General features: G+C 37.3%; 2 long non-coding RNA genes across 15 annotated transcripts; both read right to left on the reverse strand.

Annotated features, from left to right (window-relative positions):
• Nucleotides 1-20,363: 20,363 nt before the first annotated feature.
• LOC127097782 (uncharacterized) lies at nucleotides 20,364-22,686 on the reverse strand. 8 transcript variants are annotated; one of them, XR_007793170.1, is made up of 5 exons: nucleotides 22,358-22,686; nucleotides 22,130-22,235; nucleotides 21,233-22,029; nucleotides 20,948-21,023; nucleotides 20,364-20,778 (listed from the first exon to the last, which is right to left on the reverse strand). It is a non-coding gene; the product is annotated as an uncharacterized LOC127097782 (long non-coding RNA). The 8 variants fall into 8 exon arrangements; XR_007793166.1 differs by having other exon boundaries at nucleotides 20,948-21,104; XR_007793167.1 differs by having other exon boundaries at nucleotides 21,105-22,029.
• Nucleotides 22,687-54,046: 31,360 nt separating this feature from the next.
• LOC127097751 (uncharacterized) lies at nucleotides 54,047-56,243 on the reverse strand. Of its 7 annotated transcripts, none has more exons than XR_007793156.1 (5): nucleotides 56,038-56,243; nucleotides 55,810-55,915; nucleotides 54,915-55,710; nucleotides 54,630-54,786; nucleotides 54,047-54,460 (listed from the first exon to the last, which is right to left on the reverse strand). It is a non-coding gene; the product is annotated as an uncharacterized LOC127097751 (long non-coding RNA). The 7 variants fall into 7 exon arrangements; XR_007793157.1 differs by having other exon boundaries at nucleotides 54,630-54,705; nucleotides 54,787-55,710; XR_007793153.1 differs by having other exon boundaries at nucleotides 54,047-54,705; nucleotides 54,787-55,189; nucleotides 55,316-55,710; nucleotides 56,038-56,241.
• Between the last annotated feature and the right edge of the window lie 15,846 nt (nucleotides 56,244-72,089).

A 72,089-nucleotide genomic window follows, 5' to 3' on the forward strand; every position in this document is an offset into this window, starting at 1 on the left:
ATGACCAATGAAGTGATTTTTGATGACTCAAATTGACTTATGCATGGCTAATGAATAAGAGACCCATGTGGAATGGTTTGATGGTCTGAAAGCAATTAACATGCAAACACAAGAGCAAACATGAGATGGAAAAATATATAGATCACATATGACGATATTTATTATAAAGTCGCTATAAACATATGAAATGAAACTCATAATGGATGCATTGAGATTTTTGGAATTGAACAAATATTACACATATCATACACATATCACATCATATACCTTTGAAAATAAACAGGTAAAAGCAATACTTACTTACGAAATAAGAAACAGGATTGAAACGATATTACATCACCATACGGAAGACGGAGGATACACAAGCATTCCACGAGAAACTTTCGAGCGAAAGTTGAAATGAACACAACAAGTGCCACAAACACAAACAAAACCAAAACACCTTTACCGTTTTTCTCTTTGTACAAGTATTTGAGAATGCTATTAATAATGTACCCAAGCGAATCATTGACTTGATGTTTGTCTAAATACTTAGACTTTTAATCATGTTCAATCATGATAGTAATCTCGCTCCTCCTCACGTTTTTTCATCTTAGGTTGATCAATCCTTAATTTGATAAACTTTGAGTATGTCTTGATGAGGATAACCTACATCATTAACAACAATACCTTTTCCGATGCATCTTAGATAGAGAACATTAGCAATAAACAATACACTTTTATCAATTAAAAAAACACTAAACGTTAACCTCTTTGGTAACATATTCTATCTTCCTTGTCACCAAGTCAAGAAATGGATAAGTGTTACAAGTATTATATCTTGAGCTTCCATGAACGAGATTCCATACTCTCTTCATAGTACCAAGACATTTATCCTATAAGATCAGCGACTAGTGCTAGGTATCCAACTTCATTGGGTCCTTGATGATTAGTGAAAGCTTGGTTGCATTTAGACAACCATTGATGAGTGCCTTTGGGGACCAATAGTCTCATAAAGTTACACTTTGCAATGGTATGACCCTTCATGCATAACTATACCTTCTATAAGGATTATGAGAAGGCATATCATGTTTTGAAGTGTCAATAGCAAAAGTTACTTTGGGTTGCAAAGCCTTGTCCAACTTGGCTTTAAGATCTCTTGACTCTTTTTGCCAAATATGAAAAGTGTCACATCTAAACCATGAGGTTTTATTACCATCACACTTATCCTTTAAAATATATATCATAGATTTCCTTAGAGATTCCATATTTTTTTTCATATTCCAACATTTTAGCTTGCAAATGAGAGAAAATTCTTTTATTTGAAGGTAGCTTTTTGAAAGGTTCTAAGGCTTGTCTTTGTAGATTTTCAAAGCATTCTTGCAATTGAGAATAAGATAAGTTATATGAAGATTTAGGCTTAGAGTGACTTACATTATTTTTCTTTCCTTTGTTAGCCATGTAACACATCTTTGTCGATTTGTCTCTTGAGTTAGAACTTTCTCCACTTGAAGAACCACTTTCGCTTTCCCAAGTAACATAAGCCCTTCTAGACTTATTGGACCTTTTGTGATGACCTCTCTCCTTTACTTTCATGATCTTAGGAAACTCTGGCCTAATGTGACCTTCTTTGCCATAATTATAACATGTACTTATACCCTTACTTTTCTTCTTCTCATCTTCCTTTGAGGAATTTGACAACCTTCTGGATTTGCTGTGATCATCCTTTTCGGGATACTTATTTGCTTGTTCCTACATATATTTATTGTACCTCTTGATGAACAACCCCATATCTTCTTTATCAGAATCTTCGTCATCTTTAGTTTCACAATTACTAAGCTCATTCCTTGAGGACTTTAAACTAGAAGTCTTTAGAGCAATGGACTTCTTCTCTTCCATCTTATCTTTACCTTTATCTTTCTTCATATTTTTTTCATACTCTTTTTCATGTTTTTCCAAGCGAGTGAGTTCTTGCTCATGTTCTTTCAATTTGCCAAACAAGATAGTGAGATCAAGTGCTTTAAGATCATTCGCCTCTTTAATCGCGGTGACCTTGGGTTGCTATTCCCTATTAAGACATCTTAAAACCTTGTTAGTAGCAATAAAATTGGAGATAGGATTAGTAAGGGCATTCAATCTATTAATAAGATGTGTGGATCTCTTTTGCATGTTGGCAATGGTTAAACCACGCTTCATACGAAAGAGTTCAAAATCTTGGTTTAATGTATTGATTCTAGCTTGTTTGACCTCATTAGTTCCCTCATAGGCAACTTCTAATGCGCCCCACATAGCTTTGGAGGTACCATAATGAGAAACACGATAATACTCATCAACACCTAAAGAAAATATGAGAATATTTTGTGCTTTCCAATCATGTGACCACAACCTCTTATCATTATCATTCCATTGACTTTTCGGTTTTGGTATGGTGACACCTTCATTATTGTTCATTGTAATTTCATTTGGACAATTGATGATTACATCCCATATACCCTTGTCAATGAAGTTGACATGGATATGCATACGAGATTTCCAATATCCATAATTTTCACCGGTATAAATAGGTGCTCTATCATACACCCCTTTAGGTTCGGTAGCCATTATCTAATAAGAAAATCTTAAGACCGGAAACAACCGGAGCTCGTGATACCACTTGTTATATGATAGCTCTAGATCTAGAAGGGGGGGGGGGGGGGGGGGGGGGGGGGGGGCGAATAGATCTCAAGTTAAAAATTCATCCGAAAATTTGACTTAGAAAAATTTATGGCGCGGAAGCAAGTTTGAAATATTTCCTGGATCAAAAATCGTCTAACTGAACCTACTATTGAATAGACCGTATATGCGTAAAGGTGTCAATGTTATGATAATAATCCACAAGTCAATCAACAACAATTAAGCATAATTAATTGAATAATTTACAACAGTAAAAGTCTATCTCCAATGATATCCACACACAAAAAACTAAGTCAAACAATTTGTCGAATACTTGATGTGCAAAAAACAAAGTTTGGAATTTTTACTGTGTTTGGTGTTCTATGAAATCCATTCACAACCAAATGGTTAGTGATAAATACAACAAACATAAGATTCAAAATGTAATCAAAATTATGATCCAAACTATGTTGATCCGGTGATCAAAGCAATCAATAATTTATGAATTGAAAAATAAAAGAGAGAGAGAGAGAGAGAGAGAGAGAGAGAGGAGAGAGAGAGAGAGAGAGAGAGAGAGAGAGAGATAGAGAGAGAGAGAGTACACAAGGATTTGTTTACGCAGTTCCCCAATCGACCTCGCTATGGGTATGAGGCCTCAATTCGAATTTGAATTGATATATTATTATAATAAATCTTTGCAAATGTATGTATACAAGAGATGAGAGATCAAATCCCACAAACCCTAAGTTTATTATTGACTCTAACACCTCCAAAAACCTTGATCAAAGATTGATCAAGACACCAACCATGCCGCTTCAATTCACCTGTTGTTGCTACTTCCTTGCACGAGCTTCTTGTCTCAAGGATTTCACCCAGCTGAATTAATCCCAAACGCACACTTGTTGAACCCAAGATTTGTCAACACGATCCACCGTTTCACATTACTCCCTTGCACAACACACCTAGTCCCAAGGCTTTCACTTGATCAGATCCGAATTGCACAGTCTTGTCCAAAATCTTAAAACCCTAAAGATATTGAAGGAAAACCCCACCTCAGTTTTCCGATTTGAATACCTCAAAGATCTCAACCCAATATTCTCGGTACAATAAACCTAATTGGGAATTATCAATCCTAATCTAGATGGCGCCTAATCAAAAAATGATTATGTGTAACTTGATTATGTGTATGCATAGATTGAATCGAAGATGATGAAATACTTTGAAATCCTGGATTCATGTAAGTTTACTCACTCTAGAAACCTTACTAAAGAATGATGCATGTATATGGTATTTATATGTATATGACCAATGGAGAGACTCAGATGATACCGTCTAATATACATAAAAGCTAATTCCTAGTTTTGACATCATACAAAAACCTATCTAAATGGAAAGATGCATTCACACCTATCCCATTCCTCTTTCTCTCATTAACACACCTCCCAAGCACAAAAATAACCTCCGTTTGTTCTCTTAGACAAATCTTCCTTTTCAAGGGTCCATTCAACCACCAAAAAATCACTCTTCATCCCTTAACCACTTATGTTTTCTCAACAAACAACCATCACTCAACCTTTAAAACCCCTCCTTACCTACACTACCATACACAACCACTTCCGGCGAACTTTCAACATCCATCTGCCATTAGCCACCCTTCTTTACCGTGTGAGACCATACACCACTCTTTAAACTAACCTTCCGCCACTGTCCAAATACGACCCTAACAAAAAAATTGTAACTTAACCCTTAGTCGCTGGTCTCCGTTGAACTCAGTTCACCACCAACAAAAACCTACAAAACTCTTTCCCTTCAAATCAAATTCACCGTTACTATTCATGTCCGACAACCTACAAATAACCAGAACCACCACCAAGTTTCTTCAAACTCTGACTCCGATCTACACAACAACAAACAAGCATTGCAGTTTCCTCATGTGCTTTGGATATCCTTTTCTGTTTGGCTTTGCAGGTTGTTTACAGAAATGTGGAGATGCCAAAGTCAGACAAGCTGAGACCATTTTCAATGATGCATGATAAGAAAGCCATGGATATGCTAATTTGATGAAAGTGATGACACTATGTTGCTGTTGTATTTGGTTCGTGTTATCCGTTTGACGTCGTGGTAAAAATTCGGATCAACCTCACATTGGTATTGCACTGTTTGGTGTTTTGAATGTATTAATTTTTTTGATTTGATCATTGTTTTAATAATAATGTATGCGTGGTTGATGGTGTTGGTTTGTTATTTCTTTTTGGTTGTGTAAATCAGACTTAATCAGTGGGATGAACATTGTTTATATGTCATTATGCTGTTGATTATTCTTTTGATATATTAATATGGCATTCTCGCTGCATTGATGAGTTACTTTCATTTGGTTGATGTAATGTTCCGTTTCAGTTTATCTTCATTATAAATATAATTTTGTGTTGCTGTTTCCTTTTGTTTAATTTCAATGCGTTAAATCGGATTTGAATCCACAGATTCAACATTTATATGTCGTTATGCCTTCATATTTTTGTTTGATATATTGATACGATTTTCCGTGCTATGATGCTTGCGTACGACATTCCACTTTTGTTGTCGATACACACAAACCAACTTTGAGCACATTGCACATGGTTTTGCGTACATCTCATTGTAATATGCTTCATTTTAGTTCTGATTGAGAGGTTTACATCATTTCAAGTTAATACAATGGATTTCACGAATGTGTGATTTGAATCTCATTTCATTACAATTTTATTGTTGAGCATTTTAAATCCCTTATCTTTCCATTCCATTTTTCAATGGTATGCTTTACGTTAGCAATTCATTTGATTCATGATAGCAACAACGATCCTACGTCGTTACGCTTAAATTGAACTTGAATTCTATTTTGTTAGACTTTACACAACTTTGCATTACACGACATTGATTCGCGTCCTCTCACCACGATCTTGATCCTGTATATTTCATTTTGTTCTTGCTTTTTTTCTTTTGATTCAATTCAATGAACGTGTGATATACATATGTCGCATACGCTTGTATCTCTTGTATCTCTGCTTGCATGTGCTGATTCTATTTCCATTCTGTATCTTTATTGTAATCCTCATTCAAAAAATGTACCCCACCACCGGGTTGTATTGTTTAATTAATTTTATCACTTTTCTTTCAATTGATTTGATATCTTATTTAATTACTAATTCAAGACTAAAACCAACCACTTAAAAAAAAAGAACAAAAATAATATCGATCCAACGTCGAGTAATCTTTCTCAAACCAAATCATATCATCCTGTTTCAATTCAACGCAAATGAAAATCTCGATCAACATCGAGCGCCTTTTCCTAATTCAAAGTTAAAACACTTAATCATACTAAAACATAATTTTAAAGGGTGAAAAGAGAGATGGTCTAGAGCCTTCGATTCCTCTCATCGATTGATTGGATATGAGTTTCCTTACTTGATGATTCGAGCAATATTCATCCATTTAAAAAAATTCTAATCTGCTTCATCTCAAATCACTTTCATAATCAAACCTTAATCAAACTCATTTTTGTAATAACTTGGACGAAAAAGGAGGTGGTCTAGAGCCTTCTATTCACTTCCCTGAGTACTTGGATACGAGTTACCTTACTCGACCATTTGAGTATTTATTGTCCATCCAAAATACTTTAATGATATCCAAATCCTTTTTGCAATTAAGGATGAAAAAGGAGATGGTCTAGAGCCTTCCATTCCTCTCCTTAATTGTTTGGATATGAGTTGCCTTACTCGACCATTCAAGCAGTCGTCATCCAACAAAACATTCAACTAATCAAATATATCTTTTCTCTCCCCGTGCGATCGAACCTTTTTCTAAACGAAAGATGCTTCATCCATTCCTAGACGATGCAAACAAGCTTTGTTCCTACATGCGCAAGAATAGTAGAATAACTTAGTAACACTACACTAGACAAACATAATAAGAGTAGAATTTAAAACAAAAATTGAAACTTTAAAATAAAAATGACAAAATAAACAAAGCAAAAATTAAATTTGAAATATTGCACAATATTTCCTTGTTAAAATTATCAACAATCCCCGACAATGACGTCAAAAACTTGATGACAAGTTAACAAGTGTACTAGTCTTGTCGGAGTAATAAAATAATTCGTGTCCATAGAGATTGTGAATTAAAATAAATAAATAAAAATGCAATTTAATTTAAATAACATGGGATTTTCAATAGTTATTTGATACGAAAACAAGAACGAGAAAATTAACATAGTAAAGTTTGATGCAGAAAGGCGATTAAATCTTTTTATTAAATCCCCTAATTATAACTGTTGATGAATTGTGTATCAAATGAATTACAATTAAGATATAATCTCATAGCAAATTAACAAGACTAATGCATACAATTCCTTGGTATACAACTCACTAATTTACACAATAATTCCTTATCTCGCCAGGACAATTCAGACTTAAAACAAACATTTCTAAGTTCGTTAATTCAAAATCCACAACTTATAATTACGTATTTCTATTTAATTACTAAGTTGAATAATTATCATAATTCGGATCGATAGACTCACGTCAATAATCCTTACTCATCCGATATTAATCCGCGCACTCGTCAACATACAAACAACATTAAGCATAAGAACAATTAAATAACGATTAGAACATAAAGGAATTCAATTAATATCAAACAATCATATGATCCAAAAAAGTACAATTAGATTCATCTCAAAAGACTCAATCTAAAATAACTTAACTACTCATAGTGAAATTTATATTTACCATAAAGTTGATAAGAAGTATACATCAAAATCAATAAAAAATATGCTCTCCAATACTCTTCAAAATCATCCATAAAAGCTCATTGGCCGTCACTTTCTCTCTAAAATTGGGAACCCCCAAAAGTTCTGCACCTTTTCTATTTAAAGTTACGAAACATGTCAGAATATTTTGCGTCATCCCGACCACGTTGGTATCGATCGTGATCGTGATTTGACGTTATTGCACCCATAATGTCAACATCGTGGCCGCGAGAAATGTAATGGATAATTTTTTTTCTTCCCTTTCCTTCAAATTTCACTAATTCTACTTTTCTTACTCTTTTGCAACTTTGTTCCATTCTTCCATATTTCCGCTTGACTTTTCCTCATTATTCCACCGATTCCGTCAAAATTCTTGCCAATATTATTTAATGACAATGTGTCATCAATTGAGAACAAGATGTCATACATAATGTTGAAACCATGTGCACGATAATGCGATGACATAACAACAAATAAAAAATAAGCAAAGTAAAAGACACATGTAATTGTTAACCTAGTTCAGTGCAAAATCACCTATGTCTGGAGGGCGTCGTGCCTATGAAAGGAACTTCACTAATTATTAGTCAATAGTATACAACGGTCTCATATTAACTTTCCCAGTTCAATGCCTTTTCCTTATACTACCAGTGGTTTTCGATCCAGACTCCCCCTGAATTTGAGACCCCTCTCATTTTCACTCAAACACTATCCCAAGTGTTTGTACAATTAAAAAAATATAAGGCGTGATAAATCGCATTTAAAATCAAATACCATGCTCTTCTAACTAATGAAAGATACCCAAGAATAAAGTATTACAAACAGAAAACAAAAGGCTTAATGAAAACAAGAAAGCAACAAACTTTATTCTTCAAGGTCTGAATCTTTAAACGAGGTCAAACCTCTCCTTAAATAGAAACAATATCCAATGAAAAAACATAGTAGGATTTTGACAAAAAAACAAATGGATTCCGAAAAGCTCAAGAAGAATATTTCTGATTAAAACAAATCATGAATCTCGAGGGAATCAAAATCAATTAAATGTTTATTTGACATAAATAAGAATTTCAATATCTCAAGCAAAGGAATTCATAATAACATTATTTTCAAATAAAAGCGAACTATACATCAAATATCTGGTTGAACTATAAATGAAACAAATCTTATTATAGTGATATTCAACCAGATAAGAAACACGCGCCAAAGACAGAGTGAGACATAATATCTCATACTAAGTCAGAACATCTTGCTTAACATGTTGTCTAAAAAAATTACAATAAAATGTAATAATAGAGGCCTTCGTCCTTCTCAAGTACTTAAGGATATTCTTGACAACAACCTTATAAGTGTCACTGGAATCAGACTTGTACATACTCGTTGCACTTAAAACATACAAAATATCTGGTTGAGTACATATTGTGTACATGATAGATCCTATTGCAGATGTATATGGAATCTTATTCATGTGATCCCATTGTTACTTAGACGAAGATAATTGTGTTTTTGATAGACAAAAGCCATGTTGCATAGGTATGAATCATTTCTTGGAATTATGCATATTAAAGCAGTTTTTGTGATCTATATCTATAGATCCCAATTTCCAAAATATAGGTTACTTAATCCAAGTCCTTCATAGAAAAACATTTCCGTAGCTAAATTTTCACTTGCTGCAAGTTATTGATATCATTATCATTGAGTAATATGTCACCCACATATAATATCAGGAAGACAATCATGCTCCCACTAACCTTATTGTAAATAGAAGACTTATCTTAGTTTTTAATGAATCCATATTATTTTACTATTTCATAAAAATGAAGATTCCAGCTTCTGGAAGCTTGATTCAATCCATAGGTTGATTATTATAACTTGCATATTCTTTTGGCTTCTTCAGGTGTGTCAAATCCTTCAAGCTGTATCATATACACTTCCACAAGCAGATTCTCATTAAGGAAATAAATCTTGACATCCATCTCCCATTTTTCATAAATCTTGACATCCATCTTCCACAACTGATAGTGTTTCTTACTCGTGTTCCTTCATAGGTATGTCATTACTTTGTGATTCTTGAAATTCTTCAAGGTCTACTTTCTTCCCATTTATTTCTTTTGAAATAAAATTATTTTCTAGGAATACTCCAGTTCGAGCAACAAATATTTTTTTCTTAAAAGGATTGTAAAAGTAATATCCTCTTGTTTCTTTAGGATACCTCACAAAGAAGCATTGATCAGATTTAGGCTCGAGCTTAGTTAAAACTTTGTTGTTTCACATAAACTTCACAACTTCAAATCTTCATATAAAACATATGTGGTTTCTTACCATTTAATATCTCATATGATGTCTTTTCAATTGTCTTGGGTGAAACATAATTAAGTGTGAAAGATGCTATCAATAGAGCATGTCCTCCAATTTGTGTTGTTAAATATTAGATTTGTAAGTGTTGAGTTCAAATAACTAATCAACTATGATTGAAAATATGATTGAATATTTCAACTGTGTTCATCATCTCAAACATATTTATTCTTATTTTTCTTAAGTCACATTTATTTTATACAAAAATAAACTTATATAAATGTGTAACTTTTACCAACTTAATTTTGATATTAACTCGTTTTCTTCTTGAATGAAACCTCTTTTCCATAAAAAAAAATCGACTTATTTCATTCAGAAATTAAATTTGAATTAATTCTTAAATTAAAATTTATATTATTTTTGAGTTGATTCCATTTATTACCGACACTAACAAACCCTCATATAAGAGCAACAAATAGTTGATTCGATTCATTGTCATTGCTAGCGAACTCCCGAGTAATAAAACGTAAGAAACTCACATATTCAAATCACACTTACTTACAAGTTACATAATTGAAACTTGAATTGAGTTCAAGGTTAGATGCATAAACACCAAGCCCGTCCCCACAAGTTTTGAACACCATGATTGTAGCCACAGCCTTTCCGCCCTTACGCTAATCATTTCATCTCATCCATGTCTATGTGTGAAAGGGAATTTTTTTTTGCTAAGGCCCTCTCAATCATTATATCTCAGTTTTTTCTTTGCCTCTTTTTGCTGAGACAATTTATATGTACATTATTAATTTTGTATCGTATTAGACTATACATGGAGACAATTTGTGCAGCCTGTAATACAATTCTAAAAACATGAGATGTAAATTGATAGCGATGGCAGATTAAAGTAGTGCCGCACAATTTATAATATATATTGAGATCATACCGTACCCCCAACAAAAAAAATTATTGAGATAAATACTAATTTTAGAATTGCGAAAATGAAGATGACGTAATGAATAGATGATAACTGTAAACAGTGATTATGAAGTATCAAATATAACTATCAATTAACTAATAATAACTAACTTAAACAATTTATAGCTGAAAGGCCTACAATTGATTCTTCACACGATCGTTTCATAATCGATAAATAAAACTTTAATAGAACTCTTCTTAATGATAGAGTTATACACTATTACCCTACTATAGTTTTATTTTATCAATGTTTGGTTCAACAACAAAAGCTACTTTTAATTTGTTTTTCTTTTAAGAGGTTAAAATGTTTACTCAAACATTGTGTCCAATTCAATACTGGACAATTCAATATAAAAAAAATTAAACCTTCTAAATAGAGACGAAGTCAGAGATTTTAAACTATGGAAATAGTATATTAATTTATGAATTTGTTACCATTTATTTTTAAAACATAAATATATTATATTTTTATGAGATTTACTTTTAAGAAATATTTAATTATTTTTTTAATTTTTAATTTTTATAATTTTCTCAATTTTTTATAAACAAAAATATTTATTTATCTATCGATCTATATATAAATAAATAAATAAATACTGATGATATAATTAATTACCTGTAAATTTTTTGTGATGAAATTTAAGTGTTAAAATAAAAACCTATAAATTTTTTAAAATTTTAGTCAAAAATTATTTTAAAATTAAACACAAAATTAATTAAATTATATCTTAGTCAAACATATTTTAATTTTAAAATTGACTTTCAAAATAAAAGACTGATTCGTCTTAAAGAAGATCTTAAATAATTGCTCATATACTATGTAATTTTATATTTAATTTTTAATAATATGTTTATAGCAAAAATAACATTTCAATTAATTTCAATTATACTATTTTAATTAAATATAATTCTTATTAATTATTACATAAATATATAATAATATTAAAAAAAATTAAAACATAATGGGGGCACATGCCCCCTTATACGATTCATGTGCCTCCGCCTCTGCTTTGCTTTTAAATGATTAAGAATAAATCTCTAACTGATTTCTTGTTTTCTCTATGTTCTAATGCTTGAGAACGCACCTCTTCTCTCATAAAAATGGTTACAATCAAAATTGAACCTCAAAAATTCTGATCTAGCTTCTCATTAAAAATGAATTTTAATGAGCTTTTAGGAGGATTGATAGAAAATTATAAAATAAACCAACTTTGTACGAGCGTCAAAATTTTATTTATTATTTTGTTGTCCTTTTATATTTCGAGCTTCAATTGTATGAGCTAATAATGAAACTCTACTCATAAATAAATAAAAAATAATGATGATTGAAAGAATTGGAGAGAGACAAAAGAAAAATAACGTAACTAACCGTAAGATAACTCTTCAATTTAAAAAAAACTCAATTTCTTTCTTTTCAATTGAAACTAACAATCGGTTTATATACACCAGCGCAAATTCAAATGCAATTCAAATGAAAATGAAACTAAACAATTTAAATTTGAATTACATTTAACACCATTCCTTAATTCATATTCAAGATTAAAAAATCAACAACAACAATTTCAACAATCAACTTGATGAAGTGTTTAGTTTTGATTGTCTTGGTTAACATATCTGCAAGTTGCTTATGAGTGTTGTAGTAAACAACCTCAAGCTCTCCATTCTGAACTTGATTGCGCAAAAAATGAAACTGTGTGTCATTGTGCTTGCTTCTTCCATGCAACACTGGATTCTTGGCAAGACTTATGTCTGATTTATTGTCAATCATCAACCTTACTGGTTTGCTCACCTTGAACTTCAATTCCTGCAGCAAATTCATAAGTCAAATAGCATGACACGCAAACAAAGCATCATTTATGTATTATGCTTCACAAGTTGACAATGCAACCACTGGTTGCTTCTTGGAACACCATGAAATGGAAGCTCCTAGATACATGAACATATACCATGTAATACTCCTTTTGCCCAATCTGTCACCACACCATGTAGTACACCTTATGTCCACTATATCACCACATCAGTCTGAGTCTGAGCTCTTGCTCATGTTCTTCAAACTTATCAAATAAAGTAGTAGTTTCTAATGTCAATAGGTTGTTAGCTTCCTTGATGGCAGTGACTTTAGGTTGTCATTCTCTATTAAGACATCTCAAAATTTTGTTAGTAGCAATTTCATTGGAAATCGGACTATCAAGTGCATTCAAACGATTTATAAGATGAGTAAACCTCTTTTGCATATCGGCAATGGTTTCACCATACTTCATATGAAAGAGTTCAAACTCTTGATTTAAAATATTGATTCTAGTTTGTTTGACCTCATTTGTACCCTCATGGACTACTAGTAATGAGTCTCACATAGCTTTAGCGGTTTCGCAATGAGAAACACAATAATATTAATCAATTCCTAAAGAGGAGACTAAAATATTCCTTGCTTTCCAATCACAAGACCACTTTTTTTTCATCATCTGCATTCCATTGTGTTTTTGGTTTAGGTACAACAACACCATCCGCATTGATCATGGTAATTTCAAATGGACCATTTTGGATGACGTTCCATACATTCCTTTCAATAGAATTGATATGGATACGCATACAATCCTTCCAAATTAAAAATAGGCGCTTTATTATACGCCTCTTTAAGTTCGAAAGTCATAATCTAATAAGCAAATTTGAAGCACAAGATAAACCGGTGCTCGTGATACCACTTGTTAGACGAAGACAATGATCTAGAGGGGGGGGGGGGGGGGGGGGGTGGGGTGAATATATCACAATAAAATTTTCTTTGATTAAAATTCTATTTTAAAAATATTTGCTATGGCAAGCAGAAGCTATTCCGGATCGACACTCGTCTATCCCGAACCGTTATCAGAAGAATCAGATATGCGTTTAAACCATAACGAAACATATACTAATTATGAGAAAGTAAATCAATATGTTTTACAAAATAATCGTTTAAAAAATATCACACTTTATAGTCAATTTCCAATGAATTAGGAACCAAAATTGACACAAACAATTTATCAAGCACTTGGTGTGCAATAAACACCAAGCTAATTTTCTTTTATGTTGAATATATGAGAGACCAATTGTAATTGTTTAGATTGCAATTATCTTTACAAAATAGTTTGAATCACTTCAACACAACCAGAAAATCCAGTTTATCAAATTGCACATTTTGTGTATAATCAAAATGTACACACACACACACACACACACACACACACACACAGAGAGAGAGAGAGAGAGAGAGAGAGAGAGAGAGAGAGAGAGAGAGAGAGAGAGAGAGAGAGAGAGAGAGAGAGAGAGAGAGAGAGAGAGAGAGAGAGAGAGCACCAAGATTTGTTTAGGCAGTTTTCCAATTGTCTTCACTATGAGTACATCTTCCCCCAATTCCAAATAGAATTGAGATATGTAATTTCCCTTTGTAAGAGTTGTATACAAGAGAAAAAGTAGAAATCTAAACCCTGAAACCCTATGTTTGATGTTCATCCTAACTTCTTTTCTCCCCTTGATCTTAAGTAAGATCAAATAACCCAAGAGTTCCAAGTCGATCCTTCAGTTACTGCTACTCTTTTGACAGAACCCCCGTTCTTCAACGCTTTCACTCGACTGAATCCTCATTGAGAAATCTTGTATAAAACCCCCAAATCAGTCCTCGATATTGGAGGAAAAACCTAACCAGTTTTATCAAAGAAACCCCCAAAGAATACTCAAACCAATTATGATTACAACAATCCTAAATTAGACCTTATCAATCTAATCTAGATGGCACTCAACAAAAATGATTATGTGTAATTATTGAATGTATGAAGAAAAGGTTGAAGATGAAGAGAAAATTCGTTGTATATTCTTGGTTTCTATGTAAGAAATGATGCATGAATGTGTATTTATATGTATGTGTGTAAAAAAAAACTAACAAAATATATTTTTAGTTGAAAAAATTACAAATTTTGTAAAATGGAACAATATGTAGCGCCACATAGACAGGATGTAGCGCTACATAGACTCTATGTATAGACTCAAGTTTCCTATGTAGCGCTACATATAAGGAAAAATATTTTTCTTGCAAAAAATCTTCAACATGAACCGCTACATTGTAAGAACAAGATTTGGTTTTACATCTGACCTTTAGTTTTAATGATAACAATACACTGTTTCTTAGAGAACAATTTTGTACCGTAATGGTTTTGTATAATGTGTAGCTTGTTGGTGTAAGCCCTAGAGGCCAATACTTTTGGTACTTGTATCGAATTATTTATTAATAATAAAAGGCATTTTCTTTATTATGGTTGATTAATAAAGTCCCTAGAATAGATAGTCCGTTTAATGTATTAAGTGTGACTTAATCATGAGAACACATTAAACATAAGGGCACTATTCTTAAAGTATCCGTAGTCGAGCTTTAATGTGAAGTGGGATAACATTAAAGCATTAAGACTATTATGTTTGTAGACTGATGATCACATCTCATGGATCATGGATAAAGAGTTATCAAGTCTTAAACATAGGTATGAATATTAGGAGTAATATTTATACCGGATTGACCCGCTATGAGAATACTATATAGAAAGTTATGCAAAGTGTCATAAGTTATTCTCATGGTGATAATAGTGTATACCACTCTTCGACCTGAAACCACTATGGATCCTAGATGTAGAGTCGAGTGCTTTGTTGCTGATCTAACATTGTCCGTAACTGGATAACCATAAAGACAGTTAATGGGTAATCCACGAAGCATGCTGAGGGACATGAGTGTCCTAGATGGAATTTGCCAATCCTGCGTAACAGGATAAATGTCTATGGGCCCAATATTGAACTGGACAAGGGTGACACAGTCTATACCTTGTGTTCAATATAGACATAAGGGCAAAGGGGTAATTATACACATAATTATTATCACAGGAGATTTTGTCAGATCACATGACATTTTCGTGACTTGGGTAGCAGTGATGTGTTGCTAGATATCGCTCACTGTTTATTATGTTAAATGCGTGATTTAATATAATTGCCAACGTCGCGAAAACCTATAGGGTCACACACAAAGGACAGATTGATAAGAGATAGAGTAACTAAGGAACACCGTAAGGTACGGTGCACTTAAGTGGGAGACGAAATATGGTAAGGTACCAAATACTTAAGTGATTTTGGGCATATTATAAGATATGGGCCAAAATACACTTAAGTGGGCTTTTTAGCTTGAAGCCCATACAAGTGGTTCTATAAATAGAACCCCTTGGGTAGAAGCATTGTCACTCCAATCCACTCAGACAGAAATTCAAGTAGAGACTTGGAATTTTGTTTCCCTCTTTCTCTCACTCAAAGCCTTCATTCATAACAGCTAGCACTGCGATTGAAGGAATCCGTTCGTGTGGACTGAGTAGAGACGTTGTCATCGTTCAACGTTCGTGATTGCCCCGTGGATCTGTATCAAAGGTTTTGATCATTATCAGAGATCTGCACCAAAGGTTTGAATCGCCACAAGAGGTAACGATTCTATCACTGATCATGCCCATTCGTAAGGATCACTAAATGGAGAAATTTTTAAATTCCGCTGCGCCTTGGATGGCAATTCTCCAACAGTGGTATCAGAGCCACTTACGAAACCATGAATCTGATAACTGTTTTTGTTCTATAATAATATGATTAAAGACAGAATGAATCAAAGGTTAAATTGAGATCGATCAAGTTACATATATGTGATATATGTAATCCTGATGCAAAATACATTATATATGATATAATGTTCTCGTTTCGTTCATTCAAACCCTCGATGATTGTTTTCCTTTGAGCGATCAATGTTCATTTGCTTCTTGATCTGACATTAGTATGGTGAAGCAATGGCGTGTTGATCAATCATACTGAATTAACAATCGAGATGTGTTTGACGGTCTGAAATTGGTGCATCAGGGTTAGTGACGGCACAAGGGTTGTGTTGTCAGAGAGTTATGCGATTGGGGTTTGACTGCACAAGAGTTGTGCTTTCTAAACACTTTTTGGAACAGTGTTAACCGGTTAACGCATATGGTTAACCGGTTAACGCAATGCGAAATAATTTTTTTTTAAGTTTTCAAACAGTGTTAACCGGTTAACGCATTTGGTTAACCGGTTAACGCAAGGCGGAAAACAGTTTTCCAAGACATTTTCAAATGGTGTTAACCGGTTAACGCATTTGGTTAACCGGTTAACGCAAGGCAGAAAACATTTTTTTTCAGATTTCAAACAGTGTTAACCGGTTAACGCATATGGTTAACCGGTTAACGCAAGGAAATTTTCACCCGTTCGGCTAACTCAGTGCTTTAAAAGTATCAAGTGTTGATACGAAAAGCGACATCAATTTTAAATGAATTGTTCATTAAAATGTGATGATCGGTCGTCGAAATTTAATTTGATTTTAATTAATTAAAGGAATTAATAATAATAATAATAAAGTGTTTATTATTGTCTTGTGGTGATCGGTTATGGCCTTAGTTTTCCTTTATTCTGCTTTGGGTTTTAAAATACGACCTGCGTGTCGTGCCTCTCTCTTAATCTCCCAAATGTAACTTCTTTTCTCATCTCACTCCCTCGTATGTAAAACGAGTTTCTTTCATGTAATGTAATGATATGAAGAAAGCAAAGAAGTTAGTGCCAAAGGAGGACAACCTTGAAGATCTTGCTTGGAGAAGCTTAGATCGTTGTAGGTTAGCTTAGGTTCTCTCATTGGCTTGGGAGAACAATTGCGCTAGGGGCCATAACTGTTTCATTATGTATGTATGTATGTTGATGCATGTGAATGTATGTTGATGCATGTGAGAGACGGTTTATATGATAAACAAGCCGGTGAGATCAGAAAAATTGCAATTCCCTCAAAATAAATATTAAGTTTTAAGCTTTCCAAATTTTAACACTCATCAAGACTAGTATCGAATAATGTAGGTTTCGCCTACGCGAGGTGCATGTTCTATATTAGTAAGGTGCGATGGGATAATTGTAATATCCAACTGTTAAAACAATGGGTCAAACTTAACTAAACAAATTATAATAAGATTATATATATGTTTAGAAGCAAGAGTTGGGAATGATCCATATGATGGATTGGAATAAGGAGTTATTCACCCAACTGAAATTTTCGAGAGTTGTATGAGATACAATTGGAAGGAGTTCCTACCTAAATAACCTAGTTTTGTGTAATCCGCCTACGCGGACTTAGAACGAAGTGAAATATGGATCTCGACCCACTAGAAAATCTTCCAACGGGATTTTCCGAATCAGATGATGAGGGTCATTTGTTTTGAGAAAAATAGTGGGAGCATGTTTAATTAAAGGCCTAATTAAATATGTCAATGATACTTATATTTTCATTAATCCTTGTGTAGATTACCATGACAACAAACACCTCTAACAACATATTGCGATCAAACCTTAAGAAGGAAAAATTGTCTGGGACAAATTTTCTGGATTGGTACCGAGACATGAGGATTGTCCTCAAACATGATAAAGGGAAAGGCAAGGAAGTTGCCAAACCCAAACCCACTAGTGCTGCTTTGAAGCCTAGTGGAAGCATAGAAAAGGAAGGCACCTGCTTCCATTGCAGTAAGACCGCACACTGGAAGAGGAACTGCCCAAAGTACCTGGAAGATAGGAAGAATGGAGTAGAGACTCCAACTTCAGGTATTTTTGTTATTGAAATTAATTTATCTACTTCTGCATCATGGGTATTAGATACTGGATGCGATTCTCACATTTGTACAAATGTGCATGGACTGAAAAGGAGTAGAGATTTGGCAAAAGGTGAAGTCGACCTACGAGTTGGCAATAGAGCAAAGGTTGCTGCCTTAGCCGTAGGAACTTATGAATTGACTTTACCTAGTGGTTTAATAATTCAGTTAGAGAACTGTTATTATGTACCAGCAATTAGCAGGAATATTATTTCCGTTTCTTGTTTGGACAAGTTCGGTTTTTCATTCATAATAAAGAACAATTGTTGTTCAATTTATTTGAATGATATATTCTATGCTACTGCTCAAATAAACAATGGATTATATGTCCTTGATCTAGAAGTGCCAATTTATAACATTAATACTAAAAGGATGAAACCTAATGAGTTAAATCCAACTTACCTCTGGCATTGTCGATTAGGCCACATAAATGAGAAACGCATTTCCAAACTCCATAAAGATGGACTGTTGGACTCTTTTGATTATGAATCATATGAGACATGCAGATCTTGTTTAATTGGAAAGATGACAAAGTCTCCATTCACAGGAAAAGGTGAAAGAGCTAATGATCTTTTGGCCCTCATACATACTGATGTATGTGGACCACTGAACATATCAGCCAGAGGAGGTTTTCAGTACTTCATCACATTCACTGATGATTTCAGTAGATATGGTTATGTGTATTTAATGAAACACAAATCAGAGTCCTTTGAAAAGTTCAAGGAATTCAAGAATGAAGTACAAAACCAACTGGGTAAGAATATTAAAACTCTTCGATCAGATCGAGGTGGTGAGTATTTAAGCCTAGAGTTTGATGACCATCTGAAAGAGTGTGGGATCCTATCCCAACTCACTCCTCCTGGAACACCCCAATGGAATGGTGTGTCTGAGAGAAGAAATCGAACCCTGTTGGATATGGTCCGATCCATGATGAGTCAAGCCGATCTTCCAAACTCCTTTTGGGGACATGCGCTGTTGACCGCAGCTTACACACTTAACCGTGTTCCGTCCAAAAAGGTTGATAAGTGTCATACCCCGATTTTGGTCCTGAATTTTTTTATTTTTTTGGCACTTGGCCTAAAATTCATTTGCATACGTTCATTCCCAACTCCATATTTTTGTTACACATTGATCATTGTCTATGCCTTTTTGATCATGGTGCTTTTGACTATAAAATGGATTTTAATCATTTGACTTTTGTAATTTTTCAATTTTTGATTTTAATTTCAAATTAAGTTTAATTCCCAAATTTCAATTTAATTTTAATTGTTATTTTTACTAATGATTCAAAACTCTAATTGATTTTTAATTTTCAAATAGATGTTAGAATTGATGTCAAAGGTAATTGTAACAAATTATTGGATTAATTTGATTTTAATTGGGTTTTCTACTGATTTTTTATTATTATCTAAATTGATATTTAAATTAGTCTTGGATTATTTCTAAAAAAATCCATTTTTATATCCATAGTACATTTCAAAATCAAAATAGCATTACAACATTTTCATAAATTACCAAAGTCATCTTCCAAAGGACAAACATTTTAAAACCATAAACATGGACTTGGCATTCCCTTGATCCAACCTACACCAATTCACCTTTTCACTTGAACCATGCAATATTTCCATTTTCCAAAATTCTAATTTCATATAACAACTATCATATAATCATACATTTCCCATTTCATATTCAAAAATCACACATTCATATTTCAATTACATCATTCATTCATTTACATGCATGATTTTAAAGTATCTTACATGAATATTTGGAAGCTAAAACTCAAACTTTCGATAGTATTCCAACCTTGGACAAGCTTCATGCCTTGGGCGGAGGAGGTTATAGAGCCGATCTTATTCTCATAGATTTAGTGCAATTATGGAGGGTACTGTTTCGCAAACTAGCCCAACATGGGTTTATGAATTCTCGCACAGTTTACAACAGCACTGGCAGCGGCTCATTTAATAAATACAAAAAAGCTTGGCCTTCCAAAGTATAATAAGCAGCTGATTGGCAAAGTTTCTTACTAACATGGCTGTTGACAAATTGATCATACATAATTCTTTCAGACACTCTCAAATATTAAAGCAGACACAAGTATTCAGGATGTTACAACAATAATGGATACAAATGGACTTTGTCTCAATGACTACCGACCATGATTCCGTTATACAGTTCGCCTTAATGCAGGTATTTCCCCGACGCCTGCCACCGTTTCTGCAAATGGCACATCTTTAAGCAGTGGAGATCAGTCACTAACAAGACAGCAGATAGAAGAGACTCAAATTATTGTGACAACTCCTGAGAAGTGGGATATTATCACACGGAAGTCCAGGGACCGAACTTATGCACATCTTGTGAAGCTCCTCATTATTGATGAGATTCTTCTCCTTCATGATAACAGAGGGCCTGTAATCGAAAGTATTGTTGTTAGAACAGTAAGGCAGATTTGAAACAACCAAAGATTATATTCGATTGGTGGGATTGTCGGCTACTCTCCCTAATTAGGAGGACGTGGCCCTATTCTTGCGTGTCGATCTGAACAAGGGGTGGTTTTATTTCGATAACAGTTATAGACCTGTGCCTCTTTCTCAGCAGTATGTTGGAATCACAGTAAAGAAACTCCTTCAGAGATTCCAGTTGATGAATGATACCTGTTACAAGAAAGTTATGGGTATAGCTGGAAAACATCAGGTTCTTATCTTTGTACATTCAAGGAAAGAAACTGCTAATACCTGCATGATGCACACGAAGAAAATATCACAGTGTATTCCGTAAAAAAGGAAAGAGAGAAAAGCCGCAAATCCTCATAGAGGTGCCATAAAATCTTCAAGCGCATTGGCTTCGAATAATTGCCACGAACCTTCTTTGTTGCATCAGAAGTTCTTGAATTGGTAGAACATGTTGGTGCAATAAGTGATCTTTCGGGTAAAGCAAAACTTTTTTGGTTCTTCCCGCGGCAGTATTAGATGTGTTCTTCATTCTTTGGATTTTCACTCCATTGCCTACAACGTTAAATAAACTTCAGGCCAGAAGGATGATGATAAAATTGGATATGTATCGGAAGTTCACCAATGCTTTGGGCAGCAGATCTAAATGCACTGTCACGATATGCCTTAATCACTTCTTTAAGGAGTCCTGTGAAAATCAAACCATAACAGCCAGTACCCAAAGCAAAAAAAAAAAAAATGCAATGCAAATCAAGTCTTTGAAAGTAAGAAAGAAAAAAACTCATGTTCTGTCAAGAAACTCAAATGGACTTCACCTTCAAAAAGTTATGCTGATGAACCAAAGCACATCATTAGGGGATTTACTTGAAAAAGATACGGTTAATGGCTATAGTCCAAGTCCCGGTTCAGCATCATCATCCTCTTCGCCAGCATCTCCAACTGCTTCAATGAATGCAGAAAGCTTTCTCAACGCCCTGTGGAGCTTATCGCCAAAAGTCATGGTTGTTACCGAACAGGATTCAAATCACAATGGTTCAACTCTAACGGAGCGTCTGCTTGAAGCCCTATATTCTTATGCAACATTGTTCGATTGTTTGGAATCAACTGTGTCTAGAACATTACTAGAGAGATGTCAGCCCAACCGAATCGATATCAGACATAACCTCCAAAACCGTAATAAAAACTGCTTTTGGAATCTTCAACATTTTTACTGCAGTAACACAAAACAATTGGCAAGTGTTAAAAATCCAGAAATTTCCCAATTTGGGATTAAGGCAAAAGCGATTAGAGAAAGCTTGCGTTAAGAGTACCTTTCCGAATTGCAGCTTCAAAGAGGACCAATCCAGTACTGAACTCAAAAAAGTGTTTTGGCACCTTCTTCTTTGAGCTATAAAGACACGAATTTGAAACCCTAACCTGAAGCATAAAAGGAGACGAAAATTGAGAGAGAAGGGGGCTTGAAAAAAAAACGAAAACCCTAGAGAGTTCGACGGCTACTGAAAAACAAAAAACCCAAAACCGGAGAATCAAAGATAAACCTGTTTTGGAGAGTTGAAAGAGTTGGAAGCTTCATCATTGCCGTCTTTACCGCCGGAGGTGAGCGTTTTTTTGCTTCAGCCATTGATTTCTTTTATGATTCGGAAGCGATTAAGAAAAAACGCACGTTTGAGAGAGGGTTATGATGTGAGAGACATGAGTTGGAGAACGATTTTGTGAAGTGAAATTGTGAGAGAGAGCCTGAGCGGTGATGAATGAGGACGGAGAGAGTAAAGGTTTAGGGACGAGCGATTTTGAGATTGAGGGAGTGAGAACGATGAGTTTACTATTCCTCCCATTTTTATTTTTTTTCTTTTCTTTTCTTTTATTTATTTAAACCACATAAAAGCCATTTAAAAAAATTTATACTTGTAGTCTTTCTTTGTTTTTTTAGTTAATAGTGTACATTAATGTCTTGTTTGTTTGTCTTTTTTTTTATTTAATAGTGTACATTAATACTTGTTTGTTTGTCTTCCCTATTAATTTACTAGTTATTAGTCTATAGAAACCCAACAGCCATGCGGCTGGGTTTAATCACTAGTAGACTAACAGTTCTTTTTCTATTTAGTTTTTTTATTTTTTTTTTATTTTAACCCTTTTTTATTTTACCTTAGTTTATATATTTAAGTCAGTATTAAAATATTAGTTAGTTAGTAAGTGGTCTGGTGGAGGGGAGTTGGTCTCTAGATCTTTAGTGTAGTGGGTTCGATACTCTTAGGTGTGGTTTTTCATTCTTTTAATATTTCTTTTATAATTATGCTTTATTATTCATTTTTTTTATTATTATTCTTTGTTTAATACTATGATTTGTTTTTTCTTTTAATTGCATCATGCATTCGAAACCATTTTTTTTAACTTATAAAAATCATATTTTCTCGATTTAATATCGAGCCCCTTTTTCACACCCTTGTAAGTCGATTGCTTTTTAAGCATCGCCGTCAACCTCACATAGCTTACTCTTGGGCTTTCTTACAATGAGCCGGTTCTCTTGCACTTACACTCATACTTTTGCATTATTTGTGTTTTGGCCCGATTTAATTATTTCATTATTTTTAACCCCCATTTGACAAAATGTACCCCACTCCCCCAATGTGTATATAATTTTGTATTGTTTTATTTCTCTATTTGTTTTAGCTACTAACACAAGAATAAAATCAACATTTTCAAAAATACAAAAATAAATGACTCGATCCAACGTCGAGTATTTTCTCAATAAACAAATCAACTCATTTCTCCATCCCATTCCATCCCATCTCTTTCAAACTCTCATCAAACGCTTGATTCAACGTCAAGCCATTTTTTTCTAATAAAAACTCAAAAAATATTAATTTATAGTTAAGACCTTTTCAATAAGATGGAAATGGAACATGGTGTATACCATGCACTCCTGAGGTTAAGATTCGAGACGTATGCCTCGCCAATCTTAACTCTCGCCATCGTCTAAAAGTGTCAATGTGGTTTCGTCAAACCTTTTCTCAATCAAATCTAAGATACTTAAATCTTATTTAACACTTTTTCAATAAAGGTGGAAATGGAACATGGTGTATACCATGCACTCCTGAGGTTAAGATTCGAGACGTATGCCTCGCCAATCTTAACTCTCGCCATCGTCTAAAAGTGTCAATGTGGTTTCGTCAAACCCTTTCTCAATCAAATCTAAGATACCTAAATCTTATTTAACACTTTTCAATAAAGGTGGAAATGGAACATAGTGTATACCATGCACTCCTGAGGTTAAGATTCGAGACGTATGCCTCGCCAATCTTAACTCTCGCCATCGTCTAAAATTGTCAATGCGGTTTCTTCAAACCCTTTCACAATCAAATTCCAAAATACTTAATTCCTATCTTAATCTCTTTCAATAAAGATGGAAATGGAACATGGTGTATACCATGCACTTCTGAGGCTAGGATTCGAGATGTATATCTCGCTCATCCAAGTCCTCGCCATCACTCAAAATACATCCAACCAATCAAACTCTTTTTTCGCCGCCGTGCGATCAATCAAAGAACCTTTTTCATAAATGAAAGATATATTGTCTTAAGTGATACAAAACAATGTTTCGGCCACGATTGTTGAGTAGAGATAAATGACGCTTTTCCGAATGTAGATTTATAAATCCGTTCGATGTGTGGTATGCGTCCACTCCTCATCTGTTTTGGGTAAAACAATGTTTTCGTCGATTAATACAGTATAGCTTTCGCTAAAATCGACCAACAAACAAACATTTTTCTACCCAGAACTACGTAAGCCTTGATTTCTCTTTTGAGATACGTAGGAGCAGGATTTGTAAATCTTGTCAGGCCCACTAATAAAAAAACTTAGGTTTAGTTCCTTCGTTAAAAAATCCAAAAACATTTCTTCTCTCTTTTATTCTTTCTTTCCCACCTAATAACTGAAAAGCCTAACATTTCAAACTAACATTAACGCACACAACTGACCTAATGGTTCCCGTTGAGTACAACGGACGTGAGGGGTGCTAATACCTTCCCCTCGCGTAATCGACTCCCGAACCCTGATATTGGTTGCGATGACCATATCTTATCCTTTTATTTTGTCTTGGGTTTTATCGATATTTCCCCTTTCCTTTTTAGGAATAAATAAAGTTCGGTGGCGACTCTGTTCAGTCCATCATTGCGAGCGTGCGATCGCGCTTCGCTTTGTAGTCGTATCCCCATTTTTTCGAGGTGCGACAGATGGCGACTCTGCTGGGGAAACATTCCAAATCCCTAAGCGAGTCAAGCCTAGTTAGGACGTTTGTGTGCCTTTGTTTGTTTAATTTTATGGCTTTTCCCTTATTTATTGCTTTTAATATCTTTATTGTTATATTGATATATGTTGTATATTGGTTCTATTGCGATTGTTGGTATTTGGGTTTTTGATTGCAAACCATGTGGGAAAGACTCTACACCCGAGTCTAGAGTGAAAAAAAACATAAGATATGACGATGGTTGAGTAGTACGGACTCCCGAGGTGAATACTTCGTAAGGGTCGGTACGAGAACCTCACTTAGAGTAGATTCTTTTGCAAATATTGTCGCCCGAGGTGTATACCTCGTAAGCGTCGATGTTTCAAAGGGGTCCATGACTCTAAGGACCTTTTAGAACATTAAACCTTTGGCCAACTAGAAATGATGGTTGCGTAGTATGGATTCCCGAGGTGTATACTTCGTAAGAATCGATACGAGAACCTCGCTCAGAATAGATTCCCTAGATGGAGTTGATGACCGGAAAGTATTTTCCGTAAGCGTCAAACAGTCTTTCGAATCCATGACTCTGAGTACCCTGTCTAGAACCCAGTCGATGGTTGCGTAGTACGGACTCGCGAGGTGTATACTTCGTAAGAGTCGGTACGAGAACCTCACCCAGAATAGACTCCCTTGATGGAGTTGACGACCGGGAAGTATTTCCCGTAAGCGTCAAACAGTCTTGTGAATCAATGACTCTGGGGATCCTTTGTAACAAAGCCCTAGATCATACCCGGTGAGAACCCCGTTTTGGAAAGCAATCAAATTTATCCATACCTCGAACCGTTGAACCTATCCAAAAAAAAAAAAAAAAAAAAAGCATTGCATCCATTCATTCATTGCATATGCATAAAAAGCAAAACTCTTAGTTGTTTCGCATTATTTCAGGAATCCAAGACTTGTTAGCAAGATGAATCCTGAAAGAAGAGGCACTTTTCAGTTTAAATACAAGAACGTGGACCTTACCAGCCTACAGAAATTGAGTGCCAAAGTAACTCCCCTCAAACTCAATAGCTTCGTACAAAACTATGAAAGAATTCTTGACATCCTAAATGAGAAGATGGACATGATGACCGCAGTGACTATTGCTCAGTTCTATGATCCACCTCTCCGTTGTTTCACATTTTCTGACTTCCAGTTGGCTCCTACCTTGGAGGAAGTTGAGAGGATCATAGGCCGGAACTTGAAGGACCATAACCCATTTCCTAAGCTCGATGAAGATATCCCTCCCAAGAGAATAGCTTCAGCTTTGGGTCTGAAAGTTTCTGAAGTCGTGGATACTTGGGATGTGAAAGGACCTTTCAGTGGTTTCTCAAGGAAGTTCTTGGAAGATCAGGCCAAGAAGATGGAAAAAGAAGGGAATTGGGAAGCCTTTTATGCTGTGTTAGCCATGTTGGTATATGGGATAGTCCTCTTCCCAAATATTGACCATTTTGTGGACCACCTGGCGGTGAGAATTTTCTTCTTTGGTAACCCTGTACCGTTCCTCTTGGCGGATATCTACTACACTCTCCATGATCGTCATGAGAAGAAGGGAGGAATCATCTTATGTTGTGCACAGTTGTTGCATGCCTGGTTCAGATCCCATATGCCTGAAGAAGGTCCTTTTGTCTCCAAGGAACTCAAGCCTTTCCAGAAGTTGGCTTCCTTCACCTCCAGTCATGTTAAATGGTATATCAGGGATTGGGAAACCGAGAATGTGATTGTCAGCATTGGAGACTTCCCCAATGTGCCGTTGATAGGAACCAAGGGTTGCATTAACTATAACCCCATGTTATCTCTGAGGCAGCATGGGTACCCTATGAATGGCCCTCCAAAAGTTGAAGCTCTAGAGCCTTTCATCTTACATAGTGTTGAAGCGGATCATCCCATGGTGAGAAAGATCAAGAGGTCTTGGCAAGCAGTTATCAGAAAAGGTAAGGAGTTGGGTAGGAGAAATGTCATTGCCCAAGAGCCTTACACTTGTTGGGTTAGAGAGAGGGTTCAGATGATTAAACTCCCGTATCCATTTGATCCTTCTATCTATCCAGTGATTCCTGAGCCAGAGCCCATATTACCTGAAGATGTGGAGAAGCTCAACAACCGTATCAAGGAGTTGGAATTGGAAAATGCTGATTTGAGAATTAGGCTTGGCCGAGTTTCGGTAGAAAACGGGAACTTGAAAGACGATCAACAAAAGAAGGACAAAGAGCTTGAAGTCTCCAACAAAAGAGCTAGAGAGTCTGAAGCAAGGAGGGAAAAGTTTGGACAAGCACTCTATAGCACTAAATCTGTGTTCAAATCAAAGGAAGAAGAGTTGGATAGAGCTCTACTCCGGATTCAAAAACTCAACAAGACTCTAGAGCTGACCCTTGAGATGAAAAGGGAAGCACGGTTAATTTCTGAGATTCGTACTCGTGAATTGGAGAATACCATTCAGAAGTACAAGGATGCTCTGGAACGTGAGAAGCTGAAGACCGAAGAATCAGAAAGAGTTTGCACACGGTTGAAGCATCATTTGGATCGAGCCGATGCTAGAATCCAAGCACTTGAAGGTGGAGATCAGGATGCTGCCTATATGGTGTTGCTGAATGAATGCAGATATTGGAGAAACCTCTATAGGGACATAGAGGTGACAAAGGCTGAAGACGTGCGCATTATCCAAGATCTCCAAGGGCTCTACACTGAGTGGAAAGGCAAATTTTTGAAGCTGTCCGGATTTGCGAGTTCCATCATGCGTGAGCTACCTGAGAAGCTGCAAGAGGCGGATTGGTGCATGTGTCCAGAGAACACCCCGCATCAAGTCTTTAATTTCATTAAGTTTTGTAAGGCAATGTTAGAAGGGTTAACTACCGACCTTGCTACGGTCCGGAAAGCCCATAAACCATGAGCACGTTGTTTGTATTTGAACTTGAATATGAGATTAATGAAAAATTGCTTTTGAGATTCATTTTATTGTGTTTCACTTCCTTATTATTTTGAATATTTGCAAACAAGTGTTGTGACATTTTTGAAATGAATGATTGAAACTAACCAAGAGTTTTGCAAACAAAATGCATTCATACATACATTCATGCATTTTTCAAAACAGAGTCTCATTCTGTCCTTTCTTCCTCCAGTTTCACGCTGAATTTTCAACACCAGTATAACACTCGTGCCAGAGCTCGTCAAAGAATGGCAGATCAAGAGCATGAATTGGAGCGAGTGAGCTCAGAGCTAGAAGACCTGCGTGGGAACATGGGGCAGGTCATGGAGATATTACAGGTTATCAGGGCAAAGCTAGATACCCAAACAACGGTTGTTTCTGAAATCGCAGGTCCGTCGATTGAACCCCAACCTGCGAGGGCGGTACCAACAACCTGGCCAACCTATGGTTTACCTCCTGGTTTCACGCCTACAGTTGAAGGCGCCCCTGGTTTTGCACCATCTGCTCAGCAGACAGCTCCTCTACCGACCATCAATGAAAACCATCCAGTGGTTCACACGTTCGCACCTCCTCTCGTCCGGGCACATGTGCAACCTTACTTTGAGGACCAGCAACATGCTCCAGACTTTTCAGATGAAGATGAGGAAAGGCAGGAAGACCTAAGAGGGATGAAGGAGAATTACCAGCTGCTTGAGAAGAGATTAAGAGCTATGGAAGGCGACCAAGTCTTTGGTGCTACCGCTAAGGAGATGTGCTTGGTATCAGGTCTTGTGATTCCTGCGAAGTTCAAGACCCCAGATTTCGATAAGTATGAGGGCCACTCGTGTCCTAAGAGTCACCTCATTATGTACTATCGAAAAATGACTGCGCATGTAGAGGACGACAAGCTCATGATACATTGCTTCCAGGATAGCCTGAGGGGTGCTCCCTCTAAGTGGTACCTAAGCCTGGATCAGAGTAGGATTCGTTGCTTCCAGGACTTATCTGATGCCTTCATCCAACACTACAAGTATAACATGGATATGGCCCCAGATAGGAGACAACTGCTCAGCATGTCCCAGAAAGACAAGGAGTCTTTTAAGGAGTATGCGCAACGATGGAGAGAAGTGGCCTCGCAAGTCGAACCACCTTTGGCTGAGAAGGAATTAGCGGATTGGTTCATGGATACAGTTAAACCTGTGTTTTATGAAAGAATGGTAAGTAGTGTGTCTGCAAGTTTCTCTGACTTGGTCGCTGTAGGCATAAAGGTCGAACTTGGATTAAAGAATGGAAAGATGACGACTACCTCTGAAACATCTGGTAGTAATGCCAAAAAGTTTCCTGGAGGGTTTCAAAGAAAGAAGGAGGGGGATACGAATGCAGTATCAACCAGTCAAAGAAGGAGTCAGTCATGGAAGAAACAACACCAATTTTCTCAACAACAACCAATTTATCCAGTACAATATGTCCAACAACCGTATGTGGCAGCTGTCACACCAAATTTTAACCAACCACAAGCTTCAGTTTATCAACCTGTTCCTACTCAACAAGCGCCGATATACCAGCAAGCACCAGCACCACCTGCTTATCAACAGCCGAGGGCACAGGCCCCTCGTCCGCAAAATCCTCAAAATCAAAATAGGGTGCCAAGAAGTAGAGTTCCGTTTGCTTCAATCCCTATGACATACACTGAATTGTACCCGTCATTGCTACAAAAAGGGTTAGTGACGCCCAGATCTTTGGGTCCTCCACCAAATCCTTTACCGCCATGGTACAATCCAGATGCTCATTGTCCTTTCCATGGGGGTGCCCCTGGACATGACTTAGAAGTATGTTATGCTTTAAAGCATATTGTGCGAGACCTGGTTGAAAAGAAGATTCTGTCCTTTCGAGACGTCGGACCCAATGTCAAGAACAACCCTTTGCCAGCACATGGTGATGTCAATGCCGTCGAAGATGCTTCTGATGTGTGTGTAATCAATAATGTGGAGGATGTTAAAACTCCGTTGCTAGTACTTCATGCAGGATTGGTGAGGGCTAGATTGATTGATACCTGTCACGATAGCTGTGAAGAATGTGCCATTCAGCCGAAGGGATGTAAAGTAGTACAAAAGGATATTCAGAACTTGATGGATCAAGGCGTTTTGCAAATTTCTGGTCCAACAATTAATGAGGAAATTTCGGTCATTGAACCTGTCTTTAACATACCAGAACCGTTTGAGGTAACTTATCACAGAAGAGATGATGTTCATCCGTCACCCGTGGTGGTATGCATGCCTACACCATTTCCTTTTGAAAGTACCAAGGCAGTACCCTGGAAGTACGACATAACAGTGGTAGATGGAGTGGTAGATGGAAAACCTGAGGCCACCGAAAGTAAGAAAGGTGTGGAGAATGTTGACGCCGACATCACCAATGTAACACCCCGATAATAATAAAATAATTATTTAAATTGAGTTAATAATTTATTTATTAATTTAATTAAATAATTGGAAATTTTATTATTATTATTTTTGGATTATTATTATTATTCGGAAAATATATATATTTTGGAAATAAGAGAAAGAATCCCATTTGGTAAAAAGAAAGTTTCACGTGAAAACAGAGAACGATCGTGAAAGAGGAAAAGGGCAAAGAGACAGAGCAAGGGCTAAAGGTTGAAGAACGGAAAAGCTTGAAGCTCAAAGATTTGCCGGATTAACTCAGGTAAGGGGGGTTTATCGTCGATTAATGGGTATTATGGGATAATATGTGATGGGTAGTGATAAGCCGTTATTTGACCCTAATTGGGATTGGTGAATGCTGGAATTACGTTGGTTAAACTGTGTTAAAAACTGAAATTGAATCCGTGATTGTATGTGTCGTGATTTTCCGATAGTGTAGCTTTTTACGGAATCGGAATCGGAGGTCCGGAAGTCCTCCAACGGCGGAAAGTGCGGAGAATTCTGCATTCTGCCTTGTGTTAGCGCAGGAACTGCTGTTTTGTCTGCGTTAACCGGTTAACCCAGGGTGTTAACCGGTTAACACTGTTATATTTGTGAAAATGTGCTGTTTTGCCTGCGTTAACCGGTTAACCCAGGGCGTTAACCGGTTAACACTGTTGCGTTTTGCCAGAAAATGTTTTTTTGCCTGCGTTAACCGGTTAACCCAGGGCGTTAACCGGTTAACACTGTTGCAGAGTGGAAAAATTGGCTTTTTAATGTTGTGTACATAATTGAGAGTTGGCCTATGTTGGCGTATGATGTAATAGGGATTATTCCCGCTGTTTTGAGCAGTATAGGTATTAGTGGAGTGTGCTAATGCTATGTTTAATTGATTTACATGATAATGATGTGTTGATACATGTGTTGATGATGTATGATGATATGCATAATGCTATGAATGTATATATTATGCATGTATTGGTAAATGGACTGTTGTATGGCTTAGAGTGTGAGCATATGTCCATTGTGAATTGTTGTTGATGCTGCATTGCTAGATGATTAGCGTGCATAGCATAGCCTTCGGGGCTGTAGCTAATTCCCATGGTGAGGAATTAGTGAGTGAATCATTGTGGATTTGTTGTTGATGTTTGCATGCTAGATGATTAGTGTGCATAGTCTAGCCTTCGGGGCTGTAGCTAATTCCCATGGTGAGGAATTAGTGAGTGAGTCACTAGGTCTCAAATGAGTGGGACTAGTGAGCTTAGTAGCCGTATCTGGAGGGATCGGTGAGCTTGAACTATATGTTCAAGAATAGTCGGTACCGCATGTGTGGAGTCTCATTGCATAATGTATGTATGGCGTATAATATGAATGGATGTATTCCAATATTATACGTGTGTTTGAGTTGTTGTGGAGTATGATTTGAGATTATACTTGTGCTTGATGTTGATGTTGAGCTGATGTGCTGTTACTGATTGTATGTTGCGATTAGGGTGATTAATGTGTTAAATTACTTAACATGACATTATATTCTATAATGCTTATTATATTGATTGAGGAACTCACCCTTACAACTATTTTTCAGGTAACGAGAAATGAGTTGAGTAGAAGCGAATGCTTGGAGTCTAGTGTAGTCTCCCTAGTGGGTCATGCTCTGATAGATGTAACATCGGGAGGGAACATTTTAATTGTGTTGTTGATGATTGTTGAACCCGTTTACATGTAGTATGTTACATGTTTTGATTAATTTGATTTATATCCGCTGCGATTTATGCAAATGTTTAATTGATTAAATAAAGAGCATGACAGTTATTTTGGAACATGGTATGAATGATTGTGTGACACCCTTAACTGCATAATTACTCTGATATATGCTTATTATTTTAATTAAATATTTGGGTATTTTAGAAGGGTGTTACATTAGTGGTATCAGAGCATAGTCGGTCGAGTCGAGTCGTAATTATTCTGTTTCCCCTGTACGGTATAGGTGTTGAGTAACCTATCAGTACTCATTGTTTTAGTTTGTTTGGGTTTTCAGAATAGAGATGGCTGGAAGAGGTAGAGATGATGATGCGATTGCTGAGGCTCTGGGTATGCTAGCTGGAGTACTTGGAGGGAATCCGAATGTTGTGGGAATGGGAGCTGCTCGTCAACTGAGTGAGTTCCAGAAGAACAATCCTCCAATGTTCAAGGGAGCATACGATCCAGATGGCGCTCAGAAGTGGTTGAAGGAGATCGAGAGGATCTTCCGAGTAACTGAGTGTGCCGATAACCAGAAGGTCAGGTTCGGTACGCATATGCTGTCAGAAGAAGCTGATGATTGGTGGGTTGCTACCCGCACTGAGTTGGAAAATGCTGGGAATGCTGAGATCACTTGGGCTGTGTTCAGAGAGAGATTTCTGAGGAAATATTTTCCAGAGGATGTCAGAGGAAAGAAAGAGATAGAGTTCTTGGAATTGAAGCAGGGTAACAGGTCTGTTACTGAGTATGCTGCTAAGTTCACAGAACTGTCGAAGTATTACACTCCCTATAATGAGGCTGCTGGAGAATTTTTGAAATGTGTGAAGTTTGAGAACGGGTTGCGTCCCGAGATCAAACAGGCTATTGGATATCAACGGATCAGAGTGTTTTCTGACTTGGTTGACTGTTGCAGGATTTTTGAACAGGATTCCAAAGCCAGAGCAGAGAGCTATCAGCAAAGGGTTGATAGGAAAGGCAAGAATCAGAATGATCGTGGAAAACCGTATGCAGCTGGCAAAGGTTTTCAGAGACAGAGTGGGATGAAGAGACCTAGTGGGGGAGACTCCAGTGCCCCTGCTAAGTGTTATAGATGTGGTCGGGCTGGACATCGTGTCCATGAGTGTACCAGTGCTGAGATGAAGTGTTTCAAGTGTGGCAAAGGTGGTCATTTGGCTGCAGAGTGTCGGTTGAAGACTGTAACTTGTTTCAACTGTGGAGAGTTGGGTCATATCAGTCCACAGTGTCCTAAGCCGAAGAAAGAGAATCAGTCAGGAGGCAAGGTCTTTGCTTTATCGGGTTCTGAGACTTCTGCAGATGATCGTTTGATCCGAGGTACGTGTTATATTAATGGCTTTCCTCTTGTAGCTATTATTGACACCGGTGCTACTCATTCCTTTATATCTTTGGATTGTGCTGTGAAACTTAAGTTAGAGATATCTGAGATGCATGGTAGTATGGTGATTGATACTCCTGCAAAGGTTCAGTGACTACTACTTCAGTTTGTTTGAATTGTCCTTTGAGTATTTTTGGTAGAGACTTTGGGATAGACCTTGTGTGTCTTCCCCTAGTGCAGATTGATGTTATCTTGGGTATGAACTGGTTGGTGTTTTAACCGAGTTTCTATCAACTGTTTTGATAAGACTGTGATATTTCCTGAGTTGAGGAAGGAAAGGATTTGTTTCTATCAGCCAGGCAGGTGAATGAGGAAGTAGCAGATGGGGCGGAGTTGTTTATGCTGTTAGCGACTCTGGAGGCTAAAGACAAACTGGTGATTGGCGATCTAGCAGTGGTGTGTGATTTTCCTGATGTGTTTCCAGGAGAAGTGAATGAATTGCCGCCAAAGCGTGAAGTTGAGTTCTCGATTGATTTGGTACCTGGTACTAGACCGATATCGATGGCTCCGTATCGTATGTCTGCTGTTGAGTTAGCTGAATTGAAGAGTCAGCTGGAAGATCTGTTGGATAAGAAGTTTATTCGTCCGAGTGTGTCACCGTGGGGTGCGCCAGTGTTATTGGTTAAGAAGAAAGAAGGTACTATGAGGTTGTGTGTGGATTACAGGCAACTGAATAAAGTGACGATCAAGAATCGGTATCCTTTGCCGAGGATTGATGATTTGATGGATCAATTGGTTGGTGCGAGTGTGTTCAGCAAGATAGATTTGAGATCTGGGTATCATCAGATACGTGTGAAAACTGAGGATATTCAGAAGACTGCTTTCAGAACAAGGTATGGACATTATGAGTATTCTGTAATGCCTTTTGGTGTGACTAATGCGCCTGGAGTATTTATGGAGTATATGAATAGGATTTTCCATCCGTACCTAGATAAGTTTGTTGTGGTGTTTATTGATGACATTTTGGTGTATTCGAAATCTGAAGAAGAGCATGCTGAGCATTTGAGAGTGGTTTTAAGAGTTCTACGAGAAAAGAAGTTATTTGCTAAACTGTCAAAGTGTGAATTTTGGTTAGAAGAGGTTAGTTTTCTTGGTCATGTGATTTCAAGAGGTGGTGTTGCTGTTGATCCTTCTAAGATAGAAGCGGTGTCTAAGTGGGAAGCTCCGAAGTCTGTTACTGAGATTCGCAGTTTCCTGGGATTGGCTGGTTACTATAGGAAATTCATTGAGGGATTTTCTAAGTTGGCGTTACCGTTGACGATGTTGACTAGAAAGGGGCAAGCATTTGTTTGGGACTCAAAATGTGAAGAAGGTTTCCAAGAGTTAAAGAGAAGGTTGACTACTGCTCCTATTCTGATATTACCGAGTTCGTCGGAATCATTTGAGGTTTACTGTGATGCTTCATTGTTGGGTTTGGGTGGTGTGTTGATGCAGAATAAGCAGGTTATAGCTTATGCTTCGAGACAACTGAGGGTTCATGAGAGGAACTATCCGACACATGATTTAGAGTTGGCAGCTGTGGTATTTGTTCTGAAGTTATGGAGGCATTACTTGTACGGGTCGAGATTTGAGGTTTTCAGTGACCATAAAAGTTTAAAGTATTTGTTTGATCAGAAAGAGCTGAATATGAGACAGAGGAGATGGTTAGAATTTCTGAAGGATTATGACTTTGGTTTGAATTACCATCCGAGTAAAGCAAATGTAGTGGCTGATGCATTGAGTCGGAAATCATTACATATGTCTATGTTAATGGTTAAGGAATTGGATTTGATTGAGCAGTTTAGAGACTTGAGTTTGGTGTGTGAGAGTACTCACAATAGTGTTAAATTGGGAATGTTGAAATTAACAAGTGGTATTCTGGATGAGATCAGAGAGGGTCAGAAATCCGATGTGCTTTTGGTTGATAAGTTGACTTTAGTGAATCAAGGCCAAGGTGGTGAATTCAGAGTTGATGAGAATGGTGTTTTGAAATTTGGTAATCGGGTGTGTATTCCGGATGTTACCGAACTTAAAAAGAGTATTCTTGAAGAAGGACATCGTAGTGGTCTGAGTATTCATCCTGGAGCTACGAAGATGTATCATGATTTGAAAAAGTTATTTTGGTGGCCGGGGATGAAAAGAGAAATTGCGAGTTTTGTTTATTCTTGTTTGACTTGTCAGAAGTCAAAGATTGAGCATCAGAAGCCGTCTGGGCTAATGCAACCGCTGGCTATTCCAGAGTGGAAGTGGGATAGTATCAGTATGGATTTTGTTTCTGGTTTGCCGAGGACAAATAAGAATTTTGAAGCTATTTGGGTGATTGTTGACAGATTGACAAAGTCGGCTCATTTCATTCCGATCAGAATGGATTATCCGTTAGAGAGATTAGCCGAGTTGTATATTGAGAAGATTGTAAGTTTGCATGGTATTCCGTCTAGTATTGTTTCGGACAGAGATCCTAGATTTACATCGAAGTTCTGGGAAGGTTTGCAGAGAGCTTTGGGAACTAAGCTGAGATTGAGTTCCGCATATCATCCGCAGACTGATGGTCAGACTGAGAGGACCATTCAGTCATTAGAGGATCTTTTGAGAGCTTGTGTTTTGGAAAAGGGAGGCGCTTGGGATTGTTATTTGCCTTTGATTGAGTTTACCTACAACAATAGTTTTCATTCGAGCATTGGTATGGCACCGTTTGAAGCTTTGTATGGTAGGAGATGTCGGACACCATTATGTTGGTATGAGTCCGGTGAGAGCGCTGTGGTTGGACCGGAGATTGTTCAACAGACTACAGAAAAGATTAAGATGATTCAGGAGAAGATGAGAATTGCTCAGAGTCGTCAGAAGAGTTATCATGATAAGAGGAGGAAGTCACTTGAGTTCCAAGAGGGAGATCATGTGTTTCTTCGTGTTACTCCGATAACTGGTGTTGGTCGAGCTTTGAAGTCGAAGAAGTTGACACCTCGATTTATTGGTCCTTATCAGATTTTGGAGAGGATAGGGGAAGTAGCGTATCGTATCGCTTTACCGCCGTCACTTGCGAATTTGCATGAGGTTTTTCATGTGTCTCAGTTGAGGAGGTACATTCATGATCCGTCGCATGTAGTCCAAGTAGATGATGTACAGGTGAGAGATAACCTGACTGTTGAAACATCACCTATGAGGATTGAGGATCGAGAGTTGAAGCAGTTGCGGGGTAAAGAGATTGCCTTGGTGAAGGTAGCTTGGGGAGGACCCGCAGGTGGCAACGTGACTTGGGAACTGGAGAGTAAGATGAAGGAGTCTTACCCAGAGTTGTTTGCTTGAGGTATGTTTTCGAGGACGAAAACTCTTTTAGTGGGGGAGAGTTGTAACACCCCGATAATAATAAAATATTATTTAAATTGAGTTAATAATTTATTTATTATTTAATTAAATAATTGGAAATTTTATTATTATTATTTTTGGATTATTATTATTATTCGGAAATATATATTTTGGAAATAAGAGAAAGAATCCCATTTGGTAAAAGAAAGTTTCACGTGAAAACAGAGAACGATCGTGAAAGAGGAAAGGGCAAAGAGACAGAGCAAGGGCTAAAGGTTGAAGAACGGAAAAGCTTGAAGCTCAAAGATTTGCCGGATTAACTCAGGTAAGGGGGGTTTATCGTCGATTAATGGGTATTATGGGATAATATGTGATGGGTAGTGATAAGCCGTTATTTGACCCTAATTGGGATTGGTGAATGCTGGAATTACGTTGGTTAAACTGTGTTAAAAACTGAAATTGAATCCGTGATTGTATGTGTCGTGATTTTCCGATAGTGTAGCTTTTTACGGAATCGGAATCGGAGGTCCGGAAGTCCTCCAACGGCGGAAAGTGCAGAGAATTCTGCATTCTGCCTTGTGTTAGCGCAGGAACTGCTGTTTTGTCTGCGTTAACCGGTTAACCCAGGGTGTTAACCGGTTAACACTGTTATATTTGTGAAAATGTGCTGTTTTGCCTGCGTTAACCGGTTAACCCAGGGCGTTAACCGGTTAACACTGTTGCGTTTTGCCAGAAAATGTGTTTTTGCCTGCGTTAACCGGTTAACCCAGGGCGTTAACCGGTTAACACTGTTGCAGAGTGGAAAAATTGGCTTTTTAATGTTGTGTACATAATTGAGAGTTGGCCTATGTTGGCGTATGATGTAATAGGGATTATTCCCGCTGTTTTGAGCAGTATAGGTATTAGTGGAGTGTGCTAATGCTATGTTTAATTGATTTACATGAAATGATGTGTTGATACATGTGTTGATGATGTATGATGATATGCATAATGCTATGAATGTATATATTATGCATGTATTGGTAAATGGACTGTTGTATGGCTTAGAGTGTGAGCATATGTCCATTGTGAATTGTTGTTGATGCTGCATTGCTAGATGATTAGCGTGCATAGCATAGCCTTCGGGGCTGTAGCTAATTCCCATGGTGAGGAATTAGTGAGTGAATCATTGTGGATTTGTTGTTGATGTTTGCATGCTAGATGATTAGTGTGCATAGTCTAGCCTTCGGGGCTGTAGCTAATTCCCATGGTGAGGAATTAGTGAGTGAGTCACTAGGTCTCAAATGAGTGGGACTAGTGAGCTTAGTAGCCGTATCTGGAGGGATCGGTGAGCTTGAACTATATGTTCAAGAATAGTCGGTACCGCATGTGTGGAGTCTCATTGCATAATGTATGTATGGCGTATAATATGAATGGATGTATTCCAATATTATACGTGTGTTTGAGTTGTTGTGGAGTATGATTTGAGATTATACTTGTGCTTGATGTTGATGTTGAGCTGATGTGCTGTTACTGATTGTATGTTGCGATTAGGGTGATTAATGTGTTAAATTACTTAACATGACATTATATTCTATAATGCTTATTATATTGATTGAGGAACTCACCCTTACAACTATTTTTCAGGTAACGAGAAATGAGTTGAGTAGAAGCGAATGCTTGGAGTCTAGTGTAGTCTCCCTAGTGGGTCATGCTCTGATAGATGTAACATCGGGAGGGAACATTTTAATTGTGTTGTTGATGATTGTTGAACCCGTTTACATGTAGTATGTTACATGTTTTGATTAATTGATTTATATCCGCTGCGATTTATGCAAATGTTTAATTGATTAAATAAAGAGCATGACAGTTATTTTGGAACATGGTATGAATGATTGTGTGACACCCTTAACTGCATAATTACTCTGATATATGCTTATTATTTTAATTAAATATTTGGGGTATTTTAGAAGGGTGTTACATTAGTGGTATCAGAGCATAGTCGGTCGAGTCGAGTCGTAATTATTCTGTTTCCCCTGTACGGTATAGGTGTTGAGTAACCTATCAGTACTCATTGTTTTAGTTTGTTTGGGTTTTCAGAATAGAGATGGCTGGAAGAGGTAGAGATGATGATGCGATTGCTGAGGCTCTGGGTATGCTAGCTGGAGTACTTGGAGGGAATCCGAATGTTGTGGGAATGGGAGCTGCTCGTCAACTGAGTGAGTTCCAGAAGAACAATCCTCCAATGTTCAAGGGAGCATACGATCCAGATGGCGCTCAGAAGTGGTTGAAGGAGATCGAGAGGATCTTCCGAGTAACTGAGTGTGCCGATAACCAGAAGGTCAGGTTCGGTACGCATATGCTGTCAGAAGAAGCTGATGATTGGTGGGTTGCTACCCGCACTGAGTTGGAAAATGCTGGGAATGCTGAGATCACTTGGGCTGTGTTCAGAGAGAGATTTCTGAGGAAATATTTCCAGAGGATGTCAGAGGAAAGAAAGAGATAGAGTTCTTGGAATTGAAGCAGGGTAACAGGTCTGTTACTGAGTATGCTGCTAAGTTCACAGAACTGTCGAAGTATTACACTCCCTATAATGAGGCTGCTGGAGAATTTTTGAAATGTGTGAAGTTTGAGAACGGGTTGCGTCCCGAGATCAAACAGGCTATTGGATATCAACGGATCAGAGTGTTTTCTGACTTGGTTGACTGTTGCAGGATTTTTGAACAGGATTCCAAAGCCAGAGCAGAGAGCTATCAGCAAAGGGTTGATAGGAAAGGCAAGAATCAGAATGATCGTGGAAAACCGTATGCAGCTGGCAAAGGTTTTCAGAGACAGAGTGGGATGAAGAGACCTAGTGGGGGAGACTCCAGTGCCCCCTGCTAAGTGTTATAGATGTGGTCGGGCTGGACATCGTGTCCATGAGTGTACCAGTGCTGAGATGAAGTGTTTCAAGTGTGGCAAAGGTGGTCATTTGGCTGCAGAGTGTCGGTTGAAGACTGTAACTTGTTTCAACTGTGGAGAGTTGGGTCATATCAGTCCACAGTGTCCTAAGCCGAAGAAAGAGAATCAGTCAGGAGGCAAGGTCTTTGCTTTATCGGGTTCTGAGACTTCTGCAGATGATCGTTTGATCCGAGGTACGTGTTATATTAATGGCTTTCCTCTTGTAGCTATTATTGACACCGGTGCTACTCATTCCTTTATATCTTTGGATTGTGCTGTGAAACTTAAGTTAGAGATATCTGAGATGCATGGTAGTATGGTGATTGATACTCCTGCAAAGGGTTCAGTGACTACTACTTCAGTTTGTTTGAATTGTCCTTTGAGTATTTTTGGTAGAGACTTTGGGATAGACCTTGTGTGTCTTCCCCTAGTGCAGATTGATGTTATCTTGGGTATGAACTGGTTGGTGTTTAACCGAGTTTCTATCAACTGTTTTGATAAGACTGTGATATTTCCTGAGGTTGAGGAAGGAAAGGATTTGTTTCTATCAGCCAGGCAGGTGAATGAGGAAGTAGCAGATGGGGCGGAGTTGTTTATGCTGTTAGCGACTCTGGAGGCTAAAGACAAACTGGTGATTGGCGATCTAGCAGTGGTGTGTGATTTTCCTGATGTGTTTCCAGGAGAAGTGAATGAATTGCCGCCAAAGCGTGAAGTTGAGTTCTCGATTGATTTGGTACCTGGTACTAGACCGATATCGATGGCTCCGTATCGTATGTCTGCTGTTGAGTTAGCTGAATTGAAGAGTCAGCTGGAAGATCTGTTGGATAAGAAGTTTATTCGTCCGAGTGTGTCACCGTGGGGTGCGCCAGTGTTATTGGTTAAGAAGAAAGAAGGTACTATGAGGTTGTGTGTGGATTACAGGCAACTGAATAAAGTGACGATCAAGAATCGGTATCCTTTGCCGAGGATTGATGATTTGATGGATCAATTGGTTGGTGCGAGTGTGTTCAGCAAGATAGATTTGAGATCTGGGTATCATCAGATACGTGTGAAAACTGAGGATATTCAGAAGACTGCTTTCAGAACAAGGTATGGACATTATGAGTATTCTGTAATGCCTTTTGGTGTGACTAATGCGCCTGGAGTATTTATGGAGTATATGAATAGGATTTTCCATCCGTACCTAGATAAGTTTGTTGTGGTGTTTATTGATGACATTTTGGTGTATTCGAAATCTGAAGAAGAGCATGCTGAGCATTTGAGAGTGGTTTTAAGAGTTCTACGAGAAAAGAAGTTATTTGCTAAACTGTCAAAGTGTGAATTTTGGTTAGAAGAGGTTAGTTTTCTTGGTCATGTGATTTCAAGAGGTGGTGTTGCTGTTGATCCTTCTAAGATAGAAGCGGTGTCTAAGTGGGAAGCTCCGAAGTCTGTTACTGAGATTCGCAGTTTCCTGGGATTGGCTGGTTACTATAGGAAATTCATTGAGGGATTTTCTAAGTTGGCGTTACCGTTGACGATGTTGACTAGAAAGGGGCAAGCATTTGTTTGGGACTCAAAATGTGAAGAAGGTTTCCAAGAGTTAAAGAGAAGGTTGACTACTGCTCCTATTCTGATATTACCGAGTTCGTCGGAATCATTTGAGGTTTACTGTGATGCTTCATTGTTGGGTTTGGGTGGTGTGTTGATGCAGAATAAGCAGGTTATAGCTTATGCTTCGAGACAACTGAGGGTTCATGAGAGGAACTATCCGACACATGATTTAGAGTTGGCAGCTGTGGTATTTGTTCTGAAGTTATGGAGGCATTACTTGTACGGGTCGAGATTTGAGGTTTTCAGTGACCATAAAAGTTTAAAGTATTTGTTTGATCAGAAAGAGCTGAATATGAGACAGAGGAGATGGTTAGAATTTCTGAAGGATTATGACTTTGGTTTGAATTACCATCCGAGTAAAGCAAATGTAGTGGCTGATGCATTGAGTCGGAAATCATTACATATGTCTATGTTAATGGTTAAGGAATTGGATTTGATTGAGCAGTTTAGAGACTTGAGTTTGGTGTGTGAGAGTACTCACAATAGTGTTAAATTGGGAATGTTGAAATTAACAAGTGGTATTCTGGATGAGATCAGAGAGGGTCAGAAATCCGATGTGCTTTTGGTTGATAAGTTGACTTTAGTGAATCAAGGCCAAGGTGGTGAATTCAGAGTTGATGAGAATGGTGTTTTGAAATTTGGTAATCGGGTGTGTATTCCGGATGTTACCGAACTTAAAAGAGTATTCTTGAAGAAGGACATCGTAGTGGTCTGAGTATTCATCCTGGAGCTACGAAGATGTATCATGATTTGAAAAAGTTATTTTGGTGGCCGGGGATGAAAAGAAATTGCGAGTTTTGTTTATTCTTGTTTGACTTGTCAGAAGTCAAAGATTGAGCATCAGAAGCCGTCTGGGCTAATGCAACCGCTGGCTATTCCAGAGTGGAAGTGGGATAGTATCAGTATGGATTTTGTTTCTGGTTTGCCGAGGACAAATAAGAATTTTGAAGCTATTTGGGTGATTGTTGACAGATTGACAAAGTCGGCTCATTTCATTCCGATCAGAATGGATTATCCGTTAGAGAGATTAGCCGAGTTGTATATTGAGAAGATTGTAAGTTTGCATGGTATTCCGTCTAGTATTGTTTCGGACAGAGATCCTAGATTTACATCGAAGTTCTGGGAAGGTTTGCAGAGAGCTTTGGGAACTAAGCTGAGATTGAGTTCCGCATATCATCCGCAGACTGATGGTCAGACTGAGAGGACCATTCAGTCATTAGAGGATCTTTTGAGAGCTTGTGTTTTGGAAAAGGGAGGCGCTTGGGATTGTTATTTGCCTTTGATTGAGTTTACCTACAACAATAGTTTTCATTCGAGCATTGGTATGGCACCGTTTGAAGCTTTGTATGGTAGGAGATGTCGGACACCATTATGTTGGTATGAGTCCGGTGAGAGCGCTGTGGTTGGACCGGAGATTGTTCAACAGACTACAGAAAAGATTAAGATGATTCAGGAGAAGATGAGAATTGCTCAGAGTCGTCAGAAGAGTTATCATGATAAGAGGAGGAAGTCACTTGAGTTCCAAGAGGGAGATCATGTGTTTCTTCGTGTTACTCCGATAACTGGTGTTGGTCGAGCTTTGAAGTCGAAGAAGTTGACACCTCGATTTATTGGTCCTTATCAGATTTTGGAGAGGATAGGGGAAGTAGCGTATCGTATCGCTTTACCGCCGTCACTTGCGAATTTGCATGAGGTTTTTCATGTGTCTCAGTTGAGGAGGTACATTCATGATCCGTCGCATGTAGTCCAAGTAGATGATGTACAGGTGAGAGATAACCTGACTGTTGAAACATCACCTATGAGGATTGAGGATCGAGAGTTGAAGCAGTTGCGGGGTAAAGAGATTGCCTTGGTGAAGGTAGCTTGGGGGAACCGCAGGTGGCAACGTGACTTGGGAACTGGAGAGTAAGATGAAGGAGTCTTACCCAGAGTTGTTTGCTTGAGGTATGTTTTCGAGGACGAAAACTCTTTTAGTGGGGGAGAGTTGTAACACCCCGATAATAATAAAATAATTATTTAAATTGAGTTAATAATTTATTTATTAATTTAATTAAATAATTGGAAATTTTATTATTATTATTTTTGGATTATTATTATTATTCGGAAAATATATATATTTTGGAAATAAGAGAAAGAATCCCATTTGGTAAAAAGAAAGTTTCACGTGAAAACAGAGAACGATCGTGAAAGAGGAAAAGGGCAAAGAGACAGAGCAAGGGCTAAAGGTTGAAGAACGGAAAAGCTTGAAGCTCAAAGATTTGCCGGATTAACTCAGGTAAGGGGGGTTTATCGTCGATTAATGGGTATTATGGGATAATATGTGATGGGTAGTGATAAGCCGTTATTTGACCCTAATTGGGATTGGTGAATGCTGGAATTACGTTGGTTAAACTGTGTTAAAAACTGAAATTGAATCCGTGATTGTATGTGTCGTGATTTTCCGATAGTGTAGCTTTTTACGGAATCGGAATCGGAGGTCCGGAAGTCCTCCAACGGCGGAAAGTGCGGAGAATTCTGCATTCTGCCTTGTGTTAGCGCAGGAACTGCTGTTTTGTCTGCGTTAACCGGTTAACCCAGGGTGTTAACCGGTTAACACTGTTATATTTGTGAAAATGTGCTGTTTTGCCTGCGTTAACCGGTTAACCCAGGGCGTTAACCGGTTAACACTGTTGCGTTTTGCCAGAAAATGTGTTTTTGCCTGCGTTAACCGGTTAACCCAGGGCGTTAACCGGTTAACACTGTTGCAGAGTGGAAAATTGGCTTTTTAATGTTGTGTACATAATTGAGAGTTGGCCTATGTTGGCGTATGATGTAATAGGGATTATTCCCGCTGTTTTGAGCAGTATAGGTATTAGTGGAGTGTGCTAATGCTATGTTTAATTGATTTACATGATAATGATGTGTTGATACATGTGTTGATGATGTATGATGATATGCATAATGCTATGAATGTATATATTATGCATGTATTGGTAAATGGACTGTTGTATGGCTTAGAGTGTGAGCATATGTCCATTGTGAATTGTTGTTGATGCTGCATTGCTAGATGATTAGCGTGCATAGCATAGCCTTCGGGGCTGTAGCTAATTCCCATGGTGAGGAATTAGTGAGTGAATCATTGTGGATTTGTTGTTGATGTTTGCATGCTAGATGATTAGTGTGCATAGTCTAGCCTTCGGGGCTGTAGCTAATTCCCATGGTGAGGAATTAGTGAGTGAGTCACTAGGTCTCAAATGAGTGGGACTAGTGAGCTTAGTAGCCGTATCTGGAGGGATCGGTGAGCTTGAACTATATGTTCAAGAATAGTCGGTACCGCATGTGTGGAGTCTCATTGCATAATGTATGTATGGCGTATAATATGAATGGATGTATTCCAATATTATACGTGTGTTTGAGTTGTTGTGGAGTATGATTTGAGATTATACTTGTGCTTGATGTTGATGTTGAGCTGATGTGCTGTTACTGATTGTATGTTGCGATTAGGGTGATTAATGTGTTAAATTACTTAACATGACATTATATTCTATAATGCTTATTATATTGATTGAGGAACTCACCCTTACAACTATTTTTCAGGTAACGAGAAATGAGTTGAGTAGAAGCGAATGCTTGGAGTCTAGTGTAGTCTCCCTAGTGGGTCATGCTCTGATAGATGTAACATCGGGAGGGAACATTTTAATTGTGTTGTTGATGATTGTTGAACCCGTTTACATGTAGTATGTTACATGTTTTGATTAATTTGATTTATATCCGCTGCGATTTATGCAAATGTTTAATTGATTAAATAAAGAGCATGACAGTTATTTTGGAACATGGTATGAATGATTGTGTGACACCCTTAACTGCATAATTACTCTGATATATGCTTATTATTTTAATTAAATATTTGGGGTATTTTAGAAGGGTGTTACATTAGTGGTATCAGAGCATAGTCGGTCGAGTCGAGTCGTAATTATTCTGTTTCCCCTGTACGGTATAGGTGTTGAGTAACCTATCAGTACTCATTGTTTTAGTTTGTTTGGGTTTTCAGAATAGAGATGGCTGGAAGAGGTAGAGATGATGATGCGATTGCTGAGGCTCTGGGTATGCTAGCTGGAGTACTTGGAGGGAATCCGAATGTTGTGGGAATGGGAGCTGCTCGTCAACTGAGTGAGTTCCAGAAGAACAATCCTCCAATGTTCAAGGGAGCATACGATCCAGATGGCGCTCAGAAGTGGTTGAAGGAGATCGAGAGGATCTTCCGAGTAACTGAGTGTGCCGATAACCAGAAGGTCAGGTTCGGTACGCATATGCTGTCAGAAGAAGCTGATGATTGAGGTTTTCAGTGACCATAAAAGTTTAAAGTATTTGTTTGATCAGAAAGAGCTGAATATGAGACAGAGGAGATGGTTAGAATTTCTGAAGGATTATGACTTTGGTTTGAATTACCATCCGAGTAAAGCAGAGCTGCCCAAAGAGGGAAGCCCTACTAAAAGTGCTTGCTCAGGCTCATGTTACCCAAGATATCACGGTCGGCCAATTCGATGGAGTGGTCGCCAATATCACAGCTTGCAACACTCTAAGCTTCAGTAATGAAGAGCTGCCCAAAGAGGGGAAGAATCACAACCGTGCTTTGCATGTATCCATAAAGTGCCAAGAAGATGCTCTGGCTAGTGTTTTAGTTGACACTGGATCATCCCTCAATGTTCTACCAAAGAGGGCGCTTGCTAAACTGTCTTACCAAGGTTCGGAGTTGAAACCTAGTGCGCTTGTGGTGAAAGCTTTTGATGGTTCTCGAAGGACAGTAGTTGGGGAGGTAGAGTTACCAATACAGATTGGACCGCATGTATTCCCCATCAATTTCCAAGTCATGGACATAAATCCAGCTTATAGCTGCCTTTTGGGACGCCCATGGATACATGCTGCTGGGGCAGTAACTTCTACTCTACATCAAAAGATGAAGTTCGTTGTCGATAACAAGCTCGTTATTGTCTCAGGCGAAGAGGACTTTATTATCAGTCAACTCTCCTCTTTCCGTTATATTGAGGCTGATGAGGATGCCTTGGAAACCTCCTTTCAAGCCCTTGAAATATCCAATGCTACACTTGAAGAGGTTAAGGATCCTGTTGAGAAAGCTAGTTTGTCATTCGCTTCTTTGAAGAGTGCAAAATCAGCAGTTGAAAGTGGAGGCCCTGCAGGTTGGGGGCAAGTTATCAACGTCAATGAAAAGAATGACCGTTTTGGTTTGGGGTACAAGCCTTCTGCTAATGGAGGAGCCCTGGTCCCTGCAAAGGACCGTGTGCGGAGCATTCAAGAAGTTTTCCTGAGCAAAGGATTTATCCATGGAGAACAAGTTGGTGCAGTGGAAGATGACACTGAGGATAAAGAAACATCGAATCTGATATACCGGTGTGAAGCAACCTTGACAAACTGGGAAGCGGTTGAGATTCCAGAAGTTTTTCCTGTGTCAAAGTAATTGTTGTTTTCCTTTGTGTTTTTTGAAAATCTTTAGCTCTGCCCAAGGCTAATGGATCATTTGTAGGGCCCCTTTTGAATTTCGAAAAATCATTATGACAAATAAAGAGCATTTTGTTCAAATTCTTGTCGTTCATTTATCTGTTGTTTTTCTTAAAATGGCAATCCTTTCAAAAAACTACAAAAATATTTTTTTACTTCTTTTGCATTTTATTTCCATTTTTCTAAAAAACCATCATTAAAAAACATGCAGAATAATCAATAAACCAGTTGAATTCGATGACCCCGCTACTTCCTATAATTTTGAACTCCCCATCTACCAAGCGGAAGAGGAGAGTGAGGAAGATTGTGATTTCCCAGAAGAACTGGAAAGGATGCTCGAGCACGAGTCAAAGGCCCTTCAGCCGCATCAAGAACCAGTGGAAACAATCAACCTTGGCACCGAGGAAGACAAAAAAGAGGTCAAAGTCGGGACTACACTTGAGGCAAGCATCAAAGAAAGATTGATCAAGTTGCTACATGAATATGTAGATGTATTTGCTTGGTCGTATCAGGATATGCCAGGTTTAGATACTGACATTGTTGTCCACAAGCTACCACTACAGCCAGATTGTCCGCCAGTGAAGCAGAAGCTCCGAAGAGCAAGACCTGACATGGCTCTAAAGATTTGTGACGAGATGAAACGTCAATTTGATGCCGGTTTTCTAGCAGTTGCAAAGTACCCTCAATGGGTGGCCAACATTGTGCCAGTACCCAAAAAGGATGGAAAGGTCAGGATGTGTGTTGATTATAGGGATCTAAACAAAGCTAGTCCAAAGGATGATTTCCCCCTGCCACATATTGACACTCTAGTAGACAACACTGCTAAGTTCGCAGTCTTCTCCTTTATGGACGGATTCTCACGTTATAATCAAATCAAGATGGATCCAGAAGACATGGAAAAGACCACATTCATCACCCCTTGGGGAACATTTTGCTACAAGGTAATGCCATTCGGTCTCAAAAATGCTGGGGCAACTTACCAAAGAGCAATGGTCACTCTTTTCCATGATATGATGCATAAGGAAATTGAGGTCTATGTGGATGATATGATTGCAAAATCTCAAAGTGAAGAGGATCATATAGACCACTTGCAGAAGTTGTTTGAGCGTCTTCGGAAATTTCGACTACGACTGAATCCTGCTAAATGCACCTTCGGTGTCCGATCCGGAAAGTTGCTTGGTTTCATTGTTAGCCAACGAGGAATTGAGGTAGATCCTGACAAAGTTCGGGCTATACAAGAGATGCCTGCTCCACGCACCGAGCGAGAGGTTAGAGGCTTCCTGGGGCGTTTGAATTATATCTCAAGGTTTATCTCACATATGACGGCCACATGTGAGCCTATCTTCAAATTGCTTCGAAAAGATCAAGCAGTTGAATGGAATTCTGACTGCCAAATGGCTTTTGAGAGAATCGGACAGTACCTGCAAGAGCCCCCTATTCTAATTCCACCTGTTCAAGGGAGACCACTCTTTATGTACTTAACCGTGCTTGAAAAGTCAATGGGATGTGTGTTGGGACAACATGATGAAACCGGTCGAAAGGAACATGCCATCTATTATCTGAGTAAGAGGTTTACCGATTGTGAATCCCGATATTCACTCTTAGAGAAAACCTGTTGCGCTTTAGCATGGGCCGCTCGTCGTCTAAGACAATACATGATTTGCCACACTACTTTGTTGATCTCGAAAATGGATCCAATAAAGTACATCTTTGAAAAGCCTGCTTTGACTGGAAGACTCGCCCGTTGGCAGATGTTACTATCTGAGTACGACATCCAATATGTGTCTCAGAAAGCCATAAAAGGGAGTGTGTTGTCTGATTACCTGGCAAACCAGCCCGTTGAAGATTACCAGTCGTTGAAGTTTGACTTCCCTGATGAAGACATTATGGTAGTAAAAGATTGTGAGATCCCAGAACTTGATGAAGGACCTGAACCCGGATCTCGGTGGAAGCTCATGTTTGATGGTTCCTCCAATTACATGGGGCACGGCGTAGGAGCTGTCCTGTTGAATCCAAATGGTGGATACACTCCCTTCACAGCAAGGTTGTGTTTTGATTGCACGAACAATATAGCAGAATATGAGGCGTGCATCCTAGGCATTGAAGCAACCATTGATCTCCGAATCAAAATCCTTGAAGTATGTGGAGATTCAGCCTTGGTGATATACCAAGTCAAGGGCGAATGGGAAACCCGTGATACCAAGTTGATCCCATATCGTGCCTATGTCATGGAACTAATAAAATACTTTGACGAAATCACTTTCCGTCATATCCCGAGAACTGAGAATCAAATTGCTGATGCTTTGGCTATGTTGGCTTCAATGTACCAAGTCAGGTTCCATAATGAAGCACCTCTCATTCAGATCGAGCGGAAAGTTGAGCCTGCCTACTGCCAGTCAGTTGAAGAGGAAGCCGATGGTAAACCCTGGTTTCACGACATCAAGTGCTTTTTGCAAAATCAAGAATATCCAACAGATGCCACAACCCTTGACAAGAAAACATTGAGGAAGTTAGCATCTAAATTCTTCTTAAGCAATGGTGTGTTGTACAAGAGAAATCACGACATGATTCTGCTCAGATGCGTGGATGGACGTGAAGCAGACCTGTTGATCAAGGAGATTCATGAAGGATCCTTTGGAACTCATGCCAATGGGCATGCCATGGCCAAGAAGATTTTGAGAGCTGGTTATTACTGGTTGACCATGGAATCCGACTGTTTCAATTATGCTAGAAAATGTCATAAATGCCAAATCTATGCCGACAAGGTACACGTGCCTCCGACCCTGCTAAATGTTTTGACGTCACCTTGGCCTTTCTCAATGTGGGGCATCGACATGATTGGCGCCATTGAGCCTAAAGCTTCCAATGGTCACCGCTTCATCCTGGTTGCCATTGATTACTTTACCAAATGGGTAGAAGCCGCCTCTTATGCTAATGTGACAAAACAAGTGGTTGCACGGTTTCTCAAGAAAGAGATCATTTGCCGTTATGGAATTCCAAGCCGGATCATCACAGATAATGGGACGAATCTGAACAATAAGACCATGAAGGAATTATGCGAGAGCTTCAAGATTGAGCACCATAACTCTTCACCATATCGTCCAAAGATGAATGGCGCTGTTGAAGCCGCTAACAAAAACATCAAGAAGATCCTGCAGAAAATGGTAAAAACCTATAAGGATTGGCACGAAATGCTACCCTTCGCATTGCATGGATATCGGACTTCCGTCCGCACTTCAACAGGGGCAACCCCATTCTCTTTGGTATATGGGATGGAAGCAGTTCTCCCAATTGAAGTAGAGATACCTTCAATGAGAATCTTGATGGAGACCAAGCTAGAAGAGGCTGAGTGGATTCAAAATAGATTTGATCAGTTGAACCTCATAGATGAGAAGCGATTGACTTCTTTGTGCCATGGGCAATTATACCAGAAACGGCTTAAAAGGGCTTTTGACAAGAAAGTACGTGTTCGGGAATTCAGAGAAGGAGACCTCGTGCTTAAGAAGATCTTACCAATACACAAGGATTCACGTGGGAAGTGGACTCCCAATTATGAAGGCCCATATGTTGTGAAGAAAGCTTTCTCCGGAGGTGCCTTGATTCTCACAACTATGGATGATGAAGAGCTCTCACACCCCGTGAACTCTGATGCAGTTAAAAAATACTATGCCTAACAAAAACCCGCTAAATCGAAAACCTGAAAGGGCGATTTAGGCAGAAAAAAAGGGGTATCCCGGTGGACTGAAAACCCGAAAGGGAGGTCCAGGCAAAAGTTAGGGATGAATAAAAATGGTAGCTCGCTAAGTTGAAAACCTGAAAAGGCGACTTAGGCAAAAAGGAGCGTCCCGATGGATCGAAAACCCGAAAGGGCGATCCAGGCAAAACTTTGGGGCATAAAGGCATAAACTGCATCAGTTGTTACTGATTTACACCGAAGGATTTGAGGTGGAAGATTAATCCAGTCACTCCCCTTAGGAGCAAGGTTTTTGGGGGATCATATCTATTAAGGATGTTAGTGGTCACTGAATTCAATGTAAACCTTTCCTTATTGTCATTTTCAAAAAAATGTAACACTCTATGGAGCTACGCCATTTGTGTGCTACCATTCTTGAATAAAACACAAGTTTTCCCAATCATTGTCAATTTGTGTTCATCTATGCTTTTCTTTGTTATGCAAAATGTCATTTATTTGTTAATAATGAAGTTTTGAAACTTGGAAAAAGAATTTGAAACTTAGAAAAATTTACTTTGATACATGTGAAAATCGAAGGAAAATCATTTGTTTCCCCAAAAGCCTCAAGGTTGCATAAATATTCCTAGAGCACCAACAAAAGTCCCCATGGAATATAACTCATTAATCCTCTGGAAGGATGGACCTCTGGTTATTTATAACTGTCAATCATGATAGATTCTCCTCCGGATGCGCCTGTTAATTGTACGGGTTCGATGTTATTGGTGTTGAGGAATCCGAATCTCTGTCTCTACAAACACCCAGTCTGCCAAGTATCAGCATTCTCATAATCATGATCATTCATATATCATGCATTCAAATCATGCATAGCCGAAATGTACTTCGTGCTCATTTTGCACTGATCCAGGTCTTGTTGTCGATCTTAGATCCTTTGACCTCTAATTCCAGCTTGTCTTTGGTATCCTTAAACCAACATCCGGTTTTCGCAGTCATTTTCAAGTCCAATTGTTGTTGGCAAAATCCGTTAAAAATTGGTTGTAGTCCATTGCTTACGGTCAAAGTCCAATTGTTGCTATTCCGGGGTCAGGTCATACTTGAACCTGCTCTGAAGAGTTTTTCCAATTTTTGTTCAATACTATTCAGGTCATATATGAACCTGTTGTTGAACCTTTTATTCCGGGGTCCGGTCATATTTGAACCTGCTCTGAAGAGTTTTTCCAATTTTTGTTCAATACTATTCAGGTCATATATGAACCTGTTGTTGAACCTTTTATTCCGGGGTCCGGTCATATTTGAACTTGCTCTGAAGAGTTTTACCCTATTTGTTCAATACCATTCAGGTCATGTATGAACCTGTCGTTGAACTCTTATTCCGGAGTCCGGTCATACTTGAACCTGCTCTGAAGATTCTTTGTTCAATCCTATTCAGGTCATATATGAACCTGTTGTTGAACCTTTTATTCCGGGGTCCGGTCATACTTGAACCTGCTCTGAAGATTCTTTGTTCAATCCTATTCAGGTCATATATGAACCTGTTGTTGAACCTTTTATTCCGGGGTCCGGTCATACTTGAACCTGCTCTGAAGATTCTTTGTTCAATCCTATTCAGGTCATATATGAACCTGTTGTTGAACCTTTTATTCCGGGGTCCGGTCATACTTGAACCTGCTCTGAAGATTCTTTGTTCAATCCCATTCAGGTCATATATGAACCTGTTGTTGAACCTTTTATTCCGGGGTCCGGTCATACTTGAACCTGCTCTGAAGATTCTTTGTTCAATCCCATTTAGGTCATGTATGAACCTGTTGTTGAACCTTTATTCCGGTATCAGGTCATACTTGAACCTGCTCTGAAGATTTTTTCTCTGTTTGTTCAATACCATTTAGGTCATGTATGAACCTGTTGTTGAACCTTTATTCCGGTATCAGGTCATACTTGAACCTGCTCTGAAGATTTTTTCTCTGTTTGTTCAATACCATTCAGGTCATGTATGAACCTGTTGTTGAACCCTTATTCCGGTGTCAGGTCATACATGAACCTGTTCTGAGGAGTTTTCTCCTTGATAATTCCCCAGCGTTGTCAGGTCATATATGAACCTGTTGTAGCATCTTTTCCTTTATTCGGGTTCGGTAAGTCATGTGTGAACTTACTACCGAAATCCCTTGTATTCTAAGTGTCGTTAATCAAATCTCACTTTGAATACTCCCCAGTGTGTGTCTGATTCTCCAACAGGACTGTTTCCCCAGCAAGTTGTTACTTACCATTTGTCTGTCTCCCTGTGGATCATCAGTATTCCCCACATATTGGTCTGTCTAGTAGCATCCCCTGTCAAGGGTCCACCATATCCCTAGCAGATAAAAATAGCAGAAAAAGAACCATGCATCCACGCATATCATGTCATGCATATCATATCATATCACACCATGTCATAGGGATTCAGGATCAAAATCCGGGTCTTCTTAGTATTTAACCATCTCCCACTACGATCATATGAAGAGTGTCCTGCTTCATATTCTCTAGTTGAAGACGCTTAAACAGGGGCAACTGTCATACCCCGATTTTGGTCCTGAATTATTTATTTTTTTGGCACTTGGCCTAAAATTCATTTGCATACGTTCATTCCCAACTCCATATTTTTGTTACACATTGATCATTGTCTATGCCTTTTTGATCATGGTGCTTTTGACTATAAAATGGATTTTAATCATTTGACTTTTGTAATTTTTCAATTTTTGATTTTAATTTCAAATTAAGTTTAATTCCCAAATTTCAATTTAATTTTAATTGTTATTTTTACTAATGATTCAAAACTCTAATTGATTTTTAATTTTCAAATAGATGTTAGAATTGATGTCAAAGGTAATTGTAACAAATTATTGGATTAATTTGATTTTAATTGGGTTTTCTACTGATTTTTTATTATTATCTAAATTGATATTTAAATTAGTCTTGGATTATTTCTAAAAAAATCCATTTTTATATCCATAGTACATTTCAAAATCAAAATAGCATTACAACATTTTCATAAATTACCAAAGTCATCTTCCAAAGGACAAACATTTTAAAACCATAAACATGGACTTGGCATTCCCTTGATCCAACCTACACCAATTCACCTTTTCACTTGAACCATGCAATATTTCAATCAATATCATTCCATTTTCCAAAATTCTAATTTCATATAACAACTATCATATAATCATACATTTCCCATTTCATATTCAAAAATCACACATTCATATTTCAATTACATCATTCATTCATTTACATGCATGATTTTAAAGTATCTTACATGAATATTTGGAAGCTAAAACTCAAACTTTCGATAGTATTCCAACCTTGGACAAGCTTCATGCCTTGGGCGGAGGAGGTTATAAAGCCGATCTTATTCTCATAGATTTAGTGCAATTATGGAGGGTACTGTTTCGCAAACTAGCCCAACATGGGTTTATGAATTCTCGCACAGTTTACAACAGCACTGGCAGCGGCTCATTTAATAAATAACAAAAAAGCTTGGCCTTCCAAAGTATAATAAGCAGCTGATTGGCAAAGTTTCTTACTAACATGGCTGTTGACAAATTGATCATACATAATTCTTTCAGACACTCTCAAATATTAAAGCAGACACAAGTATTCAGGATGTTACAACAATAATGGATACAAATGGACTTTGTCTCAATGACTACCGACCATGATTCCGTTATACAGTTCGCCTTAATGCAGGTATTTCCCGACGCCTGCCACCGTTTCTGCAAATGGCACATCTTTAAGCAGTGGAGATCAGTCACTAACAAGACAGCAGATAGAAGAGACTCAAATTATTGTGACAACTCCTGAGAAGTGGGATATTATCACACGGAAGTCCAGGGACCGAACTTATGCACATCTTGTGAAGCTCCTCATTATTGATGAGATTCTTCTCCTTCATGATAACAGAGGGCCTGTAATCGAAAGTATTGTTGTTAGAACAGTAAGGCAGATTTGAAACAACCAAAGATTATATTCGATTGGTGGGATTGTCGGCTACTCTCCCTAATTAGGAGGACGTGGCCCTATTCTTGCGTGTCGATCTGAACAAGGGGTTGTTTTATTTCGATAACAGTTATAGACCTGTGCCTCTTTCTCAGCAGTATGTTGGAATCACAGTAAAGAAACTCCTTCAGAGATTCCAGTTGATGAATGATACCTGTTACAAGAAAGTTATGGGTATAGCTGGAAAACATCAGGTTCTTATCTTTGTACATTCAAGGAAAGAAACTGCTAATACCTGCATGATGCACACGAAGAAAATATCACAGTGTATTCCGTAAAAAAGGAAAGAGAGAAAAGCCGCAAATCCTCATAGAGGTGCCATAAAATCTTCAAGCGCATTGGCTTCGAATAATTGCCACGAACCTTCTTTGTTGCATCAGAAGTTCTTGAATTGGTAGAACATGTTGGTGCAATAAGTGATCTTTCGGGTAAAGCAAAACTTTTTTGGTTCTTCCCGCGGCAGTATTAGATGTGTTCTTCATTCTTTGGATTTTCACTCCATTGCCTACAACGTTAAATAAACTTCAGGCCAGAAGGATGATGATAAAATTGGATATGTATCGGAAGTTCACCAATGCTTTGGGCAGCAGATCTAAATGCACTGTCACGATATGCCTTAATCACTTCTTTAAGGAGTCCTGTGAAAATCAAACCATAACAGCCAGTACCCAAAGCAAAAAAAAACAAAATGCAATGCAAATCAAGTCTTTGAAAGTAAGAAAGAAAAAACTCATGTTCTGTCAAGAAACTCAAATGGACTTCACCTTCAAAAAGTTATGCTGATGAACCAAAGCACATCATTAGGGGATTTACTTGAAAAAGATACGGTTAATGGCTATAGTCCAAGTCCCGGTTCAGCATCATCATCCTCTTCGCCAGCATCTCCAACTGCTTCAATGAATGCAGAAAGCTTTCTCAACGCCCTGTGGAGCTTATCGCCAAAAGTCATGGTTGTTACCGAACAGGATTCAAATCACAATGGTTCAACTCTAACGGAGCGTCTGCTTGAAGCCCTATATTCTTATGCAACATTGTTCGATTGTTTGGAATCAACTGTGTCTAGAACATTACTAGAGAGATGTCAGCCCAACCGAATCGATATCAGACATAACCTCCAAAACCGTAATAAAAACTGCTTTTGGAATCTTCAACATTTTTACTGCAGTAACACAAAACAATTGGCAAGTGTTAAAAATCCAGAAATTTCCCAATTTGGGATTAAGGCAAAGCGATTAGAGAAAGCTTGCGTTAAGAGTACCTTTCCGAATTGCAGCTTCAAAGAGGACCAATCCAGTACTGAACTCAAAAAAGTGTTTTGGCACCTTCTTCTTTGAGCTATAAAGACACGAATTTGAAACCCTAACCTGAAGCATAAAAGGAGACGAAAATTGAGAGAGAAGGGGGCTTGAAAAAAAAACGAAAACCCTAGAGAGTTCGACGGCTACTGAAAAACAAAAAACCCAAAACCGGAGAATCAAAGATAAACCTGTTTTGGAGAGTTGAAAGAGTTGGAAGCTTCATCATTGCCGTCTTTACCGCCGGAGGTGAGCGTTTTTTTGCTTCAGCCATTGATTTCTTTTATGATTCGGAAGCGATTAAGAAAAAACGCACGTTTGAGAGAGGGTTATGATGTGAGAGACGTGAGTTGGAGAACGATTTTGTGAAGTGAAATTGTGAGAGAGAGCCTGAGCGGTGATGAATGAGGACAGAGAGAGTAAAGGTTTAGGGACGAGCGATTTTGAGATTGAGGGAGTGAGAACGATGAGTTTACTATTCCTCCCATTTTTATTTTTTTTCTTTTCTTTTCTTTTATTTATTTAAACCACATAAAAGCCATTTAAAAAAATTTATACTTGTAGTCTTTCTTTGTTTTTTTAGTTAATAGTGTACATTAATGTCTTGTTTGTTTGTATTTTTTTTATTTAATAGTGTACATTAATACTTGTTTGTTTGTCTTCCCTATTAATTTACTAGTTATTAGTCTATAGAAACCCAACAGCCATGCGGCTGGGTTTAATCACTAGTAGACTAACAGTTCTTTTTCTATTTAGTTTTTTTATTTTTTTTTATTTTAACCCTTTTTTATTTTACCTTAGTTTATATATTTAAGTCAGTATTAAAATATCAGTTAGTTAGTAAGTGGTCTGGTGGAGGGGAGTTGGTCTCTAGATCTTTAGTGTAGTGGGTTCGATACTCTTAGGCGTGGTTTTTCATTCTTTTAATATTTCTTTTATATTTATGCTTTATTATTCATTTTTTTTTTATTATTATTCTTTGTTTAATACTATGATTTGTTTTTTCTTTTAATTGCATCATGCATTCGAAACCATTTTTTTTAACTTATAAAAATCATATTTTCTCGATTTAATATCGAGCCCCTTTTTCACACCCTTGTAAGTCGATTGCTTTTTAAGCATCGCCGTCAACCTCACATAGCTTACTCTTGGGCTTTCTTACAATGAGCCGGTTCTCTTGCACTTACACTCATACTTTTGCATTATTTGTGTTTTGGCCCGATTTAATTATTTCATTATTTTTAACCCCCATTTGACAAAATGTACCCCACTCCCCCAATGTGTATATAATTTTGTATTGTTTTATTTCTCTATTTGTTTTAGCTACTAACACAAGAATAAAATCAACATTTTCAAAAATACAAAAATAAATGACTCGATCCAACGTCGAGTATTTTCTCAATAAACAAATCAACTCATTTCTCCATCCCATTCCATCCCATCTCTTTCAAACTCTCATCAAACGCTTGATTCAACGTCAAGCCATTTTTTTCTAATAAAAACTCAAAAAATATTAATTTATAGTTAAGACCTTTTCAATAAGATGGAAATGGAACATGGTGTATACCATGCACTCCTGAGGTTAAGATTCGAGACGTATGCCTCGCCAATCTTAACTCTCGCCATCGTCTAAAAGTGTCAATGTGGTTTCGTCAAACCTTTTCTCAATCAAATCTAAGATACTTAAATCTTATTTAACACTTTTTCAATAAAGGTGGAAATGGAACATGGTGTATACCATGCACTCCTGAGGTTAAGATTCGAGACGTATGCCTCGCCAATCTTAACTCTCGCCATCGTCTAAAAGTGTCAATGTGGTTTCGTCAAACCCTTTCTCAATCAAATCTAAGATACCTAAATCTTATTTAACACTTTTCAATAAAGGTGGAAATGGAACATGGTGTATACCATGCACTCCTGAGGTTAAGATTCGAGACGTATGCCTCGCCAATCTTAACTCTCGCCATCGTCTAAAATTGTCAATGCGGTTTCTTCAAACCCTTTCACAATCAAATTCCAAAATACTTAATTCCTATCTTAATCTCTTTCAATAAAGATGGAAATGGAACATGGTGTATACCATGCACTCCTGAGGCTAGGATTCGAGATGTATATCTCGCTCATCCAAGTCCTCGCCATCACTCAAAATACATCCAACCAATCAAACTCTTTTTTCGCCGCCGTGCGATCAATCAAAGAACCTTTTTCATAAATGAAAGATATATTGTCTTAAGTGATACAAAACAATGTTTCGGCCACGATTGTTGAGTAGAGATAAATGACGCTTTTCCGAATGTAGATTTATAAATCCGTTCGATGTGTGGTATGCGTCCACTCCTCATCTGTTTTGGGTAAAACAATGTTTTCGTCGATTAATACAGTATAGCTTTCGCTAAAATCGACCAACAAACAAACATTTTTCTACCCAGAACTACGTAAGCCTTGATTTCTCTTTTGAGATACGTAGGAGCAGGATTTGTAAATCTTGTCAGGCCCACTAATAAAAAAACTTAGGTTTAGTCCTTCGTTAAAAAATCCAAAAACATTTCTTCTCTCTTTTATTCTTTCTTTCCCACCTAATAACTGAAAAGCCTAACATTTCAAACTAACATTAACGCACACAACTGACCTAATGGTTCCCGTTGAGTACAACGGACGTGAGGGGTGCTAATACCTTCCCCTCGCGTAATCGACTCCCGAACCCTGATATTGGTTGCGATGACCATATCTTATCCTTTTATTTTGTCTTGGGTTTTATCGATATTTCCCCTTTCCTTTTTAGGAATAAATAAAGTTCGGTGGCGACTCTGTTCAGTCCATCATTGCGAGCGTGCGATCGCGCTTCGCTTTGTAGTCGTATCCCCATTTTTTCGAGGTGCGACAATAAGACACCATATGAAATATGGAGTGGTGAGAAACCATATATGTCTTACATGAAGATTTGGGGTTGCGAAGTTTATGTGAAACGACAAATTTCAACTAAGCTTGAGCCCAAATCTGACAAATGCTTATTTGTGGGATATCCTAAAGAAACAAGAGGATATTACTTCTACAATCCTTCTGAGGGCAAAGTGTTTGTCGCTCGAACTGGAGTTTTCCTAGAAAAGGATTTTATTTCCAAAGGAACCAGTGAGAGGAAAGTAGAGCTTGAAGAAATTCAAGAATAACAAGGCATTGATACACCTATGGAGGAATTAGAGCAGGAAACAAAAATGGTTGTGGAAGAGCAACCTGCTCAAGTAGAACAAGACCAGCGTAGGTCAGGCAGGATACGTCACCTACCTGAGAGATATGAATATCTCATAACAGATCAAGGTGATGTATTACTCATGGATCAAGATGAGCCTGTGACCTACCAAGAGGCCATAACTGGTCCCGAGTCTGAGAAGTGGCTAGAGGCCATGAAATCCGAAATAGATTCCATGTACACAAACCAAGTTTGGAACTTGGTAGAGCCTCCTGTAGGAGTTAATCCTATAGGATGCAAGTGGGTCTTCAAAAAGAAGACTGACATGGACGGTAAGGTACATACCTATAAGGCAAGACTGGTTGCAAAAGGATATAAACAAATTCATGGTGTTGACTATGATGAAACCTTTTCACCAGTTGCAATGCTTAAATCTGTTCGGATTTTACTTGCTATCGCTGCATATCATGATTATGAAATATGGCAGATGGATGTCAAAACGGCTTTCCTTAATGGGAATCTTCTTGGGGATGTGTACATGACACAACCTGAAGGATTTGACATACCAGAAGAAGCCCATAAGATATGTAAGCTACAAAGATCAATCTATGGATTGAAGCAAGCTTCCAGAAGCTGAAATCTTCGTTTTGATGAAACGGTAAAACAATATGGATTCATCAAGAAAGAAGATGAGCCTTGTGTCTACAAGAAGGTTAGTAGGAGCATGATCGTGTTCCTGGTGTTATATGTAGATGACATATTACTCATTGGAAACGATGTCCCTACCCTGCAACAAGTAAAGACTTGGTTGGGGAAATGCTTTTCTACGAAGGACCTAGGTGAAGCAGCCTATATATTAGGAATCAGAATCTATAGAGATAGATCACAAAAACTGCTTGGCCTAAGTCAGAGTACATACATAGACAAAGTGCTGAGACGCTTTAATATGCATGATTCCAAGAAAGATTCATACCTACGCAACATGGCCTGTGTCTATCAAAAACACAATCCCCTTCAACTAAGGAAGAAAGGGAACGCATGAATAAGATTCCATATGCATCTGCAATAGGATCTATCATGTATGCCATGTTATGTACTCGACCAGATGTCTCGTATGCTTTAAGTGCAACGAGTAGGTACCAATCTGATCCTGGTGATGCCCATTGGGTAGCTGTTAAGAATATCCTTAAGTACTTGAGAAGGACTAAGGAATCATTCTTGATATATGGAGGTCAGGAAGAGTTGGTTGTAATTGGTTACACTGATGCTAGCTTCCAGACAGATAAGGATGACTTTAGATCGCAATCTGGTTATGTGTTTTGCTTGAGCGGTGGCGCTGTGAGCTGGAAAAGTTCGAAGCAAGATACAGTTGCTGATTCTACAACCGAGGCCGAGTATATTGCTGCCTCAAGTGCAGCAAAGGAAGTTGTTTGGATCAGGAAGTTCATTAGTGAACTTGGCATAGTCCCTAGCGTTATGGATCCCATTGGTCTCTATTGTGATAACAATGGTGCTATCGCACAAGCTAAGGAGCCTAGATCTCACCAACGATCCAAACACATACTTAGGCGTTATCATCTCATTCGAGAGATAATAGATAGAGGAGATGTGAAAATATGTAAAGTACCTACACTTGACAATATAGCTGACCCACTGACAAAGCCTCTTGCGCAGCAGAAGCATGATGGCCATACTAGATCAATGGGCATACGGGGTATGCCTGATTGGCTCTAGTGCTAGTGGGAGATTGTTGGTGTAAGCCTTAGAGGCCAATACTTTTGGTACTTGTATCGAATTATTTATTAATAATAAAAGGAATTTTTTTTATTATGGTTGATTAATAAAGTCCTTAGAATAGATAGTCCGTTTAATGTATTAAGTGTGACTTAATCATGAGAACACATTAAACATAAGGGCACTATTCTTAAAGTATCCGTAGTCGAGCTTTAATGTGAAGTGGGATAACATTAAAGCATTAAGACTATTATGTTTGTAGACTGATGATCACATCTCATGGATCATGGATAAAGAGTTATCAAGTCTTAAACATAGGTATGAATATTAGGAGTAATATTTATACCGGATTGACCCACTATGAGAATACTATCTAGAAAGTTATGCAAAGTGTCATAAGTTATTCTCATGGTGATAATAGTGTATACCACTCTTCGACCTGAAACCACTATGGATCCTAGATGTAGAGTCGAGTGCTTTGTTGCTGATCTAACATTGTCCGTAACTGGATAACCATAAAGACAGTTGATGGGTACTCCACGAAGCATGCTGAGGGACATGAGTGTCCTAGATGGAATTTGTCAATCCTGCGTAACAGGATAAATGTCTATGGGCCCAATATTGAACTGGACAAGGGTGACACAGTCTATACCTTGTGTTCAATATAGACATAAGGGCAAAAGGGTGATTATACACATAATTATTATCACAGGAGGTTTTGTCAGATCACATGACATTTTCGTGACTTGGGTAGCAGTGATGTGTTGCTAGATACCGCTCACTGTTTATTATGTTAAATGCGTAATTTAATATAATTGCCAACGTCGTGAAACCTATAGGGTCACACACAAAGGACGGATTGATAAGAGATAGAGTAACTAAGGAACACCGTAAGGTACGGTGCACTTAAGTGGGAGACGAAATATGGTAAGGTACCAAATACTTAAGTGATTTTGGGCATATTATAAGATATGGGCCAAAATACACTTAAGTGGGCTTTTTAGCTTGAAGCCCACACAAGTGGTTCTATAAATAGAACCCCTTGGGTAGAAGCATTGTCACTTCAATCCACTCAGACAGAAATTCAAGTAGAGACTTGGAATTTTGTTTCCCTCTTTCTCTCACTCAAAGCCTTCATTCATAACAGCTAGCACTGCGATTGAAGGAATCCGTTCGTGTGGACTGAGTAGAGACGTTGTCATCGTTCAACGTTCGTGATCGCCCCGTGGATCTGTATCAAAGGTTTTGATCATTATCAGAGATCTGCACCAAAGGTTTGAATCGCCACAAGAGGTAACGATTCTATCACTGATCATGGCCATTCATAAGGATCACTAAATGGAGAAATTTTTAAATTCCGCTGCGCCTTGGATGGCAATTCTCCAACATAGCTTTTGCGAACAAATTTTGATTCTGAATATTTGACGTGTGACATCATCATATTCTGGACTCAACACACTTTGACTCTAAAGAGATACAAAAGTGAGCTTTACAAGATTATGTCAAGTTCTGGAACACTCTTAAACAACAGTTCTGATGAACGTTTATGTTAAAGCTTATGACTGTGACTATGATAGAAGAGCCTCTGAAGGTTTATCATGCTCTTAAGATTATGCACCCCGATTTCTGAAGACCAAGTTATGAAGACTCTGAAGACAAGGTTTTGAAGACTCTCTACACAGTGTCATACCCTCAAATTTCCCTACCCCATATCACTCTCTTGAGCCATAAACCTTAAGCATACATCCCATACATATAATCTCATATGCATTTATACTTAATGACCATAATAATCCACAAGCCCAAGGCATGGGATTCAACTACAAAACCTCATGATCCTCTGGTCATATTGAGATGTGCCTAAGCCACCTTAACCATAATCTCACCCTCAAGCACCCCACAAAGCTTGAAGTGACACTCAAGTCATCTCACTCACTCCCTAAGTCTAATTTGGGTGGTGAGTCCCCTTTGAAGAAGCTTCAAGATTCATCTGGTCACCCAAGGACCAAACTCTAGTTCTTAACCCTCCTTTTGGCTTGTACAAGTCATGATTCACCATATATCTTGGCCATGCCATTAAGGATCCCTCAAATCCAAAGTTTGTTCATGCTACATGTCCTTTAAAAATCTCAATTTGACCCCTACATCTCAAACCCTAATTCATTTGACCATGGTTCTTGATGAAATCTGTGGCTCAAGAAACCCTAGTTTAAGGACTTCTTGATCATTGACCTTGCTCATTTTTGGCCATCCAATCACCCTATCACTCATTCAACATCATTTCATGTCCATTGCAATCAAAATCAACCATTTAAACATCATTTCATAACCCCATGGGGAACCTTCTGCTACAAGGTCATGCCTTTTGGATTAAAGAACGTTGGTGGAACATACCAACGAGCCATGGTCACACTCTTTCAAGATATGATTCATAGAGAGATCGAGGTCTAGGTTGACGATATGATAGCCAAATCTCAAACCGAAGAGGAACACCTTGTCAATTTAGAAAAGTTGTTCGAGAGGATAAGAAAGTTCAAATTAAGGTTTAATCCCAATAAGTGCATGTTTGGAGTAAGATCCTATAAATTGCTAGTTTTATCGTCAGCCAACGTGGCATTGAGGTAGATCCCGAGAAAGTGAAGGCCATACAAGCTATGCCTCCACCAAAAACTGAAAAGGAAGTCTGAGGATTCCTAGGTAGATTGAACTACATTGCTAGGTTCATATCTCACCTTACAGCCACTTGTGAGCCGATCTTCAAACTTCTTCGAAAGGATCAAGCTGTCATTTGGAACAATGATTTCCAAAAATATTTTGAGAATATTAAGGAGTACTTTCAAGAACCTCCTGTGCCAGGTAGACCATTGATCAAGTACCTCACTGTCCTCGAAGGATCCATGGGATGCGTCCTTAGCCAACATGACGAGACTGGTAGGAAAGAACACACAATATACTTCTTAAGTAAGAAGTTCACCGATTGCGAGAGTAGATATTCAATGCTTGAAAAGACTTGTTGTGCACTAGTTTGGGCTGCCAAACGCTTAAGGCAGTACATGCTCACTCATACAATGATATTAATCTCTAAGATGAACCCTTTCAAATACATCTTTGAGAAACCTGTTCTAACCGGTAGAGTAGCACAATGGCAAATGGCTTTAATCGAGTACAACATCTAACATGTCACTCAGAAAGCCATTAAAGGGAGTGCATTGTCCGACTATCTTGCACACCAGCCCTTGGAAGACTACCAGTCTATGCGCTTCGAATTCCCCAATGAGGATATTGTAACATCCTAATTTTCCATACCTTAAATAATATATATGATTATAATTGAGATTTTAACATCGTTAGTTATTACAAACTAAACATTGAAACTAGCAGCTATAATAATTAATTTATCAACTAATTACTCTTTATTTTATTATTAATATTATTATTCAATTTGAATATCATCGTTTTATTTTACAAACTAAACTTTGAAATTAGTCATTTAAATACTTAATTTTAAGTTAACTAATTATCCATATTATTTTTATTACTTTTGTTGTTTTGTTATTATATTATTTGATGTTATTTGATTTGAATATCACTATTTTACTCTACAAACTAATGGTAAATAAAATAACCTTAAGTTAATAAATGTATTAAATAATTATCCTTGTTATTATTATTATTATTATTATTATTATTATTATTATTATCATTTCATTTTATAAAAGAAATATATTTTATTTTTCTATTAATATTCTACATGATCATATGTCATGAAATAGTAGAAAAATCAAACTTTCATACATTTCTCACCAACTATTTTCACAAAGTCATATTAGAACATCTATAAAACTATTCATGCAAGACTTGTAAATATTAGATAAAAACATATTTACTAGCAAGAGTTGAAAAGTTAGAAAGCATGGACAAAAGGAGATAAATTTACATTATTTTAATATCTTACAACTAGTATAAATAGGGGTCTTTCTCACCCCATTTTCATTCATTCATTCACAAATCATCTTTCTTACCTCTTTATTTCCTTCTTTCTCTAGTTTCTTCATATAGAAATATTAGTTTGAGTTGTCGAAGTTTTCACGGTGTCGGTTTGTGGTTTTTAGAGTTATTTTGGGGTCAAAGTTCTTCTAAAGTTTTTAAAGGAGTTTGATACGTCAAAGTTCTGCTCAAATCATTTTCATAAGTAACCGGTAAGTCGTTATAATTTAATTATTTTAATTATTTTATTTATATAAAGGTTATTTTAAGATTTCGATTTAAATTTCCGTTCAGACGTCGAGATATTGAACTTATAAAGTCCAAGATAAATTTTACCATTTTAAGTTGTTATAATGCCCAAGTATTATTATAAAATTAAAATATCATTTGGAATACACTCTTGATAATTTTCTAAAATAAACAAATCCAAACGGGAGTATAGTCTAATTTATATTTGAATTTAATAACGATTTAAATATAGTGGAGGTTATGATTAAATATTTTAAATAAATGAATATTTTAATTTGTAACGGGATTATGTTTATTTAACCGTAAATTATATTCTAATTATTTTATAAATTTCATACAATTCAACGGTTATTGTAAATTAGGTTCTGGGCAAACATCAAAGAAAACGCTCGTGGACTTTCAACAACTATCAACAACAAAAGGTGGGGGCAATGTCTCGTATACGTTGGGATGGTTAGCGTAAAATAGCTTTATATATATATAGATATATATATATATATATAATATATATATATATATATATATATATATATATAGATATTATATATATATATATATATATATATATATAGATATATATATATATATATATATATATATTATATATATATATATATATATATATATATATATATATATATATATATATATATATATATATATATATATATATATATATATATATATATATATATATATATATATATATATATATATATATATATATATATATATATATATATAGTGGTGACCCAAACCCTACTAGCGATAAATAAGTAAGGAGAGCCTATTCTCGAATAATGATTTTCCCAAATCACTAAGCGATATTATGCCGACCTTAATTATTTATCATAAGAATGATCTATGACAATTTGAGGTTGTATTGTGCTTACATTGTTTGATTAATTGTTTAATTATTTATTTTATTTATACTTGAATGATTGTGATTGATAGACTAAGAAAATGATATATTAAGGAGAGAAACAACAACATTGATTAGATATTAAGTGTTAGATCCCCAATGAAATAAGGGAAGTTGGATACATTGAGTAGTTGTATTCGGTTGGGTTCTGGCTAAGGAAAAGACTTGGTCGACCATGTCCTTTACGGTCCACCTCTCTTACCTGGGAAGTCAACCATATATTATTCACTGTATAAACTGAACTAGTTATATATAGATAAGGATCACGCCAAGGAGAAATAGACAAGACATTTAATGGATTTGGCACTTAACCGAAGTAATTAGATAATAACTATGACCTGAAAGGTTGATACGATATTTACCAAATATTAACTAAATACTTATGGTTGAGAGTTGCTACAAGAAGGTTGAGTGATCATATAGACCTGCATTGAGGAATGTGTAAGTCCACTGTCGTGCGGTATGGGACGTGCGAGGTTGATCAGTCGCCTATAATCCCGACGGGGAGTATTATTTATGCATGCTAGGCAAGACAAGGGTCTTGGCCTGAATCCTCAGGGACGATCGACTTATAACACCTGGACTCCATGTGAAGTGAGGTGGCGTAGCTCTTGGTAATTGGGAGTACGTTGGTGGCATGTGGTCTTGTGATTTCTGATCTTGGTAAATGGGGTAGGTATCCTTGACAGCGTTTAGTGGCCTGAGTCAGCATATAGTTCAAGGATGCATTATAATAAATACTTATAGAGTATAGGTAAATATGGGATAAAGATACACTTGTTCGAATATATATATATATATATATATATATATATATATATATATATATATATATATATATATATATATATTATATTACTATTTTACATCCTATTCCCACTTTTAAACTTGTACATAAATCTTAGCCCTGTATTCTTTTTGTCTTGCATCTTTGGATTGATCTATGACGATCAGGCGACGAGCTAGACCATTTAGGAGGGAAGGCTATGGAGTGACAAATTACGATAATGTCAAGGCTGAAGGTTGCTAGAATTTTGTCAAACGCTTATCACATCGTTACTAGTACGTAATATTATATACAGTCAGTATAAGTGTTAGTCCTGTTGGACTTAGGAGGTCCTTCTGTTAAGTTTTCTTTTGATTTTCTTCATGTACTTTTATTTTAAGTTTTATCTACGTGGAAAGGCCACTAGTCTTAACGGTGTCAAACTTTATGTAAAACATATTTGAAGCGTATATATGTGAAGTAGTATCTTTTAATTAATTCAGTCTTGTTATTTAATTTTTTTTTAATTTTTCTGTATTTTATTTTAGAATTTCACCAATGGGATATAGGCTGTCTCATTTATTATGTTGATTAGGGATTGCAACATCCCCGGTCCCGAGGAAAGACCAGAATATGGATCCCGATGGACCTTGGTTTTTAATGGAGCTTCTAACACTCATGACAATAACATTAAGGCAATTATCACCTCCCAAATTGGTTTTCACCTCCCCTTCGCCGTGAGGTTGTGTTTTGATGTACAAACAATATGGTGGAGTACTGTAAGACCCCAATTTTGACCCTAAGACCCCTCATGCTATCTCATCATATGCATTAGCTTTTGGGATCACACCTTGGCATCCTCCTTACCCCTCATCCATTGGGTTTGCATTGGGAGAGATCACCAAGCACATTTGATTGTATCATAATTTGTTTTTCATTATTTACTAACCCAAAGGCAAAAAAATATGTCAATATATAGTTTGTTGCTTTTGTATGTAGTGTGTGTGTTCACCCATGCTCCATCAAGCTCATATTTAGGATTTGAGACCCTCAATGCAAGGAGACTAATCAAGATATGGTTCAAATTGAATCTAGACATCATATATGGATCCCCATGGTCTTCACATATCATTTTGATCAAGAAATTATCAAGAGTTTGAAGTTTGTTTTCCTTGGAAACCCTAATTCATCTGGGTATCTTGTGTGACTTCCTCAACAAGTTTCTTCATCATTTGATCCAATATTTCAAGGGATACTTCATATTACATCATCTTATTAATATATGGCCCTCCATGATTCAAAAATATCAATATATATTCAAGTTTTCAGGTTGGTTCATGGTGGTTGACTAGAGAAAGTCAACTGGTCAAAACTAGGGTTCCCTAGACCCTATCTCCTAAAATGTTTATCATATGAAAATGATTCCAAGAGAAACGTTACTCCTTATGACATTACAAATAACTATCATGTTTAGGTAAAGAGATAGTTTTGCTTGGAAAGTCATTTTTATGATGAAATATCATAGGTCATTTTGTCTGAACCCTAGCTAGAAGGTCAACTTCCAAGGACCATAACTTGCTCAATTTTTATGAGATAAAATTCATTCAAGTTTCATGATCAAATTCAAGATGTCCTATTAAACTTTTATTATTGTAAGAAGTTCAAATTCAACTTGAAAAGGCATGTGCCAAGAGGAAACATTATAGGTCATTTTGGGCAACTACCATTGAACAAGTGATTTTCCTCAACTCCTAAAATGCATAACTCCTTCATGCCAAATCCAAATTAGGTCAAATTTGTTAAAAAATTGAATAGTTTTGAAAGAGCTACAACTTTTATGAAGGAATTATTTTCATTTGAAACCCATAGCAAAATATATTCAAGGTGGAAGAAGTGAACATTTGACTTGGTACTTAGAAAATTTTCAACTATGTTGGATTTTCCAATCTTCCACATCCAAATTCGTCATGATCCAAGCTTCAAATGGAAAAATGTTCAACATGAAAGTTGTTCCCCTTGATCTCACATTTCCAAAATGTCCAAGATCATCTCATTTGGCCAAGGATTGGAGGAATTACGTATGGGTTCTTTTTAAGGGTTCATTTGGATGAAATTCACATTCACATTTCAATCTCCTTTGCATGATCACATGACATGATTTCAGCATTGCACATGAGTGATTTTGGACCTAATATCATCATTTGATAGGCCTATCACACTCCCATGGAAGCATGCAAGGGAATTTCTATTTTTGGCCAATTTTAGAAGTGTGTGAAAATCAAATGCATAGCCTATAAATAAGACCCTCTTGGCTCAGAATTAAGGACCTCATGCCCAAGCTTTGAACCTGGAATCCAAACCCTCGCCATTAAAGGATAATCTTGAAGGTTTTCATTTGAAAATCGAGCTTCAAATATCATTCTCTTTTGAGATTGAAACTCCAAGAGTCCAAGCTTTTCCTTGATCCAATTCAACTCCTACAAGCTTCTGAAGTCAAGCCATGGCCAATTGGAAGCAAGACCAAGCAAGTTTGAAGCTCACTCGAAGGTGATTTTCCAGAATTTTCATCTCTTCGATTCTCTCTCAATTATTCACCATTCTTTGTGATTTTTGGTTGACTGAAGACCTACCAATGTAGACAACAAGATTGATTTGCTTTGAGGTCAAATCGAAGCAACTCAGTTCATGATCCTCAAAATTCAAATCCCTGTATCTTTTTATATACTTGGAATTGGAGAAAATTGAGGCCAATTTCGTGATCCTGAGCATTTTATCTTTGAAATAGTGTCCTTGTTTGTCATTTTCCATTGAAATGAAGTTGGACTAGTCTGGTGGAGGTCACCAGAGAAGATGACCGGAGCCCTAGCTCCGGTGATGTGTTGTCATGCTTCCTGGCCATCTGATCAAGTTTAAATGTTATAATCTGGATCGTTCCATTTGATTACCACGCACACATCTGTTTTACCTAGGTCCACCATGGAACACGTGCATGTGGCCATCAGATCTGCCACCTCAATTAATGAGGGAGATCTGATGGCCCTTGTTTTTTCTATTTTTATGTTTAATCCTTTTATTTTGTTTAATTCATAATAATTTCATTTTTAATCCAAAAAATATGGGACTTTCACCAAAAATATTTAAATATTTTTCTCTTCCATATTTTGAATTAAAATTATTTTTAGGATTAATTTTGACATTTTTCATGAATTAAATGTTTTTGTGCATATTTTTACTTGTTTAAAGATACTTCTAACGTTTCAAAAATCATGAATTTTTTTGTCTAAGGTCATTTGACCTTGTTTGACCTAGGATAAATCTCTTGGCCATTTGTTTGGTGTTTTGAAGATATTTTAGGCTTTGACAAAATTAAATTGTATTTTGATGCATTTTTAAATTGACTTTTAATTGATTAAATGTGTGAAAATTATGTTGAGTCATTTTTATGTTTTTGTGATGTTTGACTATTAGTTTGGACCTTGGTCAAGGTTGATTTGACTTTTGTTGGATTAAAACCATTGTATTTAGGGGATTGATGAAATGTACATTTCATATCCTAAAATGAATGAATGGTTTTAATTTGATAAAACTCCTCTCATGACCAATTTGTGTTTCTATCTTCCCCTCCCTCTTCATCTTCATCCCTATTCTTTCCCATCCTCTCATTTGACCACTGAAATCTCTAATGTCTTAAGGCTATTTGGTTCATCAATGACCTTGTGTCAGATGGACCAATACAAGTATGACTGAGATAGGTCCATCCCTCTTGATCTTTTCTTTTAGTGTGTGGTATGTTTTAGGAGTTTGGTTCATTATACCAAATCTCTAACATGCATTAACACCTAAATTTTTATTGCTCGGCCTCAGATAGTTGTGACTTCTACATAAGTTCAATTACGATTGCTTAATATAGAGCTAAATTTGACCATAATGGCATAACATTATAGTAAGTGAGATTGTAAGTCTCCCATTCTTCATGGTATTATATGGAAACTTGAACTTTTTTCCTTTCATAAGAGCTAGTGGCATACTTGTTGAATTATCCAAGTTGGAGCCCTTCTCATGAAAGATGTCTTGGTTTAAGGATCCATGCTTGTGAATGGATGATTGAGTGTTCTCCAAAGAATGACTTAATCAGTTAAAAAAATACGACTAACACTTAACTAACCCTTAACTAACATTTGGCTAACTCTTGTTAATATTGGTTTACTTTCAAGTCATTTACTTTATGCAATTTAACTTCCAGTCATTTATCATTCATTGCCATTTACATTTCATTTAACTTGTTTATGTTTATGCCATTTTCACTTTGCTTATTTGAGCCATATCTTGTGATTGTATATATTGTTTGTGCATTTTGATTTTGTTTGTGGTCTTAGGACCTTAAAATACCTAATAACAACAAAAACCCTAAAAAAATTTGGTGGACTGTTGATCTTGATCTGAACTATTGGACTTAGGATTATGCAACATTCCCTGTGCAAAAAGGACTTGGCCAACATTTTGAGACCAAGTTACTGTAAGTTGAGCCTTCAACTGATGCAAGTCTTGGGATTTATTTGAATTCATCTGTTACTTTGTCTTGGTGATAATTGTTATTTTGATCTTGTGTCTGATGCTTTGTTCTGAGTTGATCTAGGGATATTTCATCTGATACATGAGAAGGCAAAGAAGACTGCTAGCTATGGGATTTGCTTGCTTGGATGTGGCTATATTTATTTGATGCTTTGATCTTCTTGATGTGTGGATATTGCTATTTACTTGTTGATCATTGATTGATTCAAAGTCCAAAGGGAAAATGAGTTTTTTATATGACATTCTTGTATGTTGGATTGTATCCCATTGGTCAGATATTTTCAACTCTTAACTTTTAATTTTTGTGCTTAGGATAACTTATTCATCTTCTCCCACTTCTTAAATTTCAAAATCTCTCCCCACTTTTCAAAAAACTTTCTTTGCTTGTGATTTCAAACTTAGACCTTATTTTAAATAGAAACTTTGGCCTTATGTCAATGGATTTTCAAAATCAAATTTGTAAATAAATTTAATCATATTGACCTAAAATTTCAAAAAGACAAAAAGAACTAACAACCTCGTTCAGATTTTTGGCCCTTTGTGCCATTTTCATTTAAACTTTTGTTAAAATCAATTCACCAACTTTGAAATTGTTACCACGAACTTCGAGGTTTTGATCCCTCATTTTTATGTTGGTACGTAGGCACAAGTCCGAAGGTCTTGTCAAACACAAAAATATAATCAATGAATTGTTTTCTCATCCCCACACTCTATTTTTCTCAAACATCTTTTATACCAAAAACACATATACACATAAAAAAGGGCTCCCTAGGAGTACCTATGACACTTTGGGTGCTAACACCTTCCCTCTCTGTAACCAACCCCC

Source organism: Lathyrus oleraceus, chromosome 6 (assembly GCF_024323335.1).
Source record: "Lathyrus oleraceus cultivar Zhongwan6 chromosome 6, CAAS_Psat_ZW6_1.0, whole genome shotgun sequence".
Classification (NCBI taxonomy): Eukaryota; Viridiplantae; Streptophyta; class Magnoliopsida; order Fabales; family Fabaceae; genus Lathyrus; species Lathyrus oleraceus.